A 72,089-nucleotide genomic window follows, 5' to 3' on the forward strand; every position below is an offset into this window, starting at 1 on the left:
TAGAAAAGAAAATAGTAAGAAAATCATAAGAAAGAGCTCATACATTTACAGTACTGTACTGTATTTTTTGATACCATAAGTTTACATTGTCTGTTTATGAGACTGAAATGGCAGACAACCACCACAGCTGAATCTATGGTATATATCAAGCGATTCAACTTTTCTTGTAATGTCATGACTTTTCTCTGCTTTTTGAAAGCACTTCCAGCATCACTAGTAGCACTTTGTATGGGTCTCATGGTGTTATTCAAGGTTTATGGTATTGCAATAAATGAGATGAAAAATACGTCAGAAATGGGAGAGATTTTTTGTTTACTGCAGTATGTAATTTACTGGAGAGATGAGCTGCTCACATGAAGATGATTAGTGGCATAAGGTGTTTTAAGTGAATAGTCACAAAACTTAAACTCACTGCAAAAGCAATGGGCAGTAGTTTTGAAATTATTACAAAACGGTATTTACTTAATTTCATGCAGTTATAATCTAATAATGCATAACTTTATATTTGTTTACATTTCTCTGAACTGTGAATGACACTGTGCAGGATCTATAAGTGTTTCGTAAGTTTCAATTAATATTTTTAGTTTTAACTAAGCGTAAGTTTTAATTAATTTTAACTTTTTATAATAGTTTGTGATATTTTATGGTAGTAAATGATGAAATAGACTATTATCTGCATATGTTGTATAAATTCATGACAGACCTTTTTCTTAATTTTTCATTCATTCTAGACTGTATGGCTCATCTGTGAGTTTTTTTCAAATTGTCACAAATCTCTAAAAATATTTTCAATATACATTTTTTTAAAATAACATATTAGTAGGCCCACACAGTTTCAACCTGTATTGGTAAAAGGTCAACTATATGTGTATATATGTTTATTTATATTTATATATTTTATGAAGATGTGACAAAATCTGTATCCCTATCAAAAAGAAATGAATACATTTCAACATGAAATTTATAAAACTATAAAAATTTTCATATACGTATTATAGGCTCTTCTTCTGTATTACTGTCAGAACATCAGTCTTTTTTGATAATAAGTATTTTATCTCACTAGACATTTAATCTTTTGGTTCTATCCCCATATCTCCTTAGCTTCTGGCTTCTTTTACTCTCTAACACATTCTAATATAAAACAAGGCAAATCATGTGAAGTAAGCCCAGTGGGGTATGTGTTTTCAGTGAGCTTATTTGCAATTCAGGCTGCAGAGTTGGATGATTCTCTCACATCCTCCAGTAGCATGACTCACATTTTATAACTGACATAAAATTTGAATCTAGTAAACAGGTCACAGTGAATGCTTTTGGAGGAAAGAGACAAATGGAGGAATTTAAGAAATAAGAGAGTCAATAAGTTGATATTTTGGTCACAGATATGGAATCCCTATACCCAATATAGAATCATAAGTAATTTCTATAGTAATATTTAATATTCTCACTCTGTACCTGGACAGTTCCAAAGTAGCAGACAACATGACACAACAAATTCTGCTCATGGAGGTATCACAACATGTCTTTTCCCCATTTTAGCTATAAATACTAAATATTTGTCTAATTTTATAAGATTTATTTATTTTATAATTTTATATTTAAAAATATAAATTATTAAAATAATCTTATAAAATTTGTGTATTTTATAATTTTTTCCTTTTCCTGTATTCCAAAATGCAACAATAAAATACTGCAACACATCCCAAATGCTATTTTTTCTTACCACAATTTGATTTAATGTTACCATTCTCATTTCCAGTAAAATAAAAAGATATTAATGAAAGTGGCTTCAAGTTGCAAAATTCAAACACAAAGTATAAGGGTAAAAATAAGGAATTACTAGAAAACTTTATAGGGAAAAGTATATCGATAATTGGAAAAATGTAGATTCCCACTTTATTACTTACATTTAGAATAGACCCATGTCCCCATAAATACATACAACTCCTACATACCCTTAAAAATTACAAAGTAAAATAAAATAAAATAGGTCCAAATGACTAAAAGCTTTAACATAACAAATCAAAAACTTTCTTGAAGAAAAATTATGAATATTAAAAAATTATAATTTTGAGGAAGGTAGAGCCTTTCTAAATTAGTCATGAAACCCGTAAGCCATTAAATTAAAAAGTGATACATTTGACTCAATCATATTTTTACAAATAAAAAATAAACAAATATATAAAATAAAAATGTAAAAGACAAACTAAAAATACATTCACAATACATGTGAAAATGAAAATCTCTTTCCTTCATATATAAAGAAGTTTTGCGAAAACAGCAAGGAAAGGAGCTATGCAAGAAAACAATGAACAATTGACAATAGACCTGATTAAATGCAAACTACAGAAGTTTCAGTTTACTCATACAAAATGAATAAAAATTTCTTCTTTATTATATTTTTATCTATATCCAGTAATATTAGATACTATTCACTTTTATACATTTATAAGTTAATTGCTTTTTATATTATGCCAATGTCTCTCTACGATTCATTCATTTCTTCATTCAGTACACATTAATGGTGCATCCAAGTGCACAAGACACTCTACTGGCTATTGAGTATATTGCAGTAAATACGCAATTTCTTTTCTTGAAAGCTGACATTTTAAATAGGAGAGAGAGATGCAAAATTAACAGGCAAACTAATGCACTATGAAACTCCAGAGAGAGATAAGTGCTTTAGAATATGTATTACTAGTAACATTAAATAGTAATATGTAGTGGTAAATGAATTAAAAAGAGTGAAAATCATGATGGACAGGTTATTTTGTTTAGGATGGGCAGAGAAGCCATCTCTGAGGAGTTGACTTTTGAATCAGAGAGAATGGAAATAATGTGAAAAGGTTTATTATAAAATATCTAAGAAAACTTCTTTCCAGCCTTGGAAAACAGCAAGCAGAATGTCTCTAAGTTGATCGTTCATTTGGTAAATCAGAAGAACAAGAAAGATGTAAGCTACGATGAAACAGAATAAGTGAAGAAAGTAGGATAGAAAATGACAATAGATAGGTAGCTAGAGGCAAATCCTGCAGGAACAGAAGGGATTATTTTTTAGCTTGCCAATAAATGATGAAATGAATTAGGTATGTGTGTTTGTCTGTGAGTGTGTGTGTGTGTGTGTGTGTGTGTGTGGAGAGAGAGAGAGAGAGAGAGAGAGAGAATTAGGTAAGTATTACTCCAAGCACACCATGGAACAACGATGTGAATTGCAGGTTAAAGCACTTAGTAAGATACACAATCAAACAGATGGAAGGGGCTTATGAAGAATAATTAAAAGTTTGTAAACTAATTGAAGTTTAATTGTTGGTGTGTGAGCAGTGAATAAACACAAGATTTTGTAAGAACCAGTGTAATTGTGGTAGTCATTAGCTACCCCTAAAAATAGACAATAATACAGAAAAAGATGCTGGAATATGTATATGGAGTGCTTACAGCATGGAACTGCAAGAGAGCATATAGAGCATAGTAAAGTTCTAAAAATACAGTCCTGAGTCACTCAAATATTCAGAGACAGTCAGTTTTTTAAAAAATAATAAAATTAACTGAGTAGTACCTAGTGAGGGAGCAAGTGAATCCACAGTGCAGAGTGTCACAGCAGCCATGGAGAATGGGGTAATCACCTTTCTCAGTATTGGTATGCTTTAGTCTATAATCTTTCTAATTAATACTAATCAAATTAATTATAATAAAACGTTCACTATGGACTTTTCTCCTGATATCCTTCAGGTAACTATGTATGCAAATGTTTAGAGTGTTCGGAGAAAACATGATTTTTCTAGAGTTTACAACAACTAGTAAAGCTGGAGATGTTTCTGTCAGTTGTGATTTTATAATTCTTATTTAATTGAATGGATGTTTAAAACATGTTACTGTAATGGGCGGGGGTGGGGGGAGCATTAGCTCCCAATTGGGAATATGTTCTTGGCCTCTCTTGCCCCAAAGAATGGGGAAAGCGGCCCTAGAAGTGCGGTGAGTTTACCGTTAAAATAAATACCATGGACCCAAAGAGTTTTGCAGAAGGGCAATTTATTAGACAGAGAGAGAGAAAGAGAGAGAGAGAAAAAAAGAGAGGGAGAGAGAGCGCTTTCACACTGTTGTGGGAGGGTAACCCAGAGAAGGATATCAGTTTAGGTAAGGTGCGGCTGAAGTTTTAACCCTTGACTTAGTCCCTCCTCATTCATGTTCTCATCCAATGAGAGGAGTTCTTTCAAACGTCTTGTGGAGTGATTGATCTTTGACTCTGTTACCAGATTGGCTACTTGGTCCATAGCCCTGAGTTATAGAAGCCCCCTCCTCCCAGAGCTTTCTGCTGGATTTTGGGGACAAAGGAGCCCCACCTGGCTTTCCCTGCCTAGCCAGCACCTGAAAATCAGACAAAGAACTTTACATTTGAAACTCTCTGGTTACCAGATAAAGCCCGGAGCCAGGAAACTCCTGCCTTTGAAACCACACCCCTTGTGGACCTAGGAAAAGAAGTCCCTCATCACCTAGTTTAAAAACTACTTTTGATAACAATTCAAAACCTAATATATTTAATTAATATTGCTAGTTATCTTCAGGTCTGTTTCTTGTACAACCAAGAAAACTTTTGCATACTTTGCAAATTTTACATTTCATTGTTTACAGTATGATAATTGGATTTTTGTGTGTTTATATACACCATGATTTCTGATATATTTTTATTTCAACCTATACTATTATTATGTGTTTTCCTTGTCCCATAATTTTTTTGCTTCATTTATAATTTATTTTGAATGAATTTATTTTTAATACATTCTATATGATTCATTTTAATTTCTGTAGCACTTTCCTGTACATTAAAAAGATGTCTTTGTTTTTCTTTTCTGAATTATTAAAAAGGAGGTGAAAACATGGCAGTATGATTTTCCTTTAAAAAGTTATATGAAATCTGAAGTTGCCTCGGAGGCTAATAAGAAGACATTTTTCATTCTTTTTTTCCTTTTCCTTCTACTTCTTTTTGTTTTCCTTTTTATAGAAGAAACTCTCTGTGTTAACCTAGTGTAGTGTTACATTCCACTGTAACACTTGCCTATGAAATAATTAAAGCATACTTTACTGAAGATTTAAAAATATCCAAATATAGAAAATTATTCAATGTCTGATGATTTTAAAAGATATTGTAAACAAAACATTTACCCTTCTTGGGAGAAAAATTAAACAGTAATATCTACAAAATCTGTTTTTCCATCTGAATTTATTTACTTTATGTATACCCTCATCATCTTATTACAGCTGGCTTTTTTCCCTCCTAGATGTCTTTTCTCTACTTCTGTCTCTCCACTACTTATGGGGGAAAAATCAAATATATTATTTTTTTTTATACTTCAAGTTCTAGGATACATGTGCAGAAAGCGCAGGTTTGTTACATACATATACACATGCCATGGTGGTTTGCTACACTCATCAACCTGTCATCTACATTAGTTATTTCTCCTAATGCTATCCCTCCCCTAGCCCTCTATCCCCTGATAGGCTCTGGTGTGTGATGTTCCCCTCCCTGTGTCCATGTGTTCTCATTGTTCAACTGCCCCTTATGAGTGAGAACATGTGGTGTTTGGTTTTCTGTTCCTGTGTTAGTTTGCTGACAATGATGGTTTCCAGCTTCATCCATGTCCCTGCAAAGGACATGAACTCATCCTTTTTTATGGCTGCATAGCATTCCATGGTATATATGTGTCACATTTTCTTTATCCAGTCTATCATTGATGGCATTTGGGTTGGTTCCAAGTGTTACTATTGTGAATAGTGCTGCAATAAATATACGTGTGCCTGTGTCTTTATAGTAGAATGATTTAAAGTGGTTTGGGTATATACCCAGTAACGGGATTGCTGGGTCAAATGGTATTTCTGCTTCTAGATCCTTGTGGAATTGCCACACTGTCTTCCACAATGGTTGAACTAATTTGCAAAAGACTTCTAGCCCAGTGATTATATTTGCATGTATTAATACCTAACTCAACCCTGCATTTACTGATAGAAAAGGGAAATTTTTGTTACTTTTGCTCTTTTATTGAACATAAATCCCTTCTTTAGGAAATCTGTTATGAATGCATCATAATACTGGACATTTATTTCACCCTAAATTGTTAATAATGACATTTTGATTAATGTTATTAAGGCCACATAATCATTTCACCTTCATTTGGAACCTGTAAAACATATAGAATTTTAGAGTTCTATAATCTATTGGTAGATAATAAATAAACCGGGCCGGGCACGGTGGCTCACGCCTGTAATCCCAGCACTTTGAGAGGCCGAGGCGGGTGGATCACGAGGTCAAGAGATTGAGACCATCCTGGTCAACATGCTGAAACCCCATCTCTACTAAAAATACAAAAAATTAGCTGGGCATGGTGGCGCGTGCCTGTAATCCTAGCTACTCAGGAGGCTGAGGCAGGAGAATTGCCTGAACCCGGGAGGCTGAGGTTGTGATGAGCCGAGGTCACGCCACTGCACTCCAGCCTGGGTAACAAGGGCGAAACTCCGTCTCAAAAAAATAAATAAATAAATAAATAAACCAAATATATGGTTAACAATAAGTTGAAGAATAATAAGACATTTACTATTCGCAGAGTTTGGGAATGCCATACAGGCGTGGAGCTCAAAGACCTGAGAAAGATTCTCAAATTAAACTGACATTTTAAAATATTTCTTTAAAAATTTAATTTAAAAAACATTATAGTCAATAATAATATTACAAAAGATTAGTAATTTAAGTACACAATATTTGAATTTCATTTAGATACCTAAAATCAATCATATTTAATAAATATATATTTAATCCTTGTCATACTTTATGTTTCATATAGATTAGCTTCTCTTGTTAAAGTTATAATATTTAAATATCAAAATATATACATTTAAAATAAAGTTTCATGAATACCAGAATCAGGAAATTACATTTAGTGTAATTTTAGTGTTTAAGTAAAATAACGTAGATAAACTTTCTAGTCTGGGATTACCTTCTTGATTTATTTTTTCTGCAAGTTAGAACTGTGACTCCATGTGCAATCATTTTCATTTTCTCTTGTGAAAGTAATCATTAACAAAGACACGATGATACATTTGAACTAGACTCCTCTTCATGAAAATTCATGTAGCAATTACCTTAAATAATTTTGTTTCTCAGAGGTTCCTAAAATTAATTAAATGGAATATATTTCACATGACTAGTTTGCTCCATATTTTTAGGGTAAACATGAGATATCTTTACATGATAGTAGTCTTTCATCTTGTTTCCTAAGGAGCTGAGCAGACACTAATGGTTTTGTCTCAAGTTCCCTCTTATCATAGCCATGTATTTTTAATGATTCTCTTTTTATTTTAAATTCTGTTTGAAAATTCATGAAAAGGTTTTGGCATGACACAAAACAGAGTTATCTTTTAAAATCATGATCTAGCAATTCATTTAAAATTGAAATATGGCATACTTGTGTAACAAAATAGATTTCAAAATATCTTTATATAAGAATTTTTGTTAAATAATAGCTATTTCATCCACAATCAATTCCTGTGTATATTGTCTTTTCTTTTCATAACATTCATGCAGGTATTTAGGCTGATATATACTAAATTATTTATTATTTTAATTGCACTCCACTAAATTCAGAATTATTGATATCCGTTAAGTAGAATGTAAAGAAATAAATTCCAAATGGGAAATATATAGAGGATACAGTGCCTCATTTTCTTTACCCAGGACTCGAGTAGAAGATTAAGATATTAAAACCTAGTTAACTTGAGGTGGAGTCAAAATAAGAGAGAATAGTGCATCTTTTTTATTTGGGACTATCTATGCATGGCTTGATGTGATTTTACATGGGAGGTAAAGAGTAGAGAAGCAAGAAGCAATGTTAAGTGACGTGCCTGGACTGATTGGCCAGTGTAATTGATAGACTCATGAATGTCTAATTTAAGATCAATGAAACAATTGCCCAGATAGCCATTAATGATTAGGAAGCCAGTAACTGACATTCTTCTAAGCAGTTATTAACTATAACTTTTAGCTGTTTGCTTACACATTGATAGCTGTTCTGCTTATTTGTAAATGTCACATAGCCTAATGATAGTTTCTTCAATGTTCCTATAGATAACATCTTACTCTGACACAGGGATCAAAAGATGTTGGCTGCATTGTTTTTCAGGAACTGAAGGCTCAGCTTTGAATCTAGCTCAAACCAGTTGAGACCACCAACCCTTCAAGTAAGTTTGCGTTAGTGTCTAATGGTTGACCTTTTGATATTAAAAAAGTCAAAACTCCACCCCTACAACCAAATGAAAGCAAAAATGAAAACAAAAGACTCTCAATGACTAGGAACATGTTCTTATGGATCCGTTTTTGAAGTGAAAAGTGACTCAGATAGTTGCAGTCTGGTACCTAACCCAGATCCCTGGAGTTTCCTCTGTCCCAGCCAATCAACAAATGGCCCCTTATAACCGAATTCCAACCCGGTCGGTCCAATCCCTAAAATGCTCCTGCTTAAGACCTGTAAACAAGGTTGATTTGAGACTTGCTTTCCCATTTCCTCATTTGGGTGCCTCATGAATAAATCCTTGCTTTGCTTCAAATCTCGATGTGTCAGTGATTGTCTTGCTGCGCATTGGATAAATGAGCCTGGTTTGGTAACACAAACAAAAAACATCAAGAATCCTTTGGGACCTTAAAATTACTGAGCTCCTAAATCTGAGAGCACTAGAATCTTGAACTAGGGAAGTTTTGGAGGAGGAATTGTAAAGAACCAAAGGCAACTACAATGTTATTGTTTATCCTAGTGTGAGCATATATTCTAAAAGGAGTCGTCCAGCCAGTCTTGTAGCAATGAATAAAGTGAAGATAGATCTTAATGCCAGGAAATAAAATGGATGATGCACTTCAACCAGAAGGTAAGTAATGCCAAGGAATGAAATGGGATAAGAACATCAAGGAAAATTCTGGAAAAAAGTAGGTATTTACCCATAAGTAACAAAGTATTGGACTAATTGTTCTAATTTTTGAATTTGGCTGAAAATATCTTAACTGGAATAAATTACAATTTAGTAATGCTCGAAGTTTCTGTTCTATATGAGCTGGGTATTTAAAATGTTGGTTGAGTTAAAAAATATTTTAGAATTTATAATTTTGAACAAATCATTAAATCACAAATTATGTTTCTAAAATTTACAAATAATCTCTTGCTTTCTTGAATTTCAGGTTTGAAGGTAAACTTTCTTCTTCCTCACTCTTTGCTCCCAAATTGATTACAGAAATGCTCACAATGGCTTGTTTCATGCTACTATTGTAGTGGATGGTGTCTGGCCTCAGAACACTGTACACCAAAATACGGTATCTTGACAATTGAGAAAACACCAGAAGCAAGGCCACTCTGATCTTCTTCCATATTTCTCCTCCGAGGCATGCTCATAAAGAAATTCTCTGACCTAGCTTTCCTGAAACTAGATTGTTAAGATCCTCATTCCAGAGACATCCTGTTCTATACCTGGAGGCCAAGAAGAATCTGAACAGATTCCTCACTGTATTACCCTCAGGTAACAACTACTGCCTTTTTTGGTTCAATTATACTTCTACATGAATGTCTGTTTTTCATTGAATCAAAGAATAAAAACATGCTTTCTGTGGGTCTTTGGGTCTTCGCTTTTGAAGACTCTCATATCATCTAGAACTTTGCTTAAATAAATGTGTTATGCTTTTTACTTGTCAATCTCATTTGTTATAGGGGTCTCAGTCACGCGCCTTGCAATAAATTAGGAAAACAAAGTACTTTTTATTCCTTAAATGTTATAAGAAATATCCCCCACACCTTTTTAAAAAATTATTTCAACTCAATTTATAAACTTCAAAATTCTTTACTTACTTTTGATATGAGGATCAAATATGTGAAACTTCTTAATGTACAATATAGAAAGAAAAATTTGAAAGACAAAAAAGCTATAATCTATTTAGTCAGGTACCATTTCAGTGTTTCATTATAGGCCAGTATGAACATTGGATTCTTTCAGATATCCACCCAACCTACTAAGAATAATGTTAACATGACTAATTATCTCTCATAGAATTAGAAATTTATGCCAAGCCTTTATCTGAATAATTTATAGTTTTATATATTTTATATCTTTAATTTTATTTATTTTATATATTTCATATGCATAAATTTTAATAAGCAATTTTCATTTTATTTTCTATACATCTATAGTATTTGTGCATATTTATAAGGTACACGTGATATTTTGTGACAGCATAAAATGTGTAATGATCAAATCTGGGTATTTAGGTATCTATCACCTCAAGTATTTTTTTTTTCTATGTGTTAGGAATATTTTAAGCCATGTCTTGTAGCTATTTTGAAATAGACAATACATTTTTGTTAACTATAGTCATCCTACACTGCTATCAAACATTAGAACTTATTCCTTCTGTTTAATTGTATATTTTTACCTGTTAGCCATCCTGTCTTCATCCTTGCCCCCCACAGCCTACCCACCTTCCAGTACTTATCATTCTACTTTCTACTTCAACAGGATCTAACTTTTTAGCTCCCACATGTGAGTGAGAACATGCAATATTTTTCTTTCCATACCTGGCTTTGTATTACTTAGTGTAATGATCTCTGATTCCATCCATTTCCCTGCAAATGACACACATGATTTCATTCTTTTTTATGGCTATATAATATTCCATTATGTAGAAATATCATGTTTTCTTTATGCATTCATCTGTTGATGGACATTTAGGTGGATTTAATATCTTTGCTGTTGTAAATAGTGCTGCAATAAGCAAAGGTGCAGGGGAAAGTTATCCCTTTGATATACTGATATCTTTTCCTTTAGATAAATATCCAGTAGTGGGACTGATGAATTGCCTGGTAGTTCTATTTTTAATTTTTGGAGAAATCTCCATACTGTTCTCCAAAGTGGCTGTACTAATTTATATTCCCACCAGCAGTTTAAATTTTCCCTTTTATCTGTCATCCTTGCCAGCATCTGGTATTTTTTGTCTTTTTAGTAATAACCATTCTAACTGGCTATATTGTCAACTCCTTAAGGTTGGTCTATACTGTAAATTCCTTAAGGTTGTCATTCCAAAGTATAGGTTTAATCATTATCAAAAAATAATATTAGAATTTTAATAGTCATATTCCTTGAATAGTGTTACATATAAGTGAAAATTCTGGGATCATGTAATAGGCTGTACTACAATATGAAGAGTTGTTGAGCTGAAGGCAATTAAAAAGTAACTGAGGCAGAAAAGTTATCTGCCCTCCCAGTATTTACCTAAAAACAGGACACACATTTACAAAGGCAAAAAGTATTATACGCTCCCTCACCTAGTACTACAGAGAACAAAGGCTAATTACTGAAGACAACTTTAGAGCCTTATCAGCTTGGAGAAGGTACCTGAGGAATCTATGTTAACAAGCTTTACTAACATTTATCTGCCATTTATTTGTCTTTCCACAAGTTACACCCTCTAGAGACAAAGTCCGTTTTCTGTGTCTTGCTTCTTCTTTAAAAATTTACTGTTTTTGTTGAAGATGCTATATGCTCAAATTCAAAGTCACCTCTTTGAGAATTTTTCATTTCCTGGGTGTATTCCATGTATACATGAAAACTGCATGTTAATGTACTTCTGTTTATTCTTCTCTTGTTAATCCATCAATCTCTTTTTTTTTTTTTGGTAACAGGGATTTGTTTCAACTAAGAATATATGGGAATTTCTTTCTTCCTTTATAAAATCTTGTAGACACAGAGTAGTACTGAGATGATGATTCTTAACTAGAGAAATCACTAATTTCAGAATTCTGTCCTAAATAATTAACTTGTTTGAGTTTTTTAAACATTAAATATATATTCCTTGCTTTTTAAATTCTTCTCTCATAAAAATAAATATTTGTTCTTCTGCTATCTAAGGTGAGAGAGCTGTCATAGACAGAAAAGAGAAAAAATTCATGTGGTAAGTGGTAAAGTTACAAAAAGAAGGATCATAATCCTATAAATCAGTAGAGAAGGAAGGAAGGAAGGAAGGAAGGAAGGAAGGAAGGAAGGAAGGAAAAAGGGAGGGAAGGAGAGAGGAAGGGAGGGAGGCAGGAAGGAAGGAAGAAAAAGAAAGGAAGGATGTTTATTTACAGGTATGTTTTAAGCGTGGTTTTGACAGCAGAATGCTAAATTTCCTAGTTATTTGAGGAAATTCAAGAAAATCAGATTATGAAGTTTAGGAGGCTGATAAAGTGTAGGCTCTGAGGATCTGTTCTCTCAGGATAAGCCATCACAAAACCAAACAAACTTTTACAAAAAGGAATTCAGATATATATAGAAGGTAGTAAATAGAACAGAGGCAGCTGCTTCTTTATATCCTGGTGTACTTTCACACTCTGGAGCCACTGTCACACAGAGGCGCTGACAAAGATCAAAAGGACACTGAACAAAAACACCACCAAAACAGACTCTGTTGTGCCCTTTCTTGACAGCAGGGTCCAGAGCAGAGTCCCTCCCACTTCCTCAAGCTCCTCTGGTTCCTGAGAAATGTAGCTGTTTGAATTCTCTTCTCTTAACTCAGACATAAACAATCTAAGGTGAAAAAAATATCAAAGCTGTGTGCTTCCTTAGAAAGTAAACATGTTCAAATCACATCATGTCATTATTTCTCAACTTACAGACTGATTTTTTTTTAAGTTCACACCAAACAATTAATAATAGGGTTAAATATAGCGGAGCAATGTATTCCCTCTGAAGGTACTGTATTAAGTTATAAAACTCAATGATGTCATGCAAACAATTGGGCTACCAAATATTATTCTTTATTACCAAAAATATAAGGACAGGTCTCCAAATAAACACAAAATATCACCGTGAACCATATTCCAAATAAAGCACACAGTCAGAGGAAAAAAAAAAAAAAAACTCTAGCAATAAACGTGAGTGTGCATAGGCATTCTTCAGACGTGAGGATTACACTTAAGAGACTCAGTTAAGGGCTGGGCGCGGTGGCTCACGCCTATAATCCCAGCACTTTGAGAGGCCAAGGCGGGTGGATAACGAGGTCAAGAGACTGAGACCATCGTGGTCAACATGGTGAAACCCCGTCTCTACTAAAAAAAATACAAAAAAAAAAAAAATTAGCCGGGCGTGGTGGCGCACGCCTGTAGTCCCAGCTACTCGGATGGCTGAGGCAGGGGAATTGCCTGAACCCAGGAGGCAGAGGTTGCGGTGAGCCGAGATCACGCCGTTGCACTCCAGCCTGGGTAACAAGAGCGAAACTCTGTCTCAAAAAAAAAAAAAAAAAGAGACTCAGTTAAATGCTGAACTGGACCTCTTATACACAAACTTCCTAAAATGTTACATTATGATGTTATATTTAGTAAGCCTTATACAATATCACTTTGATAAATGATTTTAAAGAGATTTGGGATATATCACTCCAATATACACCATCCTGGCATTTTGATTATTTTGAATAAAAACAAATTGCAAATCAACCAACACAGTTCTTCCCTTTTCACTCAACTGCCTAAAATAAAGAATAAATTTCCCCCTTTATAAAGAAGATTTATATCCATACAGGAATTTTGTTTGTTTGTTTTTTGGTAAAGATATCTGTACCAAGAAGCGAGCTGCTCCCAGACAGCTTTTATTACCTAAGAGAGTTTTGTCTGCATAAGGAGGCAACCTTTGTTCACCATACATTTCTTCCCCTCACCCTCCCACAATTTTGACTTTACCACCTCTCAGGAGCCTCAAGCCTCTATTTCTTTCTATTGATCAGGATGTTATACAGACTTTCATCATCTGGCCCTTCTTTGACTCTAATATTTTTGTGGCACTCCTGTGCACAAAACCAAACAAACTTACCAAAAGGAATTCAGAGATATATAGAAGACAGTAAAGAAAATAGAGACAGCTGCTGCTTTTTATCTTGGAGCCTTTCACAATTTGGAGCCACTGACACACAAAGGTGAACAAAACGACAAACACTGAAACAAGCCCTGCCATTTTCTTTTTTTAGTGGCTGATCTTGCCCGGTTATTTGATGAGAATCCTGCCTGGAGGGGTGAGTCTTAAGGCAATTGCGTTTCTTTTGAACATAAGTTTCCATAGTCCATTAAGGAAATTCCAGATGTTGCAGAATTTTGCTCCTTAGTTCTACTAAAACTCGGTTCCTGTCACAAGAAAAATTAGGCATGCATATACTTTGAATGGAATTTATTGGGTGAAAAAAAAATAAAAAAGAAAAATAACAACTCTCAGCGAAGCAAGCGGATTCCTGCTAACAGACCCCCATCTCACAGATTGATTCCGGGCCAGGCTTCTCCCCTGCAGAAGAGGAGAATTCTCCGTGGCTCCACCCACTTCCACCAGTGCACGTGTCTGGCTCCAGTCTGCTGGGGCAAGGCCTAGATCAGCCCTGGGCAATTTCTTTCATCTGCACAAAAGCATCTGTTGTAAACACTTCTGGAGCAGGTTGGAGAGTCTCTGGGGACCCCTTTTTAGATGCCTAGGCATGTGGCTGTCTCACAGAGACAGTCCCTCCCTGTAATAGGGGGCAGGAAAAACAAGAAAAGCATAGAAAGTTAGGCTGCTTTTTTCGACCTTACAATTTCTTTTAATTCAAAGTACTAAGCATGCCAAAGCACCATAATTCTAAATATTGTTCTCTGCACCCAACAGTTGCATAGCAAACTAGAAGGAAAACCTCAAGATTAAGCTTTATTCCCCGCACTAGTAGTGAGAGACAAATAAATATCTCTTTTTTGAGCAAACGGAATTTTGAGTATCTTTGTTACAGGCGCATAGACTGTACCCTAACTAATACTACTGGTATCATTCGCATGTATTCTTCTCATTGCTTGCCTTTTAGTTCTATATTACATTGTGAGATTCATCCATATCTATGGATCTACCTATAATTTATTCATTTTTTCCTGCTTCATACGGATATTATGTTGTACATTAAAAAACACAATGTATAAAAAAGAAAATCATGTCTTCCAAGTAGCTCATGAGTTAAAGATGGAGTCATGGTGAAACATATAAAATGTTTGTGTTAGAATAGGCAGATAGCTAGACATGAGGAGGAGGGGAAGCCCTGAAAAAAGAAAGGTCTGGAAAATTCCACACTCCAGAGACCACCTGAAACCTGCTTGTTAGATATGAGCAAGGAGGAGGGGCAATTTTTAGGCAGAAAGAAAGCCCATTAAGATGCCAAGTAATCATTCACTCTGTAGTTAACCTGTCAGAATGTAGCTAGACGCATGCTGTAAGGGTGAGAGGGCAAAGAAGAAATGCCTAATAGAAACACAGCCACAAGCACAAATTTAACTGCTGTACAACCTTCCTGGGGGGCAGAGGGCGGTCATGAGCACTGCAGCCATTAGGTAAAATTGTTATCCAACGCCAGGCCCATGCATGCGCACCGACTAATGGTAAGGGAGGGTCCCACAACCCTGGCGTGGGAACTAGGAGTGGGAAAGGAGAAGACTTAAAATAGGAGTGGGAAAACCAGACAAGGAAAAATGTCCGAGATTTAAGATGTTGGTAGGAACTTGAAGAAAAATCTGTCGTAAAAACCCAGCGCAGAGCTTTTGGACTGCTGCTGGCTCATGCCCTTTCAGTAACCTGTTCTGCCTCATCTTTCAGAGTGTACTGTCTCTCTAAATAAACTCCACTCTTTATTTCCCCTCAATAAATTCTCTCTCTTTTAAGCTCAGTTTGTCAGCAGCATTCTTTCTGCAAGTAAGACTCAACATCTAGGATTATTGCACTGCCTAGTAACATTTGTAATTGAAATCAACACAAATTTTAAAACTTCTGAGATCTCTCTAAATAAACTCTGCTCTTTATTTCCCTTCAATAAATTCTCTCTCTTTTAAGCTTAGTTCATCAGCAGCATTCTTTCTCTAAGTAATACTAAGAACCTAGGATTATTGCACTGCCTAGTAACATTTGTAATTGAAATCAACACAAATTTAAAAACTTCTGAGATCCAAGCCAAGTACTACTCCGGAAATAACTAAAACCTTAAACTGCACATTAAAAAATACTAAAAATCAATTAAGTTTTCACCTAATGTAGATGGTGGGGCGATGGATGTAGCAAACCACCACCATGGCACGTGTGTATCTACGTAACAAAACTGCAAGATCTGCACATGTACCTCAGAACTTAAAGTATAATAAATAAATTTTTTAAAAATACTAATAACAACTGAAAAAAAAGAAGCAAGAAAAAATAAATAAAATTTTAAAAATAAAAGAAAATATTAAAGTTAATGAAAGAAGAAAAAAACGAATCACCCACAAAATCCTTAAAAGCATAAATTAATAATATTGTGGGACGTCTACTTGGGAAAACAGGAAGTGTCCCTATGTGTGTGTGTGAGAGAGAATGAAAATTTGATGTTTTATTTAAAAACGCTTGAGAATACTAAAAATATTGAAAAGTAATTATGCTCTCCTTCAAATTAATGCATAGAACTAGGCTAAGATAAATCTTATTCAACGTCTGTATTTTAAATTCATTCATTGTTAACAATATATAAATAGCAATATTAGGGATAAAAATATTTCCCTATGTTTTAATTAGTTTGATTTATATAGAATGACAGTCTAACATAAAGCAAGTGCCCAGTAAATTCACCTAGAATAAATAACTGAATGCAAGATTGAATAATCAACCTTCAGAGATTTTGAGTTACATCTTGGACAAAAGTAACTGGAATTTTTGTGATTGCTATTGGTATATTTTAATCCAGGTAATATTATATTAAATGCATCCATGCATATTTAATGTTGTTCGTCTAAGTTTTTCTATTCTATTTGTCACTCAGTGCCACACTGTTCTATTTCAGTTGCTCTAATAATGAATAAAAAACAGTGAAAGTTAGTCCTTGGGGTTTGGCAACCTTAAAATATTAAATAAGCAATAAATATTAGGAAGCCGTAATTTCAAAATTTACTCAGCAATATTTTTGTTTACATATGTAATAGACAAACCCACAGGCAGCTAAATTATTTTTTTCATCACTTTTCACTCATTTGTATGTGAAAGAGCATTTTATTCTAAAATTTGCCAATTTTGTCAAAACATTCTTAACTCATGAATGTTTTTATTCCTAAACCCTGTTTTTCTTGCTTTTTTGGTAACGGCATATATATTTGACTATTTCATATTTGTATCTTCTTAAAAAAAGATAGGGCTTGTTAAAGGAGTTATTGTAGGGTGAATGAAACTAATGCAAATGTGAGGGAAGAAAAAAAATCAAAGGAAATAACACTTAGGTGATATAATTGAGCATATAGAATTTATTTTATTACAAGGCAATTCCACCTAAGCCTGAAGAGGAGAACACAGTTCAGTTGTTTTTAAATCAGTAGAAAGTAATTTTTAATATTAAAAGTTGATTCTCTTTGCTTTGCACCTTAATGGGTGTAAATCAGTCTAATTTCATTATTAATTTGCTCTAAAGGTAAAACTAAATTGCATGTCAGTAGGAGGATATTTGTATTTCCTAATGGGACGAATGAAGAGTCACAATAAATGGGAATTAAAATCTAAGCTTAAAGTAGGTTACAGAATCTCCTTTCAAAAGATCACATTTCTGACAAGTCAGTGGAAGAACTAGTTGTTTGCTATGACTGATAAAAATATCTATGTCTATTTTATACTATCCAATAGTTACTCATCATTACTTGAGTTTTTTTTTTTTACATAAGTTTAGCCATTCTAAAAGACAGAAGATAACATATCTACCTCAGAGCTAGTTTTGATAATTAAAAAAAATTTTTTTTCAATTTTAAAATAATCTAAAAAAATTAAAGTAGCTGGAGTCTCAGGATCTATGCATGATTTTCAAGATTTCTGTGAAATCCTTGAAATTGCATGCACCTTTTTATGTGTGTACAGTTGATTCTGCAGTAACACAGGCTTGAACTACTCTGGTTTGCTTATATGGCAAGTTTTTTCAGAAAATACGCTCCATATTTGCGGGTTCTATATTCACCACCAAAGGATGGCTGGAAAATACAGCATTTGTGGGATTTTAATTCTGTATATGGAGAAAGAGTTGGGGAGGGGGGCAGGTGCACAAACTTGGAGCTAATTTCCCACATACTGAAGGACAACTCTATATGTCCTTGTGTATTTTGGGTCAGATAATCTGATGCCAAAGTATTTGCCCAATCACAGAACCATTGTATTCCCTAAAAGTGTGAATAGATAATAGAAGATTTAGATTAAGCAAAATGAAGAGTCATAATGAATTTTCTTTAATGTAGTATGGTCACAAATACCCATTACCATAGAAAATTATTGCTGGTGTATTTTATGCGTTCAAAAATATTCTATTTATCAATGACTCATTTTATTATGTTAACGAAACATAAAAGTGTAGGAATATTGCATGTTTTGGCTGGTCATTTGATAGCTGTTTCAAATAAACAGAAGGAGTTCATTTCAAACAGATCAAATAACATGTATTCTTACTTAGTATGCTAATAAAGAGGAGTGAATAAGAGAAATATCTTTAGTTACCATAGAATTGTCAACCTTAGTTTTTTTTTCTTTCAACAAGCCAACAATTGAACAATTGGAGATTTATTTCGACCTTTTGTATTTTCTTTTGATATTTTAAAATATCAATCCATTTCACGGCAGAAGGCAAGAAGAAAGATATTAAGCAGCCTAAGAATACACACATATACGCATACATGCTTTGTGTTACACATTACACGCATACGCATACTCCCCACACATTAAAGTGCAATGTTCTTTTTCTTTCTCTTTTCTAGGACTGATTACAAGAACAGAAATTAGCATTTAACAATGGGACAAGTGAAAAGGGAAAATAATATGTACTCATTTTGTTTTTGCTCTTAGGCATAATTGCATTTTTCCCTTCTTATTTTGTATTGCTGACTCTTGCTTGCTTGCTTTAAGCTACAGAGACAGGCTATTGATTTTTAAATTGACCCATGGTAAAGTTTGGTAACTACTGTTTAACAAACTTGGCAAAAACACACACTTAGTGGCTAGATATTATCATCATTCTGCCTCTCTTCTTCCATTTGCCATGGAAAAGGAAAGAAAGAAAGATGTTATTCATGTGAATAATGAGGGAATATTAAGAAATCATTGATAAAAAATTATAACCAGAATATTTAATTCTCAATCTTCAGAAAAATGTTTCTGCCCTAGTCTGAAATTTAAGAAGAAAAAGAATGTGATTATTTATAGTTAGTATTTTTGTACCAATAGTATTCTATTCTAATATTAAATACCTAATTTTTAAAAATTGTACTATCTACATTTGTAACACTCTTTACTTTTGACTAACCTAATGAGTCAAATTAACTTTTTGGGAAAGATATATTCTTTCTTTTTTAATAACTTTGGATAATTTTTTTCTTGAAGATAGAATGTGTATTATAAGAGAATGGGGTTCTTATATGTCACATATGTTTTATTGAACATTAATGAATTAAAAAACCAGCTTTTCCCAATATTACATGTATAAGAAAAAATGTATTAATCAGTTTATCAACAGTTGTAGTGATTCAGAATGACTGCTGACAATATGAGATTTTTTTTCTGCAATAATTATGTTACATTAAAATAAGCCAACTGGTGCAATGCTGCTATTAAGCAGAAAATGTATTCATAAAATTTGAAGTAGATATATAAATACAATTATAATATCCAGGGGCACTGAATGGTAATTCAAATTATACTTTTAAATTTCAGACATAAACATTTAACACAAATATGATTAATCTTGCCAAGTCAAGCAAAATTACTTTATTTTTCATTTGGAAAAACACTCATTTATGGCACAAAACCATTTGTTCTAAATTTTTGCAGTAGGTTTTTAAGCAATTTCTTTTTTTATTTAAGCCTTCATTACAATGGTAAATATGTATCCAATACATTTTGGAAAAGCATAAAACAGAAATTTTGGGTTTTCTCTTTACTTTAAAAGGATTAATGTATCCATTTGCAAACCAGCATATTCTTAATCTTAGCAATGAACAAAACAGCAAATCCAAAAGGGCTCCTTCACTTAGGAATAGATGTACTGAAACTGAAATCAAATCTGTTCAATGTGTCAGAATAAAACTCCTAAGCACTTGTGGTAGATTATTGTTTGCTAGATGAAATTTAAGGACTCCATCTGTGGAGCTTTATTTGCAAATTTTATAACTCAAATTTTGGATGTAAAAATGTGAAATATAATAGATGTAGCTGCAAATCATACTATTGCAAATGAAGACAAACTATGTGACATGTTTAAAATGTAAGATATTTTTATTTCATAACAATGTACTCTAAGTAGTATGTTAGTGCTTTTTCTCAAAAGATATCATGCCTCATTCATTTTGTACACTGTAACAGAGTACAGCACACATAGACACATAAATACTTTTGATGATGTAAAAAATATGTATAGAAGTTAATAAAATATTTTTTCATTTGGTCCACACCATCACTATTTCAGAAAAACTGGTAGAATAACACAGGAAATTGATTATAATGGTGCTTTGGCAACTATGTATCTATATCTATCTATGAAAAATAAAGTGAGATATCTATAGAGATTAATTTCATTTTTCATCTGAATCATCTAGCTCCATGTGTCCATGGCTTTTAGACAAGTAAGGCAATACATTTTACTGGTAATTCAGGAGATGCCAAGACACATCATAGCAACGATTCAAAAAAGCGTACGGAATGTTCACACATTATGATTATATATAACGGAACATATTACAATATTAGGCCACTCCTTTAGGGAGGCCTTTTTGGTCTGATTACTTTTATAGTGCCCTCTCTTAGACCCTTACACATCCTTTTTCCTATCCTTCTTAATTCTTTGAACTAATTCATCAGTATCAGCCTTTTCCACCTTTCCTTAGTTCCCATGATGATTAGGACAATACTTACATTGCTTATCAGTTAATGCTTTGATAATTACAATTATCTCCTATAATTACACTAAAGCATCATGTAAATATAGACCAAGTGCAATGGAAGCATATAATTAACACAGAAAACTTATACTAAGATTTGAAGGATTAAAGTCAGTTGTGTACAGACTATTATGGAATAGTTTAAATAAATATTCAAGAAGAATAAAGACTGCATGTGTGTTTTTATTTTCTTGTCTTATGACATGCTTTCCCTAATTTTTGCTGACTGATAGACATGTTGCATCATGTAATAGAATTTGAGATGTAGGCTTTGGGTGTGAGAATTTATGGTAAGGTGAATAGGAGTTGGACTGTTTTGATGTATGTTGTTGGTAGAGGTGCCAGAGCTTCCAATTCTTCTGCTTAATTTTTCTCTCCTCCTGTCTTTGGATTTCCTATAAGCTGTTCCTCAGAAAGATTCTGTGTCTTGTCTTTAACCTATAATCCACTGTTATTATACTGGTGGTAAGGCATGGGAGAATAACATTCTGTAACTTTCCAAGTAAATTTCAATCGATTACTGTGGTTTTCCCAATCTATTTATTTGAATCTCAGTCCTCTGTTGAATGTGTTTTTACTCCCTTAGGTAGGACAGGAAGGATGCGGTGAGTTTAGTGGGAAGGAATCCCCTTTCCCTTGTTGGTACAAGTTTTCTGAAAAAGTTCTTTAGCATGGAAGGTGGTAATGTTTTATGGAGAAATTACTCTTCACCAGCCAGAGCCATAAGGGGATCTTTCTTGAATTCTAACAGTGCAGAGTTCCTAGAGAGAAAGCCCTTAAAAGTGTTGAGGAAGGAGACCTTAAGTCTGCTGTCTGAGGAGTTTCTCATTCTCATTCTTGTCCACACTCAGCTTCCAGCAATTTTAGTGTTCCTTATGGTTTATAATTCCAAACACTTTTGCTCCAGGTAATTGGATCTCAGCTGTGAATCTGGGTTTATTTGCTATCCAGATTTTGGGGTGATGGTTTACCTTATAATCTCAGCTCTCTAATGGGCCTAGGAAAGGTCACAGAATTTTAGTTTGTCCAGCTATTTCTTGTGGTAAGAACAATAGTGATAATATATTTCTATGTCGGAGCTGTAACTAGTACTCTCTGTCCATATATTTTAAATTACTTCTTCATTTTTACCTTAGAGAAAAACATTTTTATAAAGTTAGTGGATGTTCACTTATATGGTGCATTATTAGTTGTCAAGGGAGGGATAAAATTCTACATTCTATTTTACCTCTATACCTGATATATACGTAAGTTAGAGAACAGGAATGCTTTGTGGACAGCTGTTCTGATTGCTAAAAAGGGATTCTGTTAGGTATTGTGACTTCAACATATCAGAACAAATGTAATACCAAGACTTAAAGAACAGAAAAGTGATAAAACTGTATCTCTATGTATACCCCAATTATCTGTTATCCTGCTGATGATAATTTCATTTTGCATTTCATGTGACTATTATTTGGCCCAGAAGAACTGGTTTTGTGCTGTGAAACTTGTCTGGGTTAGTGTTCTTAGGAAAAAATGGAAAGGGAGGAATTTTTTAAAGTGTAATTTTCTCCAGGCTGTTAAAATCAACATGTATCTTTGTGGATAACTTGCCCCACTGCCTGTGTACTAGTACTGGGAGTAATAGGAAGGAGAGAGCTCTGTATTTGAAAAGTTATTTAAATTAAGGTGCAGTTATACATTATATGATGTTTTCAATAACTTAAATGTTGTCATTGCTCCTAGGAGTAAAATGTATATTTTTCTATAGAAAAGTAAAAGTTCTGATGGTAGTATAAGGCAAGATTTCTTTAAACATTTAAGATCTTGAATTAAAGTAGGAAGAGATTGTGTGAAAAGATCAGTCTGTATTCTATATCCAACATACACTGTGAATTTGTTAGTACATTTTGAAATGATACATGGTAAAGATGGTTTTGAAATGGAATCTAAAAAGGACCCACAAAAAATATTTACAGTATTTATATACATACCCTCATATATATGTGTGTGTATACATGTGTGACTGTATGTGTGTTGTGTAGTAAAATACCAGTATTAAAGTATGTAAAGACAGTTCGTCACAAATCAAGGTAACCTTTGTAATTATTTAAAGCTGCTGCTTGAAATGATGTGGCATTGAATGAGTAGTATATGTGGACATAGGTTGAGGATGCCAATGAGAATTCCAGGGGCAAAATGCGCCTCACAAACAATTAGCTTTTCAAAGCTGCTAATTAGTTCTCCAAACATAAATATGAAAACATTTTAGATAAATAATACAATGCCCATAATCTCCTGTGAAATAGAAGTTCCAACAAAAGTACCTGCAAATGATTAACTGGACCTGCTTTGTAACTAACTTTAAAATGGGGAATGTATTCTCCAGGACATTACCGTAATTCCTGTTTTACACATCCATTAGGTCTTGCAGTCCCCTCTAAATAACCGAGCTGGTGTACTTTCCTATGGAGGGTATCCACACACAATGAAACATCAAGAAGTTTGATTAGATTAAAAGAGGTCCCATATTTTTGCTTTATAGGCACTTAATTCATATCACTATATAATTATATAAATAGTTGAACATAGAAAATGATATACAATAGACTTTGGAAGTGTTCTTTTACTGTCTAGCATTTATTGTTGTAATATTACACTATAGTATATTATATAATAGTATATTTTTGCTATTACAAGTCACATTATTCTTCCTTATTTTACTGTACTACAGCATTCATGAATTTTATGCCACTCAATATCAAAGTTGCCTTATATTTCTGACAAAATGAATGACTTGCTGCTCCTTGTCTGAATATACTGTTCTCACCAACTGGACTACTTAAGCATTCGTCTTCTCCATAGCTATAAAAGTGCTACCCATCAATCAAGAGTCAACCCAAATATTATATTTTTTGAAGCTTTCGCAGAAAAACCTATTACACTAATAATACCATTTTAAACCTTGATTAATTTTATTTTAATTTCTTGGATAATTAACAAAATGAATGATTATATTACATATTTAAAATGTATAAGTGATACAAGAGAAAGGTCAGAGGAAGAGGAATTCAGACAATGGGCCTGTTAGGGAAGGTTGTAATATCCAATAGTATTGTCAAGATTGAGAGAGTGAAATTTGAACAAAGACTTAAAGATATGCAGCAATGAGTTATGCAGATCTCTGGAAAAAGAGTATTCTGCAAAAAGGAGAGATAGAGCAAATGCCCTAAAGTGTGTTTGTGTCTAATGTGTTCCAAAAAGAGTAAAGAAACTATTGCGATTGGAGCTAAATAATTGAGAGGAAAAAAAAAGCAATATTAGGAAGCAGCCTTTTCCATGTGATTTGTCGTGATAGGCAGAACTTATCAACATTCTAAGCTTTCACTAAAATATTTACTTGATTAATGCCTTATGCAACAGTGGACAAGACTGGTGATATTGTGAGCTGTAAAGATTTTAGTTTCAGACTTCCTGGATCAAAGCACAACAGCATGGTTGGAGGTTCTACTATTGTAGCACTCCTTAGCTTGTTTTTGCAAATAAACTTTCAATTTTAATATTGCAAAGCAATCCTAACATTAAAAAGTCATTATCAAATATTTCTGCTAATATTAACAAAGGAAATACTTTCAAATAGAAAAGAAATAAAAAATTGAATTTCAGTTTATGATACAGATACATTTACTGGTTGAAAAAATTAAATAGCAATATTGTTTAATTTAAGGGAAATACACATTTTACTTTACCCAGGCATACTTATTTCAAGCATCTATAGATTCACTTTTAAGAATATATCATATGTTATTAAACATCTCTTTTTATATTAAATCAGTATATTTAACTCTTAAAAGTGCAGATATTTCACATATAGACATACACTGTGTTATGAAAAACTAAATTTCAAAAAGAATTTCACTATTTGTATTCATTATCTATTGCTGTGAAAAAATTACTCAGAAACTCAGTAGCTCAAAATAATAAACATTTATTAACTCACACTTTCTGTGGGTTTGGTATCTGGGCATGGCTTTGCTGGGATTTCTGGCTCAAGTTCTCTCACCAAGTGTCAGCCGGGTAGCAGTCTCATTCTAAGGTTCAACTGGGATAGGATCCACTTCCAAGATCACTCAACAGGCTGCTGGCATGATTCAGTTTCTCACAGGTTGTTGGCCTGGAGCCTGATTTTCTCACCTGCTCTTGGTTGAAAGCCTCCCTCAATCTTTTAACACAAGCTTCACCTGAACACAGCTCACAACTCTAAATACTTTCCCACAGAGTGAATGTGAGACAGAAGATGTGTATTCAAGACAAAAGTCACAGTCTTTTTGTAAGCATATATTGACAGCGACATGTCATCATTTGAGTTGTTTTCTATTTGTAAGAAGTAAGTAACCAGGTTCAACCCACGCTCAAGGAGAGGAGACTACACCAGGACATGAATAATAGGAAGGGAGGTTAACTGGGGACCTTCTCAGAGGCTGCTTCCCATACCCTACAAAGAAATTCTGTGTTTATCCAATTCGAGCTTACTTGCAAGTGTTCAAGCTTTACAATTGCAACATATTGACATAGTAACCTATACAAAGATATTACATACAACACACATATACATCATATTTTCTGATAATCCATAAGCCCCTTACAGTCTAATTTTTGTTCTTATCAATTGATTGAAACCACCTCATTGCATATTATCAAAGCTACAATAATGACAAACATAGTAGTGTTTCCTTAGTAATCAAGGCTTATTTCCTGATTTATTTTCCTTTGTCATACCTTCTTTAGAAGTGCTTTTACCTTTTATTCTAGATACTTTGTTCTCTTGTTTTCTCTGGAATATTTGTAATATCATAGTCTTTGTGTTCACAAAATGAACTATAAATAGAAAAACAGCACCTTGTGTATAATTTCAACTTTTGTTAATTTTTCTTCCAATCATCGAGGCTTGAAACTCAATCACTCATAATTCTCTTTCTTATCCCCACATATAATTTGTGTATAAATATAATAATTTGTGTTCAATCATTTCCTACATATTTACATGATATACTATAATATTTACAAGATATCTTTTTTCATCCTATACATTTCTCATGCCAGTAACTTTTGTAAATTAAACTTCCCAAAAAAACCCACCTCTGACTATGAAAAAACTATGAGAAATTTTTCTCACTGGTTTATAATTTCTACAAAATGAAACCCAGAATTTCAAGATGACATCAACTATCTACAGGATCTAGTGCTGAGATAGAAATTTTTTATTTTTCCTAAATCGAAAGTCTTATGTGTCCACCTACACATTTAATCAAGAGTTCTTAATAATTTTTAACTGATAAACTTTATGTTTTAGAGCAGTTTTAGGTTCGCAGCAAAATTTAGGGGAAATACAAGGAGTTCCCATATGTCCCTTGTCCCCACACAGAGAAAACCTCCCCGAAACCCACACTACAGTGGTACATTTGTTACAATCTATGCACCTACCTTTACACGTCATTATTACTTACAGTCTGCAATTCATGTTAAGCTTCATCCCTGGCGTTGTACATTCTAGGGTTTTGACAAATGTGTTATGACATGTGTCTGCCATTGTAGAATTACACAGAATGTTTTCACTGCATTGAAAATCCTCTACTCTACGCATTCATTCTTTTTTCCCCCATACCAAGCCCTTGCTACCACTTACCTTAGTACTGTCTCCATAGATTTTCCTTGTCTAGAATGCAATATAGTTATTTAGGTTGGTGCAAAAGTAATTGCGGTTTTGCCATTACTTTTGCCCCAACCTAATATAATCATCTATTATGAAGTCTTTCCACAAGTATTCTTTCATTTAATCACATTAATTTAAATTTCCTCCATGTCTTTACATGGCTTGACAGCTCATTTCTTTCTAGTGCTGAATAATATTCCTTTGTCTGGATATACCAAAGTTTATTCATTTACTTACTGAAGGAATTGAAATTGCTTCCTGTTTTGGAAGTTATGAAAAAAGCAACTATAAATAATCTTGTGCAGGTTTTTATGTGGTCATAAGTTTTCAGTTTATTTTGGTAAGTACTAAGGAGTGTGATTGCTGGATTGCATCATAAAAGCATGTTTACTTTTTTAAGAAACTGCAAAATTGCCCTCCAAAATGGCTATACAACTTTGCATTTCCACCAGTAATAAATGACAGTACCTGTTGCTCCACATTCTTGTAATCATTTGGTGGTGTCAGTATTTTGGATTTTGGCCATTCTAATGGGTATAAGGTAGTATTTCATTGTTGTTTTAATTTGCAAATCCTTAATGACATATGGTGTTGAACAACTTTTCATAAGCCTACTTGCTATCATTGTACTTCCTTTAGTGAAGCTTGTGTTTAATTTATCCATTTTTAAATTGGATTATTCATCTCCTTATGCTTGAGTTTCAAGTGTTCTTTGTATATTCTGAATAACAATATTGTTATTCAGATGTGTCTTTAGCAAATTTTTTATCAGATGCGTTTTTTCCGTGGCTTGTCTTCTCACTCTCTTGATAGTATCTTTATCAAAACAATATTTAAAAAAATTTTAATGAAATCTAGCTTAATAATTGTTTATTTTATGGATTTTGCCTTTGAATATTCTAAAAGGTCATTTCCAAACCCAAGATCCTCTAGGGTTTGTCTTACGATATCTTCTAAGAGTTTTATAGTTTTGCATTTTACATTTAGATCTATGATCCACTTTGAGTTATATTTTGTTTATGTCAGTGTTCACTATTTGAATACTAATATCAACTTGTGCCAGCACTGTTTGTGGGACAGACTTTTTCTCCATTGTATTGCTTTTCTCCTTTGTCAAAATTCAGTTAACTACCTTTGTGTATTTTGTTCCATTGATTTGTCTATTTCTTTTTACCCAGACCACACCATCTTGATTACCTTAGCTTTATATTGTCTTTAAGTGGGTTAGTGTCAGTCTCCCAACTTTCTTCTCCTACAATGTGAAATTGGTTATTCTGGGTCTTTTGCCTCTCTGTGTAAACTTTAACAACAGTTGTTCAACATCCACAAAGTAACTTGCTAGGATTTTGATTTGGATTGAATTGGAACTATAGATCAAGGTAGGAAGAACTGATATAATAACAATATTGAATTTTTCTATCCATAAATAGGGAATATTTCTCAGTTTACTTAGTTCTTCAGTATCTTTCATGGTTTCTAGTTGTTTTCCTATAGGTCTTGTCCATATTCTGTCAGATTTTTACCTAAAGTTTCATTTGTTAGGTGCTAATGTACATAGTAATGAGTTTATAATTTTGACTTTCATGTATTCATTGCTGGTACAAAAGAAAGTGATTAGATTTTGTATATTAACTTTGTTTCCTAAAATTTTGCTATAATTGCTCATTAGTTCCAGCAGATTTTTATATATTTTTTTGATTTTCTACATAGATGATTATGTCCTCTATGAACAAAACAGTTTTATCAGTTCCTTCCCAATATGTATACTTTTCATTTTTATTTCTTATTTATTGCATTTACTAGAACTTCCACTACAATCTTGAAATGCAGTAGTGAAGGGGCATCCTTGCCTTCTTCCTGATCTTAGCAAGATAGCTTCAAATTTCTCACCAATAAGTAGAATGTTAGCTGCAGGATTTTTGGTAGATGTTCCTCATCAAGCTTGAAAGTTCCTCTCTATTCTGACTTTGCTGAGAATTTCTATCATAAATGGGTGTGTTTTGTCAATTATTTTTACTGTGTCTGCTGACAATGAGTTTTTTTTCCCTTCGGGTGTATAATGTATCATTTTATATTAATTACTTTTTAAATGTTGAACCAGACTTGCATATTTGGTATAAATCACACTTGATTGTTGCTATAATTATTTTATACACTGTTGGATATAACTTGCCAAGATTTTGTTGAGAATTTTTACATGTATATTCCTGAGATTTATTTTGCTGTTTTTTGTTTTGTTTTTTGAATCAGTCTGGTTTTGGTATTAGAGTAATGCTGGCTTCATAGAGTGAATTAGGAAGTACTTTCTCTACTTCTATCTTGCAAAACAAATTGTAGAAAATTGGCATGATTTCTTTTGTAAAATATTTGCTAGACTTTACCAGTGAACTCTTCTGGGGCTGGTGCTTTGTGTTTAGGAAGGTTATTTTTTGTCAATTTCTTTAATAGGTATAGGCCTATTTAGATGAGCTATTTCTTTTTGTATAAGTTTTGCAGATTATATCTTTCAAGGACTTGTTTTATTTTATCTAGGCTATTAAACTTGTGGTCATAGTTGTTGATAGCATTCTTTAATTATCCTTCGATGTCCATGGAAAAACAATGAGTGAGCTATATTATAACATTATTTGAAATTATACATTTTAGCATCTGTGGAATGAAACACTATAGCGAAATTTATACTTGTGGAAAACATATTATGGGTTTTAAAAATTATTTAGAAATCCCTTTTTACCATTCAGTATTTCATATGTATCATTTAGATAACTGTTTAAAATTTTGTTTTTGATAAATCTATGTTTGAACATAATCTGTTATATACAAACCAGTAACTAAATGTGAAACTATTGGTGCAAACAGTTTTTATGGCCAATGGGAGTAAAATAGGCCAAAGCTTGTAAAGCTTATTGTACAGGACAATAGTTACACTGAATGATATTAATGAGAAATAATATTTTCACTTAGTTTCAATGAATAGTATAAATTGACATTTTCATTTGTAGAATATTTTTGTTATTACATTTTCATATGTAAATTAGCTTATGAGAAATTATAGTTTCTAAACTTCATATTTTTAATATTCTTATACAGTAGATTAGATGTAGCAAGCACATCAGAGTTCATTTTCAAACTATACCATGGTAGAATGTTATCACATCTCAGCAGAATTGATGGAAATTAAATGAACTTAATGTTCCAAGGGCCAACACAAATTATGATAGTATTTGCCAACGTCTTAGGAGGAAGGAGAAACAAAGAAGTTGCTGTTCAATGGGTATAGAGTTTCAGTAGTGCAAAATGGAAAAGTTTCAGATATTTGCTGTATAACATTGTGTTTATGGCTAGTAAAACCATGCTATATACTTGAAAAATTTATTAACAGGGTAGATCTCATGTTTTCTTTTCAACAATAAAAAATGAGAAAAATAAGGAACTGATTTCTGAGAAATATATAAGTGCCACAGAATTGGGTTGTGGCTTTATATTTTTTTGTATTTAATGAAAAGACAATGTCTAGGAAAATAACAGAAGCCTTTAATCTCTTTCTGTAGGAAAATGTAAATATTTATTTATGGTTATAAGGCTAAAGATTAACTTTCATTTTGTCCCATAGACAGATAATTTACTAATAGCTAATACTTATTGAATGTTTGCTATATGGTAGACCCTGATCTAAATACTTTACACATATTAATTTATTACATATCAGTTAGTAATATTATTTCCAATTTAACAAATATAAACTCATGCTCAGAGAAGTTAAAAGTCTTGCTGAAAGTCACAGAAGGTATAAGCGGTTGAAGTCTACTTCTGGAAAATATACTTTTAGCAATTTCACTCTCTTGCCTTTTATAGTTCTCAAAATCTCTTATATTTAAACTATTTATACTAGATGGGAAAAAATCCTGTTAATCTGATCAAAACATACCATGGGAATGCACTGTTATACTTCACCAGAGTTGACAGAAATTAAACAATATATTAGAGTGCTAAAGATGGCACTCTGAAAATACTACTACACTCCTAGCATTCTGTAATACAATGAAAGGATAATAAATAAATACTAACTCTCTTTTCAAAAATTGCATTTTTCATAACCTCAGTAAAATTGTTATAAATATGAACTGTGGTATTTTATTTACAATTATTGTCCTCAAAGGGTGTTAGAGGACAAATTTACAGATTATAGTAAATTCTTTGTATCCAAATTCAAGCTAATGACCAGAATTCAGATAGAAAAATGTGAAATTACACATTTGAGTTGGAAATGGCTTCTTAGGCTTTTTAGCCTGTCTCCCTGCAAGTAGAGCCAATTTAATCAAACAGTGTGAAGAAAGTGACAGATGAAAAGCACATCAATCCCAATAGGTCTGGCATGACTTGAAAGACAGAATCTATCACAATGAATTAAAAGCACGAGTAAAAGAGAAACAGACAGAAAGACCTGATTTATATGCCTGCTCCATCAGAGCAAGGATAATGATTGCCGAAGCCATCTACTGGAGGCATACCCTAGCTGTAGAGGAAGAGTGTCAGACCAGCACAGCCCCCAAATGACACAGCAACAGAAACTCTACATCTAACTCAGCCATTAGTTGAATCATTTAGACTTCAGAACAACTTGGAAGACATTTAACATAATGAAAAGTTTGGACACTGCACTTTAAGTTGTTGCGATTTTTGAATGTTCTGGGTAACTTAAAATTCCATTAGAAAACACTTGGAAAACAAATCATTGGAGTGTACAATTGAGAAAGGGCATATTAAATACTGAAGTGTCCAAGAATTAACTCACTGGCTATACTTTGAACCTTTGTAGTATTCATAAGGGACCATTGATTACCAGAAATAACATCTAATTTTTAGGAAATCAACTACACAAAACATTGAGGAAACAATGCAGATCAATTATTTACATTTGCCTATAAAGCTTTTATCAACTCACTCTCCATTGCGGAGTGTCTCTATTTCTGTTCTGCTCTTTAAATTTTGACTCACGGTTTTTTCTATTTTTTTTTTGCCTCTCCCTTGACTCCACATTGCTACTTCCTCCTTCTAAATTACATAGCCTTAGAGTTAGTTATTTTAATGCAGGGTTGATTAAGGATCTTCATGTCCTCTGCTCAAAGAACAGAAATGAAGAAAAAGAAAATATTCCAATTGATCTTCAGACTAGAATATCTGAAATAAAAATGCAATTTTTTATTGATAATACTACAGTTGATTAATGTGTGATTAAATTTTCCAGTCATCATTTTAAAATACTTGACTTTTTTTGGATAATCCTTAAGGTTTTTTAAAATTGTTCTAATTTAGTAGGGTAAATAATTTCCATGGAAGTGTTTTGCTTTGAAATCTTGATGGGATGTGTGGGGATATAGAGCTTAGTGTTCTACTACTAATGTGATACCTCATTGTAGAAGAGCTCACATATGTGTTTTTTGTATTTCTTGAATAATTATAAATTTAAATATATACACACAGCTCTTGATAATTGGGCAAGGAAAGAAGTGAGAATATCTTTTGTAAAATCTACATATGGGTATGGTTTCTTGACTATCTTTGCAACTTTATTGTTATAATAAATAAATAAAATATATTAAAGAATGAATATTTGCCAACAAATTTTATAGTATTTAACTTATTGCTATGACTTCAATGTGTCTCTTAAAGTTCATATATTGAAAATTTAATATCCAGTGTAACAGAGTTGAAAGGTAGAATTTTTAAGGCATGATTAGGTCATGAGGGTTCTCCAGTCATGTATAAATTAATACTTGTATTATAGGAGTAGGCTAGTTATTATGAGTGGGTCCTCCATTAAAAAATGAGTTTGGTTCCCTCCTTTGCTTTAGTCTCTTCTCTTGCTTCATTTCTACTCACTTGCCCTTCTGCCTTTTGCCACAGGATGACCTAGCAAGAACATCCTCACCAGATGCAGACACCTTGACCTTGGACCTCCCAGCCTTCAGAACTGTAAGATATAAATTTCTCCTCATTATAAATTAGCCAGGCTTGTGTATTCTGTTAGAGAAGCACAAAAATGGACTCAGATGCATAATGGACTCAGATGATAAACAGGGCCAGGCCTGGTGGCTCATACCCATAATTTTCAGCACTTTGGGAGGTCAAGGATTGCTTGAGACCAGGAGTTTGAGGCCAATCTGGTCAACATAGAGAGAGCCTGTGTCTACAAAAAAATTGTAAAAAGCTAGGTGTGGTGGTGCACACCTGTAGTCCCGATACTCAAGTGGCTAAAGTGGAAGGATGGCTTGAGCCTGGGAGGTTAAGACTGCAGCGAGCCATGACTGCGGTGCTCCACTCCAGCCTGAAGGACAGAGCAAGATCCCATCTCAAGACATTTAAAAAAAAAAACAACAAAATAATAAACAACAAAAGTTTGTAGAGTTTTGTTTGACTTTCAATATTGTTAGCTATTCCCTACAAAGCAAATGATGCAGGGTTGAGTTTCCTTAAAAACAGGATGAGGAGTCAACATGTAATACTTTACTATTGAAAAAGGATTAAGGTTAGATTAAGTTTTCTTTAAAAACAAATCCTTACATTTGAAAAGCAGATCATGAAACTATAAAATATTGACTCGACTCCCTTTGACTTACTTCATGGGAAGAGGCTATTAGAGAAAATTGTTAGAAAATAATATTTCAAAACAAGTGTTGGGAAAAATTGTCTTAATGCCTAACTAACATATTCAGATACAGCTGAAAAATGAAATATTAAAAGAAAGACATTCAGCGTGTTTCCCACTTTAAAACTTTTGAATCTATGGAATATTTACACTTGAAACTTAACTTTAATCAAACAGCATTATTCTTCAACCTTATATGTTTGGGAGAATTGTCATAGTTTGTATTTATTTTAGTCTCTACAGATATTTTATGAGAAGAATTTGTGATAAAGAAGGGGATCCAATAACATAGAAAATATTTAAAAGAATAAAATATTTTGTATTTAATGAAAGCATATGAATGCTTCCTCCAGATTCTGTATTAAAAACTAACGTAAGTTTTAAGAGAAAATTTACTATTTTTTCTTTTCCTGATAATTGATAAAGTTTGCAATCTGAACAATCAACACTGAATCTAAAAATAATGTAATCAATTGGTTCAGTTATTTTGCTGCCTGTTAAATGATATAATATGTGTACCTTATAAGTCAGTGTAAATCTAAAGGATAATCAGATGATTCAGCATCTATCACTTTCCCTCATATTCAAATGTTATTTAACATGGTCAACACACACACATACAGGCACAGAATTTCCTCAAGAGATAAATTCTTAGGTAATGATTATATATAGAGAGAACCTTTTAAAAGTAAGTTGACACCCAAAGAGTTTTAAAAGTAAATTTTTTTTTATCTCAGAAAATTATGCTAGGGAAATTGTAAGTATAAACTGAAATTTTTTGATTATATAAATGTAGAATGAGAACTATTATTTTATGTAAATATAAAAATATAAGCATATTTTCTGAGCAGAAGTCAAGACTATAGTACCCAAAGTAGTTAATACTCTACTAGTTTGGTCTTTAAACTTTCTATGAGACAATATCTTTGTAAAATTGAAACAAAGCTCCTATGGGTAGATATAAACATTCTCACTCATTGCTTAAATGTTGCAAAAAAACTTCTGTAAATTGATCTTTGAAAAAACTGTATAGAAGTTTCCTAGAATCATATACTTAAGATGAATTCCAAATATGTGAAAAGAGTCACTGTCAATTTTAAATGTTTTCTTAAAAAACATCTAGGTTGTGAACATAACTAAGTAGAATCAAAATCATCAAGACATCAAATTTAGAATTTAATTTCTTTAATTTTCATTCTATGTTAGGCTTTATTGGTGATAGTTAATAATTGCTACACTTGTCCATAAAAGCATTTCTTGCTGCACTCAGCTCCTACCCATTTCTACTGTATTTTCAAAAGCCATGTTAAAATTTATGTCCTATATTCAAACTCATTTCCATATACATATATTACTCCTGGCTTATTTGCTAGATACAGATATTATGTACACTTTTAAAGTTAGAATTTATAGCATTTACATAGTTTATTTTAAATAGAATTTATATTACCATTTTATCTGAATAGACAATCAAAAATTATAGGCCACAGAGAGGAAAGAATTAAGAAAAACCACTTAGCTCTGTTGAGCTGCCAAGAGACTAGGAACTTGAAAGCAACATCTTCAGGATAAGATACCAGTCAAAATTATTTTTAAAAATTTATTCATAGCCACAGGTGTTACCACACCTCAGTTTCCAGACAGAAAACATCAGGAAGCAGAGCATCTGATTGGATATCAGAGATTTATATTCCGGAAACTTTTTCCCCCAAGAGAGACAAGGAAATCTGGAATACAACAGGATAGTGTGTGGGGTAAGAGGTGAAGCAAAAAATAAGAGGATGGGTTGGAAATCTTCACGTGAGACAACCAGAGCACTGATCTTGTTTTCCTATCCATTGTGCAGACTGAGAACAGTAATTTTAATATATATAGATAAAATGAGTGGGGGCCTATTAGCCTCATCCATGAATAAAACAAGTCCTCAGAAAAAATATCATTATTATTACAGGTTGCTTTCACCTTCAAATCTACTTGCTGAATGAAATATGTTTGGATAACTGTGACAAGTAGATCTTAATGGCTCATTTCCCTGGGAAGCTGAATCTGACATGGAGATTGACGTGAATGGTATCTTGAGGAGTGCTCGCAGGATCAAAACCTGGGGATGAGAAGGAAGCAGAGGTGAGCAGAGAAAATTTTGAACTGACGTTCTATTTCAACAAAGGTCTGAGCTTACTCTGTACCCAGGGCTCCTTTGTGGAGAATATCTTTTAGTTTGTAATTAGTGGTAGGTGGATAACAGCTGCCTCCTTGGTATAGTTTTGAGTTATGAGTAAATAGAGAATACCTGTTTATTGATAAGAATCACCTGTTTAAGACACACTATGTGAAGCAAAATCTGCTCAGGGCCTTCAGCTTGGAAGCCGTCAGCCTCTCAGCTCGCAGGCTGTTGGTTCCCCCGGTAGATCCCACCCTGTTGTTCTCTCTGGGTGTCTGTCTCTCAATACCTTCAGCACCGCCTAGGTGGGGATCTCCCAACTGAGCTGGTAAGTCGTGCCCAAGCGTGGGGACTCAAACCCAGGACGAAGGGCTGCCTGAGCAATGGAGTGCAAGGTTAAGCTGAAGGTATCCCAGGAATGTTTGAAAAGAATCCCCCAGGTAAGTTAGGGGGAGCCTGGAAGTAGCCCCAGTACTACTGAAAAAAATCCCCAGGGTAAATTGGAGAGCTAGGAAGGAGCCTGGAGGAGACTCCCAAGTGAGTTAGGGAGAACCCGGAAGTAGACCAAGAACTTTTGAAAAAATCTCCCAGGGTTAGTTGGGAGAGCTCGGAATTAGCCAGAGAATGTTTGGAAAAATCTCCCAGGGTGAGCTAGGGGAGCTTGGTCATATTGCGGTAACGTAGGACAAAAATCAAGCAAACGCAGGACTTATTTGGCATGGTCTGTTTGGGCTTTGGCGTGTTTCGCCTTGGAGCTCTTTCAAACAGAAAAGGAGGAAAAGGATTCAGGAGAAGATTCAGGAGAGGAGAAGGAGTGTGATGAAGTATGTAAAGAAGCTATAGAGCAAAAGGATGAAAAGTCAAATGAGGAAACGTGTGCCCATCAGCCTCCCCTCAGTATATTGTCAAGGGATGGCCAGATCCTTCCGATATTTCTCCGTCTGCTTCTGTTGGCGTGTGTATTCCTAGAATTATGGTAACCGGTTCTATCCAAGCCAGAATTCAACAAGCGAGAAAAGAGGGAGATTTGGAGGCATGGCAGCTTCCTGTTGTACACCCTCAAGGTCAGCAGGGGCAAGTACATGTTGCTTTTGAACGTTTTCTCTTCAAATTGCTGGAGTTTAAACAGGCCATATCAGAAACAGAGGCTCAGGATATTGTTTTACACTTACTAGTATTTGACACTGCTAATTCTGAAGACCAGGCTACTTTATGGCCACGTAAAGGGAAGGCTCACTTAACGGATTACATCAAAGCGTGTGATGGAATGCGGGAAGTTTGCATAAAGCTGCTTTGCTAGCACAAAGAAGGCCTATCCAGTATGAGCTATTCCCTCATCCCTATACAACGCTTGTTCCCCACCACAGCTGGGAGCGCAACAGTGGATTTGTGCATCTCTCAAAGAGTAAGCGTTTTACTGGGAGAACCACCATAAAAAAAATATACAGAAATTTGTGGCCTTTTACCCCCTGAGACCATGGGCTTTCTTCTAGGAAGATCTAATCTTACTGCTCAAGAAGTTAGAATTCATACAGGAGTTATTCGTGCGGGCATTATAGGGGAAATTCAAATTGTAGTGTCTTCTTCCGTTCCTTGGAGTGCTGAGGCTGGGGAGTGCACAGCACAGCTTTTAGTTGTGCCATGTGAGATAATAAGAAAAAGTGAAACTAAAAGAACAAAAGGAGTTGGAGGTGCAAACAAACAAGACAGAGCAGCATATTGGGTAAATCAAATTACAGGTAAACATCCCACATGGGAGATTGATTCAAGGAAAGAAATTTAGAGGATTGGTAGATACTTGAGCAGATGTTTCTATTTATTTTCAACATTGGCCACTTTCTTCGCCCATGGAAAATGCTCAGTTCAATGTGCTTGGAGTATGGCAGGCCTCTGAAGTGTCTCAAAGCAGTCACATTTTAACCTGCAAGGGGCCTCAGGGACAGCCTGAAACTATTCAGCCTATTGTGATATAAATTCCTGTTAATTTATGGGGAGATTTGTTACAGCAATGGGGAGCTCAGGTTTTAATACCTGAACAATCACATAGTACCCCAAGCCACCAAATGATGCAGGCTATGGGCTAAGTGCCTGGAATGGAATTGGAAAAAGACAATGTAATAATATGGGGTAGAGGATTTGTTTGTGTTTCCTCAAGTCCAAATCAACAACTAGCGTGGGTACCATCCGGACATTTAAAGCTATACTATAAGCCAGATACCAAAAAAGACTTGCAGAGGACCCCCCAGTCACAGAAATGGTGAGACTAACCTTGAGGTGGAGTACTGTTCCCACAAGGAGAACACATCAAACATCGCCACCGACTTGGGGTCAAAGTAAGAAACTTTCACAAATAGCAGAGGAAAAGCTAAAGAAAGCAGGATAGCCTATTACGGTAATCATGATGACGGTAATCAGGTTTAAAGTGAGCATTTCTGGAGTTGGGTTGGAGGTAAAAGAAAGTTTCACACTTTGGGCATATGTTCTTTCCTTCCTTTAATGATCTCTGGCCTTAGTATACTTTCTGTAATAATTTAGGAAATAAAGAAACAAGGTTCTGGCCATCAGAACCTGAATGCAAATAAAGAATGGCCCCCTAAGTTAAGAACATTAATCTGGAGAAATTGTGTTGTGATAGAGGCTGAGGTGCTGCTCAACAATTTCTATGGAATTAATATTGATTATTGGTCCCCTAAGGGGATACTTAGCATTGATTGCACCGGTCAGTCCTCTTGTAACATGGAATTCGGATGGTGGATTAAAAAAAAAAAAAACAACTACAATTATTTAGATTTATGCATACTGAGGTTAACAACTCTGTTGTCTGGAGTGATGGGGGATTAATAGAACCATGACCAAAAATAATATGGCCAATGATAAGAGCTGAATAAAAAGAACTTTGAAAAATACCTATGACCCTAAAACTGATAAAAGTCTGTGAAGGAAAATGTAATCGAGAATCAGGCCCTAATTCTTATTCATTAGAAGTTTACCAAAAATAAAAGCTCTTTAGATTCAGAGCTGTGCTAAGTCCCCCATTATCTTTGGGTCGTGGGAGAGTTATAGACTAACTTGAGTAACCCTAAAAAGTGTAATGAGACTGAACATGATTGGGGGAGAATAAAACATCACCTGGAGAGGCCTTAGCAAGTAAGGAGGAGGGACCCAGAAAACCCTTGACACCCTTTTTCAGCAGGAAGCAGTTACAGAAGAATGACCTCTGCCCTATTTCCCAAAGGCTTTCTGAGTCCCAACTCCTTAAGGCAGAAATGTAAGAGTAAGTAGTTAGTCAGGTTTCAAGGTGCTTGAGTGAGCTGCTGATGGTTGGCAGCCCTAAAATTTGTATGAAAACACTTGGAGGATCTATGATTGCTACTGTGATTATGTTACTAATCTGTTTTGTTTCTCCTTGTGTAGTTAGGTGCAAATCCAGAATCCTCCAAAAAATGTTTTACCAAGATAGAGCTGTACTTGCTTACCTAGCCTTGTTGAGACAAAGAAGGGGGAAAATGTTGAGAAACATTAAGTTTACCCTGACCCCATGGCTCCTTTGTGGAGAATACCTTTTAGATTTTAATTAGTGTTAGGTGGGTAACAGCTGCCTATTTGGTATATTTTTCAGTTATGAGTAAATACAGAACACCTGCTTATTGATAATCACCTGTTTAAGAGAATAAATATGTGGAGCAGAATCTGCTCAGGGTCTTCAGCCTGGAAAGCTGTCAGCCTCTCAGCTTACAGGCTGCTGGTCGGCCGGATAGATCCACTCTGTTGTTCTATCTGGGTATCTGCCTCTCAATACCTTCAGCACTGCCTGGGTGGGGTCTCCCTACCGAGCTGGTACTCAGTAATTTCCTGCTTATCACAGAGGAAGGGTAAATTAGCCATTTAAAAATACAGTTACAGCATGTTCTTCCTTTAACAAAAGTATGCCCCCAATGATAACTGCCTTATTAGTGCCTAACAAATTTAAATTTTACCAGAGCCTAAGTATATCTAATTCCAGTTTTCTCACATAGAAGTGTCAGTGAGGCCGGGTGAGGTGGCTCACGCCTGTAATCCCAGGACTTTGGGAGGCCAAGGCGGGTGGATCACAAGATCAGGAGATCAAGATCATCCTGGCCAACATGGTAAAACCCCATGCCTACTAAAAATACAAAAAAAAAAAAAAAAAAATTAGCTGGGTGTGGTGGTGCACGCCTATAGTCCCAGCTACTTGAGAGTCTGAGGCATGAGAATTGCTTGAACCTGGGAGGCAGAGATTGCAGTGACCCGAGATTGGGCCACTGCACTACAGACTGGGTAACAGTGTGAGACTCCGTCTCAAAAAAAGTGTCGGTAATAGCGAAGCTGCGAAGCACTCATAAAGGTCACAGCCCATAAACACTGACTCACTAAAGACTGAAACCTGATTATGAGGTTATAGAACACTTGCCTCTCCCTACACCATACTGCTGTTTAAATCAGGATTAGATGTAATAACAGAAATTACAGCCGGAAGAGCTGAATGTCTTGGACATTAAGAAGGTTTCTAGGGAAACATAGGACATCAAAGAAGATAAAAATATAACTCAACATAAAATTGCAGGTTCTGACATATACAGCTACAGCAAATGGTAAACATAGACTTCCAGTTCAACTCATTCTATGAACCAAACATTATAACAGCAAAGCCAGAAAAATACAAAAATTATCAAAAGCTCCCACATACATAGATGATAAAATTCTCATTAAAAATTTAGAATAATTATATACTATGTCCATGCCATATTTATTCTAGGTATACAAGGCTGTTTCAACATTTTGTTATTGCAATTTTCATTTCCTAGCATTTAAAAAATTCATTTTATAATACATTTTCCATCTTATCTGTTGTTGCATGTTGTCTGCTTCTTACATTAGGGTTGTTAGAAAATCAATCATTGTGAATGTGAATTCCTACTCTGATGTTTTTCAGATCTTTCCCCTATGTGAGTATGGTTCTGAAGCTTGATCTGTCTCTTCCAATTGCTTTTTGTTTGTTTTGCTTTTAGTATGCCTTGTAATTTTGTGTTGAAAAGTGGACATAAATGGAAAACAATAACTAGATAAATTGGCCTTTATTGGAAGATTTTATATATATCTGGCTAAAAGGCTTTACTGTTTGATATAATTGTAGGTGACAGAAGCTAAATTTTTCTCTAAGGTTCTTGATTTGTTTGGCTGTACTGTTGTCTTCAGTTTTCCCTAGAGACTTGTTAAGGTGTGAGGAATGTTCTTTCAGTTTTATTCTCCTGTTTTTATACAGGAGCCCTATAAATGTGGTGGTTAGGTCTGGAAGAAGATAGGACATATTACATCATCCTTTATTTAGGTCTCAACTCCTTTACTAAGCCTGTGTTGTGAGCTGTGTGTGGCCATCACAAATGTTTCTCAGTATTTTTGTTTGTTTGGTTGGTTGGTATTTATTCCCGAAAGGTTTAAAGGGGTCTGAGGCTGAGTATTTTCTCTTTTCACACATGGAAAGTCTAGAAGGACTAATTCTCGTTATTTCTCTTCCCTTGGGTCTCCTATACTGTATTGGGGCCACAGTCTGTTGGGGTCTGGTAAAAGAGCTTCCCTTGAGAACAAGCCCTCCAAAGAAAAACAGAATGCTCTCTGGGTATATTCGAAATGGTTGGTTTTCTTTTTTTTTCTCTGTCCGCCAGAAGAAATAAATTTCTATTCAGTGTTTACCCTTAAAGACCAATAAGTCTCTTAGAGGTAAAACAGTTGAAAGTTGGGGAGCCCTCTAAGACCCAGCTCATCACTGGACTTTTTAATTTTCAGGATTATCCAAACAGAATATTCAGCAATTTGCCCATGACAGTTTAAATTTTCCTGCCTCTCTCTTCAGTTTTCGTGGCAGCACATTTTCCTTTGACATCAATTATTAATGGATCTAAAAAGATATATTGATGTTCGGTTTGGTCTCATATTTTGTTGTTCTTGTGTGGACAGGAGTGTGGACTTCAGATCCTTACATGTCAGACAAAAAACTATAAGCCTGATCACATTTTTTCTGTTGGAAGCTCAGAAGAAAAAAATGTAACTGTAGTAGAGTTATATTTGGATTAATGATTGAGAATGCTCTATTTTATTATATAAAACACTTTATTTTGAAATGTTCCATGGATTGACAGACAAAACAACCTCATGCAACCACACCGTCTCCCTAGACAAAATCCCTTATCCCAATTAAATGTGGTTTAATATGATTGACATAGATCAACTCAACAACAATGCAAAAACTTTCAAAGAAACAAATTATATCAATATCACATTTTTCAGGAGTAATTCTAAATGCAGGAATATAGCGACGATATAGTGAAAAAGTGTTGAGGACAATAACTTAGAACATATAATTTTAATGCCAGGGAAAGTATCATTTAAATGCCAGGAAAAATAAACATACCCTTGGGCAACCACAGGTAGTATATCACAGAAGAAGTCTGGAAACACTTTTAGAAAAGTACTATTAGCAATATGAGAAATAAATTCATGAAAACTTAAATGCAATTCTCATATTGTATTAAGTAAATAACAGTAAAGCTCTATGCTGTCCAGATAAACAAGTATCAAAAATACACAAGATACAATCTGAAACTGTATCTTTTGTAGAGATGTTTTGAATTATCAGCCCTGCATAAAAGGGTTTACATAATCACAGTGCTGTTCATTCAATTAAATATAATAATATGAAAGTATTAGAGAAAGGATAATTATGAACAGAGGGTATTGAGATGTATTTTTGTATTATAATAATGCATTATACGTTATCTAAATTAGATAACCAAATAATATAAATGTATTATGTAAAATTATGAAGTTAATTATCAAACTGGAAAACAGCTTAAATAAAACTTTTAGGATGGCTATAGTCAAAAATAATTTTATTATATGCTTTAAAATAACTAAAAGAGTAAATTATAATTGCTTGAGGGGATGGATACCCATTTACTGTGATGTGATTATTACACATTGCATGCATGAAAATATGTAACCTATAAATGTATATACCTACTGTGTACCTATAAAAATAAAAAAAATAAGTTGTATGATGAACAACTTTTATTCTACTGAAATCAAGAATATTTGGAGCTGGGAAAAAAAATAAAGCTTATGGTGGAGAATATCTGGTCACCAAATCCACTATCCTCCTTTCTCGTAAGTGTACATCACCTCCCAGTTAGAATCCATCTCCCAGCTTTTCTTGAAGTAATATGAGGATAAGCACCTGTCAGCAGAAAGTGGTAGATATAAAGTGTGTTACTTCTTTGACTGGGTTTTAAGCCACTAAATGTCCTTCCTCAAAATACTTTTTTCCTTACCCCCTTTGGCCAGAGGTTTCTGAGACATTATTCCCTTCGTGTTTCTGGTTTCATGGGTTTTGGAGCCTGGTTTTCTAACCCTCTTAGAGATGCTTTGACCTACCTTTAATAGATTTTGCTGTTTTCAACTAAGAAAACTTATCAATTAAGTATATATTTTAAGTTTTTTATTAAACTATGCCTAGAAGTTGTTTTTCTAGACATAAAACTGAAAATATAAATGTTAATTTCTGAAAATACAACTCTGAACAAAGAACATAGAAAAGTAAAGAGCCACTCCCTAGTAATGAAAAATTTATTTATTACAAGGTGGTTTGGGTTCTTACTTTTCTGTCCTCTACCAAGTTCTCTGGAAATATATAAAAGGCAGAGTGGCAGGAAATGGACAGTGTCTTCACTGGAGCACTGCCACATGTCTCAGTCTTGTGCACAGCACTGTGAGATGATGAGAATATAAATAACTACATGCATTCCTCTGATCCCTTGCCTATAGGATTCCCCAGTAAATCTGCTTCATGCCTATGCCATGTGTCATTAATATTTTCATCCATGCCCTTGGACTAGATCAACACAGTTAGATTATATATTTCATACAAACATTAAAATGTTGCAAAAACAGCAGCATAAGTCTTAATTATCTTTATGGCTTCAAATAATAGAAAATACTGATTTTTTTTTTCAGAACATATCTAGAAGTGGGAGTGCTGGATCATATACTCCCATATGTTTTTCAGAACATATGTAGAAGTGGGAATAGCTTTATTTTTAGTTTTTTGAGGAATCTTCAAACTGTTCTGCATAGCAATGCCCTAATTTATGCTCCCACCAGCTACGTACAACATATCTGCACTCCCATGTTTATTGCTGTACCATTCACAATAGCCAATATTTGGAAGCAACATATGTCTATCAACAGATGAAAGGAAAAAGAAAATATGGTACATATACACAATGGAGTACTATTCAGCCATAAAAAAGAACAAAATCCAGTAATTTGCAACAACATGGATGGAACTGGAGATCATTACATTAAGTGAAATAAGCCAGGCACAGTAACATGAATACCATATGTTCTTATCTGTGGGAGCTAAAAATTAAAATAATTGAACTCATGGAGTTGGAGCACAGAAGGATGGTTACCAGAGACTGGAAAAAGTAGTGGAGAGGAGGGGGGAATTGGGGATGGTTAAGAGGTACAAAAAATAGTTAGAAAGAATGAACAACACCTAGCAGTTGCTAGCACAACAGAGTAACTATAGTCAAAAATATTTTAATTGTAGAGTTTATAATAACTAAAGAATTTGGATTGTCTGTAATAAAAGGATAAATGCTTGAGGTGATGAATACCCCCAAAAAACAGGAATTAATAAAAACATTTAAAATAAAGTGATCAAAGAAAATGGAAATTCCAGAGGCTATTTGTGTATTTAAGATTTAAAATATTATAAAATAGTCTTATTAAACTTTAAATGTTATCCTTTAGTCATAGATGCACAATATTTGATCAAAAGTGAAAACTATACATTATAGTATAGAGATCCTGGGGTGACCATTTATCAATAAAATGAAAATGTCTAAAATATGCTAACTGAAAATAATTTTTAAATAAATGACCAATTTTTAGACAGGATTAATAGACATAACTGCTAAATAAATACTATTTTCACTTGTTTTTTTCCCAGATGGAAACAATAAAAGAAAATATCATTCAAAATTTTATGTTTTATAAAACATTAACGTGATGCTTAAGAGTCTCAAATATGTCATAAATTTTACAATAAAAAAATAAGATTTGAAAAAAAATCAAGAATCAAAAAATATATTTTACTGCAGAGGGAAAAATAGTTTGATAATTGTACCTGCAAATTCTATGTCAGTAGGGAGACAGTAAAACAGTGAGATTACAATGATGTATTCTAGAGTAAAGCATATTTTAATCCAGTTTATATTACTTTACTAACCATTTAAGTTTGGCCATTTAATTTCAAATATGTGTCTTCTTCAAGAATCATATTAAAAGGATAACAAAAATATCTGAATTTATGCTACATCTTAAAATGGCCATTTCAAGTAGGTACAATTATAATCATCCCCATTTTATGCTTAAGAAATTTGAGAAACCAAATAAAAATTTGTTTATGATTAGCTAGGTTTTAAATAGCAAAGCTGGGGCTCAACCTTGGTCTGTTTCCAAAGTCCATGCTTTATACCACAACTATACAGTACTGTCTTTAATAAGGTGCTGTATGATTAGTGGAAGAATTAGATACTGCATTTAAATTGTGTACAGTTATTGCTCAATACATATTAGCTTCCATATTATTTTTGTTCTTAAACATTAGCATTTTTTATGTACACATTGAAATACTATGGCTCCAGCCTTATACATCTTAGACAAAATACTTGATATTTACATTATAAAAATCGTTTAACAAGATTGTTCCTATTGGTAGGACTTGATTCTGCCCTTTGTATATTTCTATGGATTCTTTCAGAAAAAAGGTGTCAAATAGGAATTTGCCAAAGCAGAACTCAGAAAGGGAAGACAGTAGGGATTGGGAGAGGAGGTCAAAGTTGGGAGCTATTTAAGAGGTGGATGAATAGGGCCAGGGATGGATTGACTAAGATTATAAATAGGGGAGGACAGAGGAGTTTGGGATTTGCAGGACCTCCAGGATGAACATGGGGTTCTGGCTTGGGTAACTGGGTTACTGTTATAAATAAGAATAAGGAGTTAAATTTTAGACATGTTAAATGTGCTATTCCTCCTGAATATATAAATGAAAATAATTTGGCAGGTGCAAGCCTGAAGTTTTTAAAACTCTGGAAGAAAATGTAATTTTAAGGATAACCAACAAATAAGTTATAGGATATTTTAATTGGACCAAGACTTACCACTCTATATCTCTAAGCCAGACAAAGAACCTCTTTATCACATAATATGTAAGGAAAAGTGATGTTCCTGATTTATGTCCTCAGGAGCTAGAGAAGAGATGGAAGTTCAATTTTTACCTTGTCCAGATCTGGAGTCCGACATACATCTACACAGTGGGATTCTGGCAGGGTGACAGAATTAAGAAGAGAGACAAAGCAATCAATATAAGTGAGAAAGAAAAATAAATGGCATAGACCTAGACAAACGGCTAGGAGGTAGGCAGAAGATACCAATCTTTAAAAGAGCACATAGAGTAAACTATAGAATAGAAAAAGAGACTTGTAAGGCATTTTTAAGATTCTGGAAGTTTTATTACATTTTTCATGCATTTTTATGGGCTGTCAATTTCCTCTCCTAATTAGCAGTAAAACTCTTAAAAATAATTGCAGGGAGACTTACTACCTCATTAGAAGGGTAAAGGAGGCAAGTTTAAGAAGCTGTTCTCCAAAGGTAATTGTGAAGTGAGAAGATCTTAAAGGATAAAACAAATAGAAAATATTGATATTTTAAAAGGTAGTTTCTCTGTTTTTGTTCCTTTAGACCTTAGAATGAAATAAGGATCAGAATGTATAAAATGAACGTATATGCTCTTCTTTCCACTATCTGCCTTCACACACTCATTTTTCTTTCTGTGGGATTATTTTTATTCCTCTAATACAGAACTAATTACGTGTGAATTCCAGGCTGATCGCTATGTATTCACCTTTCATAAAGGTCTCTATGTGGCAATAGAAAGTATTTGTTTTGGCCTAAGGGCTTTCTAAGTATTACAAAGGCTTAAGGAAACAGGTTTTCACAAGTCTGAGGTTTCTTTTTATTGGTTTCCTCTGTCAATTTGTGTCCACCACAAATTCTAAAAAACCACTAGAGTTATTTTTGTAAGGTTTCCCTGCTCCCTTGGATGCAAGAGAAAGAACAGAAGAGCACGAAGGACAAAGAATAAAAGAAAAAAAGAAAGCCATAGACAATATCAACATTTTATTTCCATTTTGAAATATGTATTCATAGATTACACTTTAAAATGGAGGTATATGTTTATATGGAGTGAGGAACTGATGCTTTAGGGACTTTTTTTTTTTTTTTTTTTTTTGCTGCATTATACATTACAACAACAACAAAAAACCCCTACATCCCTACATCATAAGATAACACACATTTACTATCTTATATTGTCTGTGGGTCAGATCCAGCCACTGTCTACCTCTGTCCTCTGCTGAAGGTCTCAGAAGGCTATAATCAATTTATCGACTGCACTGCATTCTCATCTGGAGGCGGGATGAACCCTCTTTCAAGCTTTTTAAGTGATTCGCAGACTTTATGTTTTGTAGGTGTATGACAAGGGCCCCAGCATTTGCTAGATGTTGGCAAGGAACTACCCACAGGTTCTAGAGGCCATTGGCAGTTCCCAGAGGCCTCCCGCAGTTCCTGACCTCTTGGGCTTTTCCAATATAGCTGTTTATATCATCAAATCAGCAAGATTTTCTGAGCTCAGCTGGAGCCTGGGGCCCTCTTTTAAACACTTTCACCTGATGAAGTCAGTCCCAGGCAGAACCATCTCTCTTGATTAACTCAAGCCTGCTGATTTGGGACCTTCATTGCATCTAAAATATCCCTTAACTTTTCCTTTATTCCTCTACCTATCTGGCTCTGAATATGTATAGCTGCTTACTGCCACATAGATCGGATTTTTTCATCAGTTGAATTTGAAGGGTTCTTTAACATCATATATGCATATATGTATGTGTGCATATATATAATATTATATTTGAAAGGTGATAGGTTAGAAATAAACCAGCTCTTGTACACTTTCAGCTAGGATTCCCCTAGGAATCTTTAAATCAATATGTCAGTGATTTTTAATCTTATTTTGAAAGTGAATCCTCTATTTGATGTTTTTATATTGGTTAATTACACTAATATCCAATAGGAAACTGAGAGTTATTCTATATTAGACCACTGTGCAGTTTTTTCTTAACCTCCTACTAATTAATTAGAAACTTAATTAGAAGAAGTTTAAGAAAATGTAGTGAGTTTTGACAAGTGAGGGCTTATTAAACAGAGGTCGCTGGGCCTTACCTCATGAGTGTCTGATCTCATATCACTGGAGTAGGACCTAAAATTTCCATTTCTACCAAATCCCCAAGAGATGCTGATGATGCTGGTCTCAGCACCAGCACCAGGGATCCCTCACTGTTGCCCTGTTCCAAGAGAAACTTTCAAATTAAGTTGTGCCAGAGATGGAGAACACCTGGTCAAAATGAGGTAGGTTCATGAATTCTCAATTGTCAGGTACAGTTTTAAAGCAAGGTACAAGGATTAGGAGAACCGGTGAAATTCTGTCTTGGATAATTTAAATGTTAGAGGTAGCAAGCAATCCTCACTTGATGTTAAGAGCATGTGCTGGCAGACAAGGAAACAGCATGCTAAGGAATCCATGTGGCCTCAGAAATTATCAATAGGAGAACCTCTGAAAAATCTGAAGCCAAGTTTGCACAGCTATAAAAAATCTAGTTAGCAGTAGCAGCAGTAAGAAAACCAGAGAGGAAATACCCAACAGAATGTAAATTTGTGTTTAAGGGAATATTTTCTCAATATAAGGTAGAATGATGGAGAAGGGTAAGTAAAATGAGTTCCCAGAGCTGTGAAAATTTTTCTGTTGCTTCTAGTCTTCATAAGGCTTAGCTTTTTGTGTTCCCTGTATTTTCCATGAAAGCTTACTTTAAGTCTTTTCTCCAGGTTCCCCTGAATTCTACTTGATCAAGATTCCTGTGTTGTTACAGTAATAACATACATTTTATATCACAAACTGAAATCACAACAAACATGTCAAGATCTCAATAATGTACTCTCCTATAGTACTTCCTAATTGTCATATTAACATAAATGCCTGGATTCATTTTTGCTCATTGTAATCCAAGGAATCTAACATACTCTCTCAGCCTCCCTCATCTGGCCTCAACCAAATATCCAGGCTTCCTGGGCTCACTCAGGCACATGGGTATTCTGTAGCAGCCTGCATGGCACAGGCTGATAGTAAGTAGATAAGAGCATAGCAGAACAGCAGGCAGGAGGAGATGTGTAATGCACCCTTATCTAATACACATTCTCAATGCCTTACTAGTAATTAGAGCAATGCTAGTGATCCATAATTAGCACAAAGGGGATGAAATATGCCGGAATCTAAAGCCAAGATTAAAGTGCTGGTGTGGGAGTTTCTCAGGCAGAAAGAGCATTGCAGAAAAATGTCCCAAGGCAAGAATATTTCACAGGCTAGCGTAGCTGAAGAGTGAACCACTGAGAATGGCAAGAAAGGGCATTGAGGAGAAATGTGTAATGGAAAAGAGGTAGCATAGGACCTTCCGGGCCATTGTAAGAACTTTGATTTTTACTCTGAATACCACAGGGAGTGACGACAGTGTTTACAGCAGAGGAGTTACATGATTTGCCTTCTTTTTTAAAAGATTGTTCAGAATGTAAAGAGAGAGGGTATTTTTTTTTTTTTAAGAATATAAAGAGAACTGAGAATGCCTATTTAATGAATGGACACATTATCTTTCTTTACAAGTAAAGGGAATGTTTAAAAAGACAGTTGTTAGTTAGCATGTAGTCTAGACATATGATGATTTTGTTAGCCAGGATCATTAGCTAATTATAATCTGATGCTTTCTTCTCTGTTTCTGGGACTTCACTGCCTGATTAGAGAGTTGAGTTTAGAAGTCAGAGCATAAACTCTGGAACTGCAGCACACTGCCAAAACTGCAGGAGATGTTTACTTGGTGTTTCTCCCTCCAATTTTGCACTTTCAAACCAATGCTATATGTTATTTGCACATTAAGATCTTGAACTTTAGTTCCCGTCTTATTCTTCAGGTTTTTATAGTTAAAAGATTTGCAGTTTCAGCTGGGTGCAGGGTGGCTCATACCTGTAATCCCAGGACTTTGGGAGGCCGAGGCAGGTGGGTCACAAGATCAGGAGTTCAAGACCAGCCTGACCAACATGGTAAAACCCCGTCACTATTAAAAATATAAAAATTAGCTGGGCATGGTGGCAGGCACCTGTAATCCCAGCTACTCAGGAGGCTGAGGCAGGAGAGTCGCTTGAACCCAGGAGGCGGAGGCTGCAGTGAGCTGATACCCAGCCACTGCACTCCAGCCTGGGTGGCAGAGAGAGACTCCATCTCAAAAAAAAAAAAAAAAAAAAAAAAAAAGAATTGCATTTTCACATCTCTTTTGCTTGTTTTTTGGCTATTACTCCAATCTCCTAACACAGAATAAAACACTACTCCCTTTTCTGAGGCTTTTAAAAAACTGCCCTAGTCAGGTTCAGAGGCTCCCTTCTTTGCCCATGTATATACTTTATATACCCACAGTATAACTTTTATCACATTTACTCTCATTTGATTGAAATAACAATGAATTCCATGAGAGCAGGAATAATGTCTTATTCAAATTTAATAAAACTCCTGGGGCTACAAGGCATGGAACATCACACTGTGGCATATACATAATATTGGCAGTTAATAAATATTTGTCCAACAGCTGAGGAATGAAGTAGCCATTTGTTCTTTCCTCCTGAGTTGTTCAATGGCTTGTTATTCAGTACCTGGTACTTGTTCAATCTGGTACCTTCCTCAAGTGAGATCTTATGTGTCACTGTAAATTACTAAATTCAGAGGGAGTTCTTATGAATCTTCATGTGTCTCTTCCCAATATTGTTCTTTGTACTCCAAATGTGGCTTGATTTACTTAGGTCAAAAGACTAATGACCTTTTGAAAATTTCAACTTATCTTTAACAATATTTTTAGTGTTCTGTAAAACACCTTATAAAATGTAAAAAGTATTACACATATGTAATTATTCTTGATTTTATTATTCAAAATAATCACATAAAAACAATGATGAGAAAGAAGAGAGGACTAATCGTAACCAACACATTAAAACATGAAGAGGAACAAAAAAATACATACTATCTGGTTTATCAACTGACAGTATAGTATTTTCAGACCTTCTGAGGCCATCAAAAAATCAGTGCTTATGTAATTTCTACTAATGATTAAGACTTACAAGAAAATGTTAAGTTGTATCAAAATATTCTGATTAATAAGAAACAGTGTTTCATCAGAAAGACTATCACCAAGATATAATTTCATTATAGAAATAATGAGGCTAGAAAAGTGAAATGCTTTAAAAAATGTATACATGGCCAGGAGTGCTGGCCCATGCCTGTAATCCCAGCACTTTGGGAGGCCAACGCAGGTGGATTACCTGAGGTCAGGAGTTTGAGACCAGCCTGACCAGCATGGTGAAACCCCTTCTTTACTAAAAATACAAAAATTAGCTGGGTGTGGTGGCCGGCGCCTGTAATCCCAACTACTCAGGAGGCTAAAGCAGGAGAATCACTTGAACCCAGGAGGTGGAAGTTGCAGTGAGCTGAGATTGTGCTCTTGCACTCCAACCTGGGTGACAGAAAAAAAAAAAACAATCTGGGTGTCTCTAAAGAAAAAAAAAAAAGTACATACATAGATCTATTATTAAAGTTGTATTTTGGTTTTCATACAGTGTCCCAGAGAATCTAAACAAACTTTTCATAAGCATTGAGAATAACTGTTGCTTTGTCATGTCATAATTAATTAATAATAATTACAATAACATAAATAAAGCATAGAAACATCAATTATCACACATAAAAAACTCAGAAAATCACTCCTTTAGATAAAATAAATACCTAGCACCTATTGCTGGTATGACTGGCTCTTAATAGATGTTGCTGATGCCTTTTATATGCAGTATCTGCAGCATTTTAAAAAACATGTACTCTTTAAAGTGTGAAAATGCATTTTTTTTTGTCCTTTATACTTTTTTTAAGAAAATGTTTCTTAACTCCACAAATGACTTGGATTTGTGTGTGTGTGTGTGTCTAGAAAGAAGAATGAGACTATTATTTTAAATAAGAAATACTTCAGCATTTCACTATTACATATGCAGTAAGTAGCTCAGAAAAAAGTGAAAATGTATAAGCTATAATGAATATTTGTAAATATATCTGTTTTCTGCTATGGTAACTAGACAAAGTGGCACATTAAGGATATTACACTGGCTTTGCTCTGCAACAATTGAAACAAACATATTTTACTAAAATTTTACCAAAAGACTAACATGGGATTTTTTGCAAAACTGCTTCATAAAGCTACATATTTTATGTTTTTGATTAAAGTAGCTTTTGCCTTTGACATGTTTTTCTTTGTTAGTCTGTTTTTTTATTTCATAAAATTTTTCATGCATCTGTTTTTATTTTCTACTCAATGCATTTTTCCCATTGTTTGATAACTTATTTCATATAACAAATTCAACCTAGGACTTATACTGTCATTTTCTATTTTCCTCTTTATTTGGCATGTCATAACAATATTGATTCAAGAAAATATCTAAACTCAGTTTGAGTATAAAATATCAAAATTTAGAAGAAGAATGAGTCATACAGTGAAATTATTTTGACTAGAGCAGATTAAATGATCTTTTAAAGACAAAATAATGCATTAATAATATATTTGAATGTTGACTCTCACTGTAGACCTTAGCTTTACTATTGCTGTAAACAAATTAAGCACGCACTAGAGACTTAAAGTGTGAAAATTTTTTGAAAGAAATTTTTAATGCCCAATGTATTTTTGAGAAAGTTGTATTTTATGTCATAGAACTGCATTAAAGGAAACAATTCTACACCGACACATTTAAATGAATGTAAAAATATGCAACAACTAGAATATATATCAATATATTATTATCTAAAATATGATGACCATCATTTCCTTTACCTATTGCTCCATAACAGACTCTTCCAAAGCATGATGCCTTAATACAACATTCTTATTATTTTCACAAATTTGTGGGTCAGAAATTTAGGCAGAGTTTGGGCAGTTTTATTCCATACAGCTTTGGTAAGGGAATTATCTCAGTTTATTCGATGGTAGCTAAGCTAGTATGCAGTGCCCAAGAAGGCTTCTCTTCCCTACCTGCTTTGTTGAAAGAGGCATTTACAAAGCTGAGCTCAGCTGAGTCTTTCTGTCTCTTCAAGACATCTCAGGACTTCTATAAACACTCTTTCCAGCTAGGTAGTCAGATTCATATAGACTTAGAACTCCAAGAGGAAAAGAGAAAAAAGGCCGGTTCTCTTATAGGCCAGGCCAATAATAAGCATAGTGTCATTTTCACTGTACTCTATTAGTGACAGTCACAGGCCAGCCACAATTCAAGAGGAATGGACATCACCTCCACTGCTCAATGGGAGAAGCAGCAATAGATTTGCATCCAGTTTTAAACTGCTCATGTCACATGATAAGTTATTTCTCCCTGTCTTTTCTATGTACTGTTTTATTTGAAATGGAAAGACAACACCAAATTAAATATTTGTGCATTGGATAGTGTATGGTCTTTACATACTCTACAATTTTTATTAGTTTTGTGAGATTCTCAATAATTATGATGAAAACCAGTATACCCTGAAACGTATTTCAAAAAAACTTAATTAGAACCTTAATTTTACACTACATTTTCACGTGTATGTCTTAGTCAAGAATACCAGAAGTAAAACAATGAAACCAGCATGCAAACAAAGAAACCCTCTCAGTAGGAGGAGTAATAAAGCTTTAAGAAAGTAATTGTGATAAAAATTCAGATGTAAAAATGTGACATGCACCATCATGCATGCATGTGTTTGCATCTTACTTTATATTTCAATGGTACATAAATAGAGGAAGAGAGAGACATAAAGAAAAGACACAGAGTAAAAATGTGTAATGAAGAAGAAACATAACTGAAAGCACAATCATACTGATTGTGATGGTTAATATTGAATGTCAACTTGATTGGATTGAAGGATGTAAAGTATTGTTCCTGGGTGTATCTGTGAAGGTGTTGCCAAAGAAGATTAACATTTGAGTCAGTGGACTGGGAGAGGCAGATCCACTCTCAGTCTGTGTAGGTACCATCCAGTCACCTGCCAGCATGGCTAGTATAAAAGCAGGCAGAGGAATGTGGAAGGGTTGGACTGGCTTAGTCTCCCAGCCTACATCTTTCCCCATGCTGGACGTTCTCTGCCCTCGAACATCAGACTCCAAGTTCTTCTGCTTTGTTACTCTTGGACCTTTGATCACATATTGAAGCCTGAACTGTCGGTTTCCCTATTTTTGAGGTTTTGGGACTTAGACTGGCTCTCTAGCTCATCAGCTTGCTGATGGCCTATTGTGGGACCTCATCTCGTGATCACATGTGCCAATACTCCTTAATAAACTCTCCTTTATGTATATATCTATCCTATTAGTTCTGTCCCTCTAGAGAACCCTAATATCTGATGAATTTTCTCTTTTTAGAATTTTCTCTTTTTACTCCATGTGATTTGTTGACAACACACAAAGAATATCCGACAGTCACAGTTACTGTTCTGGGAGTTGGAGTTAAGAGCCCTTAACTTTTGGACCCAGTGAAGTAGAAGAGATTACTGAGCAATGAGAGAGAGAGACAGGCTGTGGGTGAATTCTTTCATGAGAGAACAGTTTACATAAAATGAAAAAATGGGGAAATCATACTTTACCCTTAACATAGCAGAAAAAAATTGTCAGTGAACTATTTTTTATTTTTAAGAACTGAATGAGCAGAACTTAAGAGTTGGCAGATGTCTGATTCTGTACATATGAGGAAGAAATAGCCAGCATTATTAATTGATAAAAATAATTTTAAGTATCACAAAGCATCATCTATTAATTGCTAAATGAGCAGTGTCTGAAAACCTTCCTCTGAGTTTGGAGGAAAATGAAATGAATAATGACTAGTGCATCATGCATGAACTCCCTGAGACATGATTATTTTAAAGTAGGCATTTAAAAGCAGCCTTTGGTCATATAGAGCAAACTAGAAGGACATCTCAGCTGGAGAGAGTAGAATTTGCAGAATTTTTCTGCCTCTACCTTAACTAACTATGTAGCTATTTTTCCATTATCTGTTTAGAAATTTTAAAAAATCATTGGGAGTTTACATAACATTAAGTCAATTAGAAATTACTAGTTGCTACTCAATTATTTCATAAATATTAGAAAGTACCTAATATATATTAACCATCATGGTAAGTTATGGATTGGTTTAAAAAATGAGCAAGAAAGTTCCTCCCATTGAGAGGCTTATGGTATAATGGAGATCATGAAAAATCAAACTAAAGATTGCATTGTATTAAAAATGGTTATAATGGAGGGAAGGCATAAATAGTATTGCAACAGAGAAAGTGTTTACTAACAGATTTGGAGAAAAGCTGAAACAAGAGCTGAGGTCATCTCTGTAGTTTACTTCTAAAATGCAAGACCCTATACAGTACTGGGTACCTAGGAGCTCAGACCTAATTAACACACTGAACAAATAAATGAATAATTACTAAACAGAAGAGTTGAAACTCAAAAAAAAAAAAAAAAAAAAAGTCTTGAGGAATTTGTCCCAGCACATAAAGGCAAAGGGTAAGAGTTTGTGAAAGAAGATTTCTGTCACATGAATAAGGCATTCATGTCAAAAAAAAAAATTAAATGGAGACACTTGATGTATACAGAGAATGGCATTCTGCCAGTATGCTGTGGGGACAGTACATATTTTTTAATTTAAAAGTGTTGGAAATTTAGCTGAGGCATTATTAAATGCAGATGCAAGATCACCATGGGTCCTGTTAACTATGACTCACATTTAGATTTTTGCTTTTCTTGAAGGCTGAGAAGAACCAGTGAAAGACTTTTAAGTGCTAAAGTGACATATTTTGAATTCTGAATGGTCCCTTTGAACAGTAATGGAAGAGTTGATGGGAAGTTATCAAACCTGGAGGCAAAGACCTCTGAACAGTAATAATAGCATAGATTAATAATGAAAGTTGAATGATCAATGACAAAGACCAAGTAAAAGAGGGAAGATGAGGTTTAGTTCATTTTGTCATGGGGAATGAGAAAGAGCTGTGATAATCACGGATTTGTGTCTGGGGCCTGGGTGGAGGGGTTGTCTTTACTCAGACGACAAAAACCAGGACTGGAATTTTGGGGTGGAAGGTGGTTTTATTTTGAAGATAATGATTTACAGGTGAGACCTCATCTTGTGATGTTTGTGGAAATCCAAGTGACTGTGCAGTGTAATGCCAGAAGTATGAATTTGGTATTCTAGAGACAGACCATGATGGAATTATATATATATATATATATATATATATATATATATATATATATATATATTAGATATATATCCATGACTCATCAGTGTATACTGAAAGTATTGAGCTGGGATAAAATCTTCTGGGTTATTGTGTAAACTGAGAAGAGCTTCAAAAAAACAGTTAAAAAACCAGAATGCTTCAGAATGTAGTTTAAAAATAACAACTCTTTAGGGTGGTTAGAAGACAAATCTATAAAAAATATTAACAATAATTTGATAATGATTATGACATTCAAGAAGGGAGAAAATCTGAAACTAGAGATAAAGAGGACAACTGTGTTGAATGACACAAGTGTCAAGAAAAATCAGTTATGAAAATTGTTAGTTATATTTGTGTGTATTTTTAGAGTTGGTGAAGTATTTTTTTTAAAAAATTCCTAAATGCAAACAAACAAGCTATGCTATCTAATGTGATATGCTTGTTCAAAAAGGAAGAAAAGGGAACAGAGAAAAAAAGAATTAAATAAATAAGAGTTTATTACTGAGTAAACAGTTATGATTTTATTTATGTCATAATATAAAGAAATATACACACACAGACCTACACACACACATAAGTTTTCAAAAAGGTGTTAAATTGCATCTGGTATGTTTTCTTTTTGTGACTTTAAGTTTATGCTTAGTTTTATTGTTTCAAAATATAAATCTGACACAGATCAGCTATTACAAACAAAACTGTCATTAAACCAAAAAGTCACATATTCAATTTCTAATAATAGAGTTAACTAGAGTATACTGAATTTAATTTTAAGGCATTAACTAAACACACAGAGACACACATGTATATATACACACACTGCATAATAGATATTTCATGAAGAAAATATATACTGATATTAGAATTAAAGACTACCAGGAGTAAAATACTGCTGCCAATAGTAACAACAATGAATTATAATAAATTCATTGTTGAAGACTTTTCATGATTAAAATATAAATAAAAATAGATTAGGATATTTTTCAAAAAATAAGCATCAGGGATTAACATTAATAATAAATATTCTGTGTGAAAGTTTCTTGATGAAAACTGGATGATTGACATCTCAAAGATATGTGCATATCTTTGATATACATTTATAATATCAAAATTTGTTAAAGTATACTTTTTTATTCTTCCAAGTGTTTAACCAGGCTAGCTAACATATTTTTACCACTTTTCTCATCCTTTTGTTTTTTTCCCCTTATACTTTACTAAGCCTTAGTTCAAGCTATTAGGACTCAAGAATGTTGCATAGTAGTATATAAGCATTGTCTTATATACATAGCAAACTTAAACTACCACCTTGTTTTTCGAGATAAAACTCTGATTAAAATAAAATTAAAAAGGAAAGGCATGCTTTGAATGTCTGGACCTTTTGTAGATACTAAAAAGAACAGAACCAAGTTATGAGGAAATATGAGGCAGAAGAGAAAAGAATAAGAACAAAACCTCAAAGCTCTGGAAGATAAATATTCTGCTTTAAAATATAAAAAAGAAGAAGAAGAAAATGAGTTGGTTGTAATACCTCCTATTTAGGGTTAAGTTTATTTTTAGGTTGTACATTCTAATCACACAAAGGCTTCAAAGATGAATCCATCACTGCTTATCTTATTTTGTATTGGCAGACGTATTCAAGTCCTAGGACTATTTCCTTCTCACATCAATTACACTAAATCAATTAAGTCATCCTTACCTAACCTAATTAATGTGATAGCACAAGCAGAAAGCAAACCATTGTTTTTGAGTTTAATTTTTAAAATGTCTTTCATAGTGAATCACATTATTAATGTAAATGGAAGAACATATTTAAAATAACAAAATAAAATAAAAATCTGATTTAACAGATTAAACATGGAATATATTTGCCTACTTATTAGAAATCTGATGGAATAAAACATTTTCCCTTCTTCACTTACAACATAATCCCTCTGTTTTTAAGTTTAGTAAATCCTTTGCAAATGTTAAGAGTGAACATTTTCTCTGAATAACCCATTCTGAAACATTAGTGTTCAGCCCAGATAGGTGTGGAGATAGGAATCCCCTACATAGATACTTCTCAGTGATCAGCGATTGTCTTCTCATGTTGGGATGTAGAATTTTATCACGTTTCTGGTGTATTAAGGTCGTAACATTTATGGGCCTGAATCATATTAATTTTTTTTCCAAAAACACATTGTCTATCATGGGTTTTCAGATATGTATTTATCCATCCATTCTTTGTATCAAGGTATTATTTGGCCTTGAAATTAGAAAGGCCAAAATAACCAAGATATCTACTTTCTCTTCCTGCCTCCAGAGATGTAAAAATGCAGACATCAACACAGCTGCACTTACCACAATCCATGGTTTTGTCTAGGTAAAGGATCATAATCCTTGTAGATTCTTTAATGGTAGATTGTCATTTTTCACTCAATCTCTGGATTCAGGCTTTGACTAGAGTACTTCTTCCACAATCCTTAGTTGTTTGTATTATAAGAATGTAAACCGGGCTGGGCGTTGGTGGCTCACACTGGTAATCCCAGCAACCAGCAATTAGGGAGGCCGAGGCGGGTGGATCATCTGAGGTCAGGAGTTCCAGAACATCCTGGCCAACATGGTGAAAGCTCAACTCTACTAAAAATACAAAAAAAAAAAAAATTGCCGGGCATGGTGGGTGGGGCCCTGTCTTCTCAGCTACTTGGGAGACTGAGGCAGAAGAATCGCTTGAACCTGGGAGGCAGAGATTGCATTGAGCCGAGATCATGCCATTGCATTCCAGCCTGGGAGACAAGAGCAAAACTCTGTCTCAGAATAAATAAATAAATAAGAATGCAAAACAAAGGTTTATTGGATAGCTGGACTAGTGTCTGGGAAAAACAAAAAGATGGAAGAGGAGTTTCTCCCCTTATCAAATTATGATTCTGAAGGAAAAGAAGCAGGTAAATAAGAGAATGAATGGAAAGCATTGACTGGATGCCTACACTGAAATCAGGAAGGCTTTCTGACAAGGGAAACATCTGAGCATGGATTTGCAGAGTCATTTGGCATGTGACAAGCAAGGGATGGAGTGAAAGGGCATTGTGAAGGTTGGTGGAAATGTGCAAAACAGAGAAATTTAAACAAGGATGGCTTGAGAAATCCCAAGTACAACTCAAATATCTCCTCTCCTGTAATCCTTATGTCAATCCTCATAAATCTAAAATTAAAGTTTTTATTGTACCACCCATACTTCTCACATTTTCCCATATTACCTAATAGGCAGATCATCACCTTTGAAGCAAAAAAAAAATAAATAAATAAAAATAAAAATAAAAATGAGGGCGGGGCACAATGCCTCAAGCCTGTAATCCCAGAACTTTGGGAGGCTGAGACAGGTGAATCATGAGGTCAAAAGATTGAGACCATCCTGGCCAAGATGGTGAAATCCAGTCTCTACTGAAAATACAAAAATTAGCCAAGCATGGTGGTGTGTGCCTGTAGTCCCAGCTACTCAGGAGGCTGAGGCAGGAGAATCGCTTGAACCCTGGTGGCATAGATTGCAGTGAGCCAAAATCATGCTACTGCACTCTAGCCTGACAACAGAGCAAGACTCCATCTCAAAAAAAAAAAAAAAGAGTCAGTTTTAATTTTTCCTTTTCTCTCATCCTTCAGAATCAATGCATCACCAAGTCCATATATTTCTGCCTCCAAAATATGTCTAATATCTGTCCTCATCTTTCTGTTCTCCCAGCTATCCATCTAAGCCAGGCCATATTAATTATTTAATGTAATAACTGCTATAACCTTCTGTCTGGCCTCCATGCTTCTACCCTTATTCATCTACAAATTATATTCTACATGGTGGCAAGAGTAATTTCCTAAACACATATATTTGATAAGGTCACTCTCTGTGTAAAACACTTAAATGACCATATATTATAGCACAGATAAAATATAAACTCTTTATATTAATATACAACCACTTAACTGCAAACCATTCATGCCGCTCCCTATTTTATTATTTTTCAGCTATATTATACTTGGCTTTATTTTCTTCAGTAGCCCACCACGTCTTAGAATTTTGCATTGTCCCCCCACCCTGAGTCACAGCACAGTCATCGACATTGTTGATGATGTCGTCCTTCTTTGACATATTTTTAAAAGTTCCTTCTACAGATCCACATAACTGTTCTATATATATGTATGATATGTATCTAATATGAAATGCAACCAACGTGAGGGCTAGTTAAAGTCAGCCTGGATTAATTAACACTATATCCCCAGTACCTGCCATCATACTGCCAACTTAACATGTATTTGTTAAATGAATGAAAATAAAACGTTCCAAAATCTTTATTCTATGTTCATTTTTCCCTTAAAAAATGTAGAGCTGGTAAACCCACTGGTTGGCTAGTCTTGCTATAGGGAACTCACAATTTTAATTAAGAAAATCATTGTAGTGTGACAGGGCTGCGGGATGGGACAGAGCTCAGCCCTCCCCCCACATTTGATGTGCCCCAGGTTCTTGGCCTCTCTTTGTCCCAAGAAGGGGGAAGGGGCCCTGGCGGCACGGTGAGCTTACATTTCAAGTAAATGTCGAACCCAAATAGTTCGCAGAAAGCTATTTATGAGGCAGAAAAAGAGAGAGAGAAAAAGAGAGAGAGCTCCCACGCTGCCGTGGGAGGGGAATCGAAGGGGATATGCACAGGTAGAGAGGGAAAGACAGCTCCCACGTTGTTGCGGGAGTGGATCCCAGAGCGGGAACTCCCTGCAGGTAAGGTGCAGAGGAGTTTTAACTTTGAAGTTATTCCCGCCCCATTCATGTCCTTGTCCAATGAGAGGAGTCATTTCAGACTTCCTCTGGAGTGATTGATCCTCAGCTCTGATGCTGAATTAACTGTCCAGCCCAGAACAGAGGCCCTTCCTCCCAGAGCTTTTCACTGGCTTTTTAAAACAAAGAAGCACACCTGAAATTTTACCTAGCCCCTGCGCAGGTAAGTTAGACAAAGAACTCTAGGTTCCCGGATGGGGAGGTGGATGGAGGCCTGGCGCTGGGAAGCTCTTTCCGTTGAAGCACGTCCCTTGTGGACCCAGAAAGACAGGTTTTTTTTTCCTTTAACACAGCCCCTCCATAGCAGCCCAGGAAGGGCTTTCTGTTTCTGTAGCAGGGAGATACCCGTCACCTCTCTTGATATAAAGCCTGATATCAGGTAGGTAAGGACCCAAAAATAACTAGTGGAAGAAAAGACAGTTGATGAAAGAGACTGATTTTAGGGATGGAAGTATGTATTCAGGTAACTTTATGGCTAATTATTTTTGGTTGCATGCCGTAATAGCCAGGAAAAGTTTTTTTGCTTTTATTTTTCCTGCCAGGTTCTCTACAATACACACTGAAACTCGCTCTATTAGTAGAAAAGAAGTGTTCTGGATATGGGTGAAAAGGTAATGCAAATAGTTACAGAGTGTATATCCTATATAAGTCTAATGACTTGGTATTGTTATAAATTAAAGATTAATGACTAAGGTAAAGAACAATCTGATTTACAAGAAGAGACACCAACATAGAATATTTAGGACTAGAGTTTAGCTGATAAGGGAACTGTATATTAAACCACCATGTCCATCATGTATACATATACATATTACATCAAACTCTCGGTAAGTTTTCATGGTCATAGTCAAAATCATTTCTTTCTTTCTTTTTTTTTTTTTTTACATTTTTCCCTTATGATACAGGTTTGATATTTTTATGGATATAATAAACACCCCTAGAAGCAAGAAAATGTTAAGAAACTCCTTGATATTCAGAAAAGCACTCAATTTGGACCATTCTTAGGTATAAAATGTTTTGCTAAGAATGATGATTTGAAAAGACACTATTTTGAAAATATTCTGACTTGAAGAATTTGACTTTTACCTAATGGATAGCACAATCATCGTGTGTGAGAACACATCTTTCACACAAATGTGGCTGACTCTATGCAGCCAACGCAATGCTGCTATGTTGCTAAATATTTTACCATGAAAATATCTTATTATAGGTTAATCTAAAAAGATTTCCCTAGAAAGTTTCTTTGTTTTCTGACATGTATTGTCTTTATTTTTGTTGACAGGATTGGCGAGTGAGTGTCAATGACTCGTGAAGGAAGGTAGGAAATTAAAATATAGAAAATGGCAAGGTATTGGAGGGTATAGTAACAGAAAAAAAATTGATGGAAAATCTTGGAAAGGACAGAAAGAAAATCATGAACTGTGAGAGGAAAAGAAATTATGTTTTCAGAATCAATATGTTGTAGTTAGGCATTGATGCCAGGGGCTGCCTTAGATGATGTCTCAAATTTGTGTCATTTCCATGCTTCTGTTTGCAGAGAGTGTTGCTATGTAGACTTATCCACAGCTTTAGTAGGACACGTTGATTTGTCGTTATTGTGATTTGTATTCAAAGCAGGTTTTCAACGCAACTCTCATAACAGCAATAAAGGTTGCTAGGTCAGAATGTTTCATCTTAATGAATAATTTATGTAACACTAAGTCACATACATGTTAAACTGTAAGAAGTACTACTGTCGGTGAACTCTTTGGAATGTGAATCTAGTTTTACATTTCTACTTGCTTCAATTGAAGAGAAAGAAATTTGAATTTGGTTCATTTTCAAATAAATCAGAAATCTCTTGAAAAGATAAAACGACTCCCATGACAAGTGCAGAGGATTCCATTTTACAGTTTCACATCTAAAAGAAACAAAATCCTAAATGAAAAACAAAAGTTTAAAAGATGCATTAAATCTAAAAATTACATAAAATATCTGGAGAGAGCAGAGGCCTATTTTAAACTAGGCCAGACTAATAAAATGTAATTTTAGGATAAATTAGATTTTCTGGATTCCCTTTGGTCTCAAACCAGGATATTGCCATCTACTCAAACAAAACTGTCGAACAGCCAAGGGTCTTGCTATTAGTAAGCTTTTCAGCAGAAAAGGAAGTTCTGTGTTTGTCATTGTCCACTTCTCTATTAGAGTAAAGCACTATATTTTCTTATTCCATCCCTTGTTCAAATATTTCAGTCATCTCAAGGTTTTATAGAAATAAAATGCAACCACATCTGTCAGCAATATTAGGAATATCTGGTATATACAGTTAACTTCCACTGCTGGCACAGTAAGTGCACAATAAATACTGACATGCATGTATATATTTAGACATATACACAATAAATGTAGCATTTCTCCCAATGCAGCAGTGATTAGAAAAGTAATCAAAACAGCTAACATATGTGGGGTGCTTACTAGTAACTTTAATGGTGAAATTATTTTATTCCCGTAACCCAATGTGAATTGTACAACAGTACACTGAAAAGGCTGTAAGACAACATCACAAATTATAACACTATGATTTACTAATATTGGGTAACATGCCTCAGGCTCTGCTGCTCGTAAATGTCAGAGCAGGAATATCACCAATATGTCTAATCAAGGGCCTATGGTTCTAACCATTTCCCTGTGTGTTGTCAATCCTAAAAAGAAATGGAAGAAGCAAAGAAAAATGACTCCAAAATACCCTTTACTGCTCTTGAATGTTGACAGATTGAAAGGACTAAGGCCTGCTATTAGACTCTCATTTGAATAGATGTTATTAGTTTTTATGGATCCCTGGTGTTCTTATGGCCTTTGCTTGTTTTCATTGAAGACTGGGTAAACTGTTAACCTCCCATCATATCTTATGGTATATTAAACCATTTTTATTAAGGACATAATTAGGAATATAAAATAAGAGAATATGTATGCCTCATTTTAAAGCAACTCTACACTGTGCTTTTATTATAACAGTATATTCGATTTTGTAAACAAGCGGATTTAGATTTCTTTGCTTGATTTTTCTTATTCGGCTCCATTGTAGCTGCATTTTGTAATCTAAATAGGATGACTATGTGGCATTGATAATTTAGTATGACTAAACTATTTCAAACAATGTGTAGGCAGTTAACAATTGTAATAATTTGTGTTTTACCATTGGTGGATAGTAATATCGAGGCTCTAACATAGTAAATATATATAATGATATATGAATGGTTCTAGGGACTTTATGTGAGGGAAGTGAAGATGTAGGCTTTGAGAATAAATAAATCAGTAATTGGAAACAGATTTGATTAGTTACTATCTGTTTGACCTTATACAAATCGTGTAATCATTCTAAGCCCCAGTTTTCTAAACTGTAAAATTGTTGATCATATTGGTGTCCAATGAGGGTTGTTACATGATGAAATGAAAGAATGCATGCCAAGATTTCCATATTGTCCCTGTCCCAGAAAACTCAAAAGATGTTAAACCTGATTATGAAGTCAGTGGATTTTCTTGATGTCAATGTCTAATGAAATGAAAATAGGTTTTTTTTTAAAAGTCCATTGAAGAGTGAATGGAAAACGATATCTATCTTTTACTGTTTCATAATTTATCATGTTCTGTTGTTTTATTTTGTTTCATTTTTGTTTTGTCAATGCTGTTTGGTTGAATGCAGAGCATTTTTATATGCTGGAAAGCCATTTTTCTATATTTAAATTTATTTTCTATCTGGATTTTATACTCCAAACTCTTTCTCTAAAGTTCAGGTGAATACTCACCAAAATTAAATACTTGAAGAATGTTTTAAAATAATACAGAGCAAAACTGTCAATTCTTACAATATCTATATTGTGTAATCCAAAACTAGATGAAAAAAATATGGAGTAGAATTATTTTATTAGTTATACATAATTCTAAGAGAATCACTGCCCTTCAAGATAATCACACAAACACTGTATTGTTGGCATTTTTCTTTAATGTATAGGACATTTTGCTATCAGCTTCTACAATATGAGTGTATAAAATGTGTATGGATCCCTTGTATAATTATGGTTCATATTTTCTATACTCATTTTGAAATATTAGCAGAGCTCAAATATTAGCAGAGCTACAGTCTCAGGACATTTCAGCCTTATAGTCAATTATATGACAAGCTAAATTTCTAATTTGTATAGAGAGGATCAGGTTGGAGTGACCTCGATTATCAACAAGAATGTTAAAATATAATTGTAGGAAGCTCCTTTTCAGAGTCACATATTCATTGCCGTTGTTCAAGATGACAAAACAATGCTGTAGGTCAAAGTACAGCCCAAACAGTGTCAGAATAAATAATATCCAAACAGATTTGGGAGAGTTATATGGCTGGGGTCTTGAAGAAGTGTAAACTATAGCAAACAGCTGCAGGTATTGTTTTGTTTTTATTTTAAGTCTGTCAGTTTTGCAGCAGGAGGGTACATAAACAAGAACGGCCCACACTTGTTTTCATGTGATCACAGGCTGTTCTTCTGGGAGATGCTAGGAGAGATGAAACTTGGGTTACCACGATTTTAATGATGTGTCTGATTCTATGTAAAGGAAAGAAAAGGACAGTGGAGGGAGGATTATTCAGATTCTAAATCTCCCTACTTCCAAAGAGAAGAATGGATTTTAAAAAGAATTTTAATGACATTGTAGGATTCTAATCTTTAATTTGCATAAACCTGATAACCTGCTGATGATTGCAATTAATTCTTGTTGAGTTTTAGCCTAATTTAATAAACGAAAAACTCACCAAAGAACACATGGTTGGAAGAAACAAAGTCTTCACCAATCTAGTATACTAAGAGTAACATTGTTATGCTTATATTTTAGTTCAAAAACTACAAACTTAATTTTTAAATCAAGTAGAAATCCAGATCAACACACACACACACACACACACACACAGTTGAACTATTTAGAATGCTTCAGTAAAACAGAAATTTCTTTATAGGCAGAATGTACTTTCACATAAAAAATAGGCTCTGCATGTATTGTTTCATGATAAATGTGTAAGGGATTTGTGGACCGAATTCTGAAATGTTATATTGGTTAAATGAGACTGTAGCATTATGTTCCTAATCCCTGGATCCCCATAAACTTGAAATGGTGTTATTTTGTATCAAAACAAGAGAGAAATTATATAAGCAAATAGTTTGCTTTGTGGTTACAAAGCTTAAAGTGATCAAATTGCTAAGAGAAAATGCACAAAAATGGTGCACAGGGAGTCAAAGAATTATATGTTTTACCTGCATTGTGGTTTGAGTGACTAGCCTATGAAATATGTAAGGTTGCACTGCTTTATATAGTTCTCTATAAACACTTTACCTTTCCAAACATCCATAAAATTTTTGGCAAGGAACAGTTCTTATTCTTGCTTTATATTCTACTCTGTGTAAAGAGTGGCTCCTCTAAATAATTTTATGTTTATATTTGATGGTGAACAACCACTAGTATGGTAAACAAGTGTTCATTTGACATAGAATTCAAACTGAAGATGCAAAACATTCTAATATAGGCAGAAGTATTTTTATTTGTTAAGTCTTTATCTACATTATACAATGATATAAATATTTCTAAATAAGTGGTTTTTCAATATTATTAGGATTCAGCATTAAATAGTAACTACATTTCTTTTCCTTTGTATTGTATGAATGTGTATAGTATATTTTCATCTATTTTCTTTCTAAAATAGTGCTAATCACATCTGATATAATTGAATAAAAAGTTTAACTATCAAAATGAGTAGTTTCAAATGGAGCAAGAAATTGGAAAAAAAGGTATATTATGGCTCCTTTTATAATATATTTCATGTGTTTGCCATTTTTTGTATGACTTGGAAGAAAATTATTTGGCTTCAGGCTTACTCAGTAAGTTCAGGAGTATCCTACAGAAAAAGAAAAAAAATTACCAGAGCACTATTAAAATGTTCAGCATAGCCACTTATTTAAAACAACCCAACGGCTTAGTTTTCTACATGTTATGAAACTTCCTGCTTCAGGAAACACTATAAATATGTACATAGTTTTCCAATTCAGAGAATTAATTTAAAAATGAATTGTGTTTTGCATTTTGTCATATAGAGTTAACTGATAAACAATAGACAACTCACTTTGCAGTATTACACTGAATTGCTGATTAATTGACTACTTTTTATTTTATTATTAAATGGTCAATTTAAAATACAGAAATGGTGTGGAGCAAAATGGCAGAATGAAAGCTTACATTCTTTGTGTTCCTCCCCCCAAAACCCACTGGAATGAGACATTTTAACAAATATCTGTACACTGAAAAGCATTGTCAGCAAGAATGAAGAAATCAGAAGAGCACAGCACCCAATTTTAACTTTATGTCACTGAAAGGGGCATTGAGTAGGGCAGGAGAAGTGGTTTGGATGACCGATGCCACCCCTTCACCGTCCCCCAACAGCTGCCATGCAGTACAGAAAGAATCTATGCACACCAGGGAGGGAAAGCATAGTGACTGGGAGGCTTTATGTGAAACTCAATGCTGCACTGTCACAGTGGAGAATAAAGCCCTGCAGGGCTCAGCCAGTGCCCTTGTAAGAAGGGAAAATATGGACCAGCCCTAGCCAGAGGGGAACTGCCCATCCCAGCAGTCAGTTGAGTTTCTCAGCAAACCTTGCCACCACCATTGGCTGAAGGGCTCTAAGGTCCTAGGTAAACTTAAAAGGCAGTATAGGAAACAAGAACTGCAAATCCTAGGCAACTCCTAGTGCTACACTGGGCTTAGAGACAGTGAACTAGGGTGGCAGGTGACCTAGGGAGACACCAACTGGCATCACAAAGGGAGTGCTTACACCATCCTTCTCCCACCCCAGGCTGTACAGCTCACAGCAAAAAGACTAATTCCTTCCTTCTGCCTAAGGAGAGCAGAACGAAAAGTATAGAGGACTTTGTCTTGCATCTTGGATACCAACTTAGCCATGGTAGGATAGGACACCAGACAGGGTTGGGAAGCTCCCAGTCATGGCTCTAGCTCCCAGACCTTTCTAGACACACCCTGGGCCAAAAAGGAACCTGCTGTCTTGAAGGAAAAGGCCCAGTTCTGGCAAGATTTATCACCTTCTGACTAAAGCCCTGATAACTAGCAGTGATCCCCGGGTAGTACATTGTGAGCCTTGGTCTCTGATACATGCTAGCTTGAGGGGTGAACAAGCACATTCCAAGCTGTGACAACTATGGTGAAGGACTCTTCTTTGAGGAAATCAGAGAAAAAGTAAAGGGGACTTTGTCTGGCACCTTAGGTACCAACTTGGCCACATTGGGATAGAGCAACAAGCAGGCTCTTGGGGTCCCTGAGATCAAGCTCTTGGACAGCATTTCAGGACCTACCCTGGACCAGAGGAAAGCTCAATTTCCTGAAGGGTGAGACCCAGGCCTGACAGAATTCACCAGAAGCTGACAGAAGAGCCCTTGGGCTTTAAGTAAACATTGGCAGTGGCCTGGCAGAAGATTCAATGGAGAAGTGATGGTAGTAGCCACAGGGAGAGGCTCCTCTGCCTTTGAAAAGTGGAGGGAAGAATGGGAAGGAATTTGTGTTGTTATCTGAGTGCCAACTTAGTCACAGTAAACCATCAGGTAAACTGCTAAGCTTTTTGTCTGTGATCTTCCGCTCTCTGTCAGTGTCTCTGAACATGGCTGGGGCTTGGGGAACTTGCTGTTCTAAAGGAAAGGGTCTTGGGAAAGACCCACTTCTGTGCTGGCTTCAGGTCTGATCCAGAGCAGTCATAGTTGTGGTGGCCACAGGAGTTTTGCATCACCACATCCCCAGTTTCAGGTGGCTCAGGAGAGAGAGAGAGAGAGAGAGAGAGTGAGAGTCTGTTTTCCGTTTTGGAGAAACCAAGGGGAGAGAACAAGAGTCTGTCTGGTAATGCAGACAATTCTTCCAGGTCTTATTCAAGACCATCAAGACAGTACCTCTACAAGTCTGCAAAAATCACAATGTCACTGTGCTTGGGGTTTAGAAACCTTCAAATGCCTGAATAGCCTTCCCAATATGGACAGGCACAAATAAGCCCACATTGTGAAGGCTACAATGAATAACTAATTATTCAATGTTCAGACACCATCAAGATACAAGCATCAGCACCATCCAGGAAAATGACCTCACCAAATGAAGTAAATGAGGTGCCAGGAATCAGTACTGAGAAATGTAGATATACGTCTTTTCAGATAGAAAATTCAAAATAGCTGTTTTAAGGAAACTAAAAGAAATTCAAAATAACACAGAGAAGGCATTCAGAATTCTATCAGATTAATTTAATACAGTGATTGAAATAACTAAAAAGAAGCAGTAATTGTAGAGCTTAAAAATGCAATTTACATGCTGAATAATACACTAGAGTCTCTTAATAACAGAATAGATCAAGTGAAAGAAAAAATTAGTGACCTTGAAGACAGGTTATTTGAAAATATGTAATCAATGGAGACAAAAATAAAAAACAATAAAGCATAGCTGCAAAATTGAAAAAAAAATAGCTTCAAGTGAGCAAATCTAAATCATTGGACTTAAAGAGGAGGTAAAGAAAGAGATGGGGTAGAGAGTTTATTTAAAGAGATAATATCAGAGAACTTTTCAAATCTAGAGAAAGATATCAACACACCAGTATAAGAAGGTTATAAAACTCCGATAAGATTTAACCCAAATAAGACTACCTCAAGGCATTTAATAATCTAATTCCAAAAAAATCAAATATAAAAAATGAATATGAATATAATGGAGCTCCAATAGGTCTGGAGGCAGAATTTTCAGTGGAAACCTTACAATCCAGGAGGAAGTGGCATGACATATTTAAATTGCTGAAGGGAAAATCACCTTTTACCCTAGAATAGTATATTCGGCAAAAAAGCCTTCAAACATGAAGGAGAAATAAAAATATTCCCAGACAAACAAAAGCTGAAGGATTTAATCAATACCAGACCAGTTCAACAAGAAATGCTAAAGGGAGTTTTACAATCTAAAATAAAAAGATATTAATGAACAAGAAGAAATAATCTGAAGGTAGAAAACTCATTGGTAATAGTAAGCACATGGATAAACAGAATCGTATAACACAGTAATTGCGATGTGTAAATTACTCTTGTCTTAATTAGACTAAATGATGAATGAAGGAAAATAATAATTACAACAATTTTTTAAGACATAGATAGTACAATAAGACATAGAGAGAAACAGTAAAATGTCAAAAAGCAGGGGGACAAAGTTAATGTGTAGAATATTCATGCATTTTCTTTATGAATGCTGATTTGTTGATGCAATTAGGATTAAGTTGTCATCAGTTTAAAATAATGGGTTAGAAGACAGCACTTGAAAGCCTTAGAATAACCTCCAAACAAAAAACACAAATCAATGCACAAAAAAACACAAAGCAAGAAATTAAAGCATACTACCAGAGAAAATCACTTTCAGTAAATAAAAAACAGGAAGAAAGAAAAGGAGGAAGATACCACAGAAAATTCAGAAAGCAAATAACAAAATGGCAGGATACAATGAAAGCAGTACCAAGAGGGAAGTTTACAGCTATTAATGCCTATATTATAAAAAAAAAATAAAAGTTTTAAATATCCTACTGATGCATCTTAAAGAACTGGAAAAGTAAGAACAAACCACACCACAAATTAATACAAGAAAATAATAAATTTAAGAGCAGACATAAATGAATTTAAACTGATAAAAAATACAAAACATAAATGAAGCAAAGAGTTGTTTTTTGAAAAGACAAAAATAAATTGACAAACCTTTAGGCATACTAAGAGAGGAAGAGAGAGAGACCCAAATAAATAATATCAACGATGAAAAAGGAGACATTACAACTGATACTGCAGAAATTCAAAGGCTCATTAGTGGCTACTATAAACAATGATATGCCAATGAATTGTAAAATCAAGAAGAAGTGGATAGATTTCTAGACATCTACAACCTGCCAAGAATGAACTATGAAGAAATCCAAAACCTAAATGGACAAATAATAGGTAACAAGATTCTATAATAAAAGTTTCCCAGTAAAAAAAGTCCAGGGCCTGATGGCTTCACTGCTGAACTCTACCAAACATTTAAAAAGGAATAAAAATCCTACTCAAACTGTTCCAAAAATAGAGGAGAAGGAAATACTTCCAAACTCATTCTACAAAGCCAATATTACCTTGATACCGTAACTAAAGACACATCAAAAAAATAAAATTACAGATCAATATCTCTGATGAATGTTGATACAAAAATCTTCCACTAACTACCAGCAAACCAAATTCAGCAATACATTAAAAAGATCATTCATGACAATTAAGTGAGATATAACCCAGAAATGCAAGATTGGTTCAATATATCCAAATCAGTCAATATGTTACATCATATCAACAGAATAAAAAACAAAAGCCATATGATCATTTCAATTGATGCTGAAAAAACATTTAATAAAATTCAATCTTCCTGCATGATAAAATCCCTCAAAAAAACTGGGCATAAAAGAAGCATACTTCAACATAATAAAAGCCATATATGACAGACCCATAGTTTGTATAATTCTGAATGGTGAAAAGCTGAAAGCCTTTCCTCTTAGATCTGGAATATGACAAAGATGCCCACTTTCACCAGTGTTATTCAACAAAGTATTGGAAGCCCTAGCTAGAGCTGACAAAAGAAGGATATAAAAGGTATGTGAATTGGAAAGGAAGAAGTAATATTATCCTAGTTTGCAGATGGTATGATCTGATATATGTTGAAACCTAAAGACTTCAGCTGAATAACTATTAGGACTGATATATAAATTTAGTAAAGTTGCAGGATACAAGACCAATATACAAAAGTCAGTAGCATTTATATATCCCAACAGTGAGCCGTTTGAAAAAGAAATTTTAAAAACTAATCCTAATTACAATAGCCAAAATTAAAATTAAATACCCAGGAATAAGCTTAACCAAACATTTAAAAGATCTCCACAATGGAAAGTATAAACACTAATGAAAAAAACTAAAGAACACCCCAAAAATTGAAGGACATTCCATGTTCATGGATTTGAAGAATCAATATTGTTAAAATGTTCCTACTGTCCAAAGCATTCTACAGATTCTATGCAATTCCTATCAAAATATCAATCATATTTTTCACAGAAATAGAAAAAAATAATTCCAACATTTATACAGAAACATAAAAGGCCCAGAATAGCCAAAGCTATCATGAGCAAAAGAACAGAACTGGAGGAAATCCATTATCTGACTTAAAAATATACTACAGAGCTACAATAACCAAATCAGCATGGTATTGGCATAAAAACAGATACATAAAC

Source organism: Sapajus apella, unplaced genomic scaffold (genome assembly GCF_009761245.1).
Source record: "Sapajus apella isolate SASKATOON/1434 unplaced genomic scaffold, GSC_monkey_1.0 scaffold9, whole genome shotgun sequence".
Lineage (NCBI taxonomy): Eukaryota > Metazoa > Chordata > Mammalia > Primates > Cebidae > Sapajus > Sapajus apella.